We start from the raw sequence: 71,475 nt of genomic DNA, 5'->3' as shown, positions 1-71,475 counted from the left end.
GTTGTATATAATTTTGACCCGGTTAAAATGGAGTATAGCACCCATTAAATAACAATAATGATATTTTTGGACGAAAGTATTAACGGCAAGGGCATCTTTGTTCATTTCACATAATTTAAGGATATTTTTGACCCTTTCTTTTTGTTTAGGTGGATAAATTTATATTTCTGTATCATAATATTTTATAATTATGTCGGGATATGATTTCAGCTGCTAAAAAACTTAAATCTTATTAGGTATAAATTTGATTGTTAAAAAGTGAAAAGACCATCCAATTTAAAAGTCAAAACATGCAATTTTATGATTCATATGTGTTATAAGCAGAGAGGTGTTACTTTCTCCGTTTTAAAATAAGAAATAGGGAAAAGGGTCTGATATACCCCTTAACTTTATCATTTGGAGCTGATACACCCCTCGTTATAAAAGTGGCTCATATATACCCTTACTGTTATACAAACGGCTCACATATACCCCTGTCGTTACAAAATAACTCACATATACCCTTCATTTAACGGATTTTAAATAATTAGTTTTAAATTTATATTTATTACTTATAATTTTTTTAAAAAAATTATTTAGTGGTATATATGATTCTTCTATAAAAGTTCAAGGTATATTTTAATTTTTTTCATACATAAATTATTTTTTGACTTCTTTTATTATAATTATTTGAGTTTCTTATATTTTTTTTTATTTTTTTCTTTCATTCCTTAGTTTAAAGAAAAAAATTAAACTATTTTTTGTGTGTATTGTAATTTAATTTCGTATTTGAAAAAAAATGTGGTCATCTACAATAAGTTTTACAAGAATATTAGTGAAACATAAATAAATTTGATTATCAAAATAATAATTATAAATTAGTCATTGAAACAAAAAAAAAAGTCAAAAAAAATATGTATGACGAGGATTAAATTTACTCATATGAGATTATATTTTTTTGGAAAAAAAATAATAAAAATTTAGATTGAAAATTATTATTTTTTCATTTCCGTTAGAGGAAAGGGTATATGTGAGTCATTTGTTTACAAGTAGGGGTATATATGAGCCACTTTCATAACAAGGGGTATATCAGCTCTAAATGACAAAGTTGAGGGGTATATCAGACCCTTTTCTCTAAGAAATATTTTAAAATGTCACTCGTAAAACTTATTTCTCCTATTTGCATTAGAAATCATTTTTCTTATTAAATATGAGATTTGTAAATATATATATGATGATGATTCATTATATACTCCACCTGTATTGATATTCGTTTAATTAATTCTAACATTAATTGTCAATTTAAAATCTTTATAATCAATTGTGGAAAATATAATATTCTATACTACACTTGCTTTGAGATCTGATTCTAAATTTTTTTTTGTTGCTATTAGTAATATTCCAATTGGATGTTCCGGCCATATAATGTGAAAATATTTTCTAATACAATAAATGATTTTTTTACTAAATTATTTTTAATGCTCGTTAAGTAATTAAAAAATTTACCCTAAAAATAATTTTTGTATATATAATCAAGATAAATACTATTGATAATAGTATCTCGAACTCATCCTTATTGTGTATGGTGGTCGTAGACATCAAATACTAACACAATACATAAGATGTAAGTTATAGTATTAAACTGACAAAATAGAGACGAATTGAGATGTGTAGATATTTAATTGACAAGTGTTCAATAAATCTTCTTTCTATTAGGTGTCCTTTCAAGATTGTCTTTAGTCAATTAATACTTTCTTCTTGACATTTTTGGTGTTAATTAGAGACTAATTAGTAGAGTAATTATCAAGATTTTAAGAATTGCATACATGGAAAATAAAGAAGAAACATAGAAATTAGCAAGCAACTCATTGGTATGTTGTTTCTTGTACCTCGATTTAATATATTGTTTTTGTTTTGTTACTATCTGTATTGTTTTTGTTGTATAGTTTATGTTTTGTTACTATTTGTGCATTATTTTTGTTGTAGTTTCTGTTCTTTTACTATCTATTGTAGTTTTTGTTTTGTTACTATATGTTATTTTTGTAATTTGTCTACTTTTTCTTATATTTTCATTAAAAACCTTTTCGTGGGTCGGTATGTTTTGAATTGTTTTGTTTGAGCCGAGAATGTACCTGCAACAGTCACTCTTCTATTTTTGAGGTAGGGGTAAGGTTGACATACACTTTACCCTCTTCAGATCTCACTTTATAGGGTATGGAATTAAGAATTGGAATATTATTGGTACTAGAAAGAAGAAATAATTAGACCTTGAGAATTGGACAATATAAAAAAACAATTCACAAGACTACCTACTTTAGACTAAAGTCATATTTTTACATTTTCTTTTTTAGCCTCATGGTCAAAAGTTACACACTATCATCTTATATTGTTTAATCAAGGGGAAAAGACACAAAATACCCCTATTATGGCATGAAAAGTCATTTACACACTAATACTCTATTACGTAAAGTGTTTAATATAGGCTTTTGACATGACATTAACTTACAAAATGATCATCTAAACACCTTTAAAAATTATGTGTCATGCAATAAGCATCAAATGTCTGCGATACATAAGGAAGATGAGTTGAGACAGCTTATACAATTATTTTTAAAATAATATTTTCTTTTCCTACTATAAATGAACATCCAATTGGAATCAGATAGGAAAGTTCACAAACCAAAAAAAAAAAAAGTTATAGGTAATCTCAAAACAAGTGGAGTGTAAAATATTATATTTTTCACAAGTGATTACAAAGACTTGAAGATTTGACAATTAATTAACAAAGACTAGAGTAATTTTTTAAATCTTCTTTGGCCTTTCAAGTTTGTCTTTGGGCTTTGTCCAAGTAATTATTTCAACTGATTTTGTCAACTTTCAGGTATGATTATTGAAGAATATTTGGGTGTTAATACTTTCTTCTTTACAAATTAATATTTTATAGACATTTTTGGTGTTAATTATTCAGATTTTGAGCATTTTTAACCAAACTAAGCCATTATTTAAAGTAATTTATCAAAATAGTATATTTTTTAAAAAATTTACAAGACTAGTATAAACGTATTCCACCTAACATATATTTTATTTTTTAAAAAAAATTCAGATGTATACTGACGGCGTTAAGTTGAGAAATGTTACTTTGAGTATGAGACAATCAAATATATCTTACCACAGTTTCAACTTATGGCGGAGCGAGTTGGACACTTCTGTTTTGTACTTTTGATAAAATTATCTTCTGTTTTGATGAAGTGTCTTATGGAATTGACTTGAGACACTTCATCAAAACAGAAGATAAAACAGATGAAGTGTCTCAAGTCAATTCCATGCTAGTCGATCTACTTTTGAAGATAATTCCGATTTCACTGGATGTTATGCACATATGTTGTACAAATTGTTTGAACCTGACACATCAGGGTTCTCATCAATCACCCTTATAGTCATTTTACCTTGCTATTTTTTGTGATTTATTTCACTGTCGTTTTATTTACAAGATCAATCTCAAAACAAGAGGAGTATAAATATTACTAATAGCAACCCCACAAAAAATAATACTAGGTCAGATCTCAAATCAAGTGTAGTATAAAATATTATATTTTTCACAATTGATTATGACAGTTAATTTTTACAATTGATCAAACGAATCTCAACAAGTGGAGTATATAATTAAATATTATAATACCAGAGACGTGTATATGACATTCACAATTGATTATTAAGATGATATAATGTTTAAAAATAAAAACTGATAGCTAATATACAAGGGAATATAGTATTAAAAAGGAGAAGTCAATGAATTATTAGAGTAATTTTTAAATCTTCTTTCTATTAGGTGACCTTTCAAGTTTGTGTTTAGCCAATTAATTACTTAAAACATTTTGTCAACTTTAAGATATGATTATTGAAGAATATTTGGGTGTTAATACTTTCTTTCTTCACAAATTTGTGGTGTTAGTAGAGTAATTTTGAGAATTGCATACATGGAAACAGAGAAATTAGCAAGCAACTCATTGGTATATGTTATTTTCTGTTTTAATTTGTTGTAGTTTCTCTTTGATTACTATCTTCTAATTTTGTTATCGTCTGTTGTTTCTTGTATTTCTGTTGCTTCCTTTTTGGGATTGCATGCTTTTTATTTGTTTTTCTTGAGCCGAGTATCAGAAATAGTCTATCTAGCTCTGAGGTAGGAACAGTGGCGGAGGAAGAATTTTTAATAAGGAGGTTCAAAATCTGAAAAAATAGACACACGAAGGGGGGTTTGACATTTACTTTATATACCTAAAAAATTATTTTAAGCCTGTATAAATAATATAATTTTCCGACGAAGGGATTTCGAATGAACTCGCTAACTATAAGGTGGCTCCGCCACTGGGTAGGAGTAACGTTTGTGTACGATCTACCCTCTACGGATCCTACTTTGTTATGTTGTTGTGATTATTTGTTTTGCTTATGTTGCTATTCTGCTATCGTTATTTTTATTTCCGCCCTTGTTTGATTAATACATCCAGAGTAACATGATAGTATTTTATTAATGAAGTGCTCATAATACATCTGTTGTGGCACTTTCTGAATGAGTATGAAATTTGTGTGTTGATGAATAGCCTAAGTTCATTGTAGACTTTTTGTTGTTGTTGATAAGAATTATATTATATTATATTGCTGAATAAATAGATCATCATTTGGTCTTTTAGCAGGTATCATCTGCTCTACTTCGCAAGGACATTGTCGATCTTAAGGATTTCGTAGAGAGGTTAAAGAATGAACAAGATCAAGTTGAAGAGCTGAAATTTTTGTTGGCATGTTTACAGCTATGTTATTACATTTCCGATGCTGAAATGTCTTGTATATCATACGAGGTTCATGATCTGGTTCAATCACTTTTTCATCAGAGTAGTGGAGATGACATGATGGTTAAATTAACAGATCATGTCGTTCCTCGCCTCCTTGAAGATATCACAACTTCTAAAATCTCACATCATCATCATTCTGCTGCCATGAATGAGGATCAGTTGGTTGAACTTTTGGACGTGCTCCTCGTGAATCTCCATAACCTACCCAAGGTTCGTGTTGAGTTGATTTCCCCGTCAATGACTCAATATGAGCTTCTTCAGAATCTATTTGGCAATTTAAGAGATTTCCATGCGCTGAAGTAAATGGTTGTGTTGAGTATGAGACAATCGAATATGTCTTACGGCAGTTTCAACTTATGGCGGAGAGAGTAGGACACTTCTGTTTTGTCCTTTTGTCTTCTCAACTTGATAAAACAGATGAAGAAGATGACAATGAACATGTAGTCTCTCAAGTCAATTCCATGCTAGTCGATCTACTATTGAAGATGATTCCGGTTTCACTGGAGGTTATGCACCTATGTTGTACAAATTTGAAAGGTTCAAAGTCGGAAGAAGTTGGATTTTTCATCAAGCAGCTCCTAGAAGCCTCTCCGGACATTCTTAGAGAATCTCTGATTCATCTACAAGAGCACATGGTTATTAATGCTGTTACTCCTAGCGCTTCAACATTTAACATTCATGTCATGATAGAGTTCCTATTGATTATTCTTACTGATGGGCTCAAGGCCGTTATTCGTCATGACAAATTGTTTGTTCTCTTGGCACGTGTTATACAACTTACCAAGGAGGTCTTTGTTTTTTTTTGTAACTTAGAAGAGAACATGACTGAAGCAAGTGGTTCAAATCTAAACTTGCTGGAAAACATTGAACTCCTGAAGGTTGATCTCAAGAATGATTTCTTAAAAGCCCGTGCAGACTCGTCTCAGCTCCGCTTCCCCATGAGTGATGGACCGCTCTTCATGACTCTTCTGCTCGCAAACTTAAAAGACTTGGCCTATTCCAATGCCTATTCAGTTTCTTTGATAAAAGAAGAAATTAAGCAGGTGAAACAAGACCTGGAAATCATAAGATCGTCGTTCGGTTATGCTGAGAAAGAGTTGCATAAAGATCTTTGGACTCGTGTTCTAGATTTGGCACATGAGGCGCAACATGCCATTAACTCAATTCTTGCCCGAGATCAGGGTCTATTGCAGCTTATCTTCATACTTCCTGATACCGTAGAAAAGATCAAGCTTGTCCAAAAAGAGGTACAAGAAAAGATCTCCAAGAGCAGCGGTATTATTGTTGCAAACGCTCCCAACAAGCTGGTTGAAAGAAACTCATCGAGTACAGTTGGTAAAATAATTGTAGGTTTTGAGGAGGAGACAGAGTGGATAATTAGGAAGCTCACCAGCGGACCAGCTGACATAGATGTCATTTCCATAGTCGGCATGCCTGGGCTTGGAAAAACTACTTTGGCTTACAGAGTGTATAATCATAAGTCCATTGTTGATCATTTCGACGCTTGTGCTTGGTGCACAGTCGACCAGGAACGTAATGAGAAGAAGTTGTTGCAGAAAATTTTCAATCAAGTTATTGGTTTGAAAGAAAGATTCAGTGAGAAGGACATAGATGATGGCGTTGCTGATAAGCTGCGGAAACAGCTCTGTGGAAAGCGGTACCTTATTGTCTTGGATGACATGTGGGATACTGAGACATTGGATGAGCTAATGAGACCTTTTCCTGAATTTCATAAAGGAAGCAGAGTGATTTTAACAAGTCGGAAAAAAGAAGTTGCTTTGCATGGAAAATGCCACAGTGATCCTCTTTATCTTCGATTGCTAAGATCAGAAGAAAGTTGGGAGTTATTAAAGAAAAGGGTATTCGGAGAAGAAGGTTGCGCTGATGAATTAAAGGATGTCGGAGAAAAGATAGCTCTAAAGTGTGGTGGTCTTCCTTTAGTAGTTGATCTAATCGGTGGAGTCATTTCAAAAAAGGAAAAGAAAGAGGCTTTGTGGGCTGAAGTTCTGAATGATTTGAGTTCCTCTATTTTTAAGGATGAAAAGGAAGTTGTGAACGTCATACAATTAAGTTATGAGCATTTGTCAGATGACGTAAAGCCGTGTTTGGTTTGCCTTGCAACTTATCCAAAGGACGAAGATATAAAGATGTCTGAGTTGGAAGATTTGTTGATTTTTCAAGGACTTGAGATGAAAAGTGCAGAAGAAGTAGTGGATGAGTTAATTTCGTGTAGTTTGGTAATACCTTTCGATGATTCTATTTTCAAAATTCATGATCTTGTGCATGACTTTTGTGATATAAAATGTAGAAAGGAAAAGTTGTTTCACTTCATAGGACGTTCAAAAGCTCCGTCTTCTTTGGATCTTATGCCACGTGGAATTATCTTTTATTATAAAGATGTATATTCTTTGGATGAGTATCGCCCGGTGTTTGATCCAGAACAGAAGATTCCCTCTGTTAAACACCTCCTCTCTCTGAAGGACTTTGGCGTGATCAGTCTTTGTTTTTCCTACGAGAATCACCTAAAACACTTGAGGCTTCTCAAAAGTTTGGATTTGGGCAGCGTAACATTGCCAGATTCTTTGCTGAATGAAATCGGTATGCTCGTTCATTTGAAGTACTTAAAAATTGAGATGAAGACAAAATTTCTCCCTCCGTCATTTTCAAACCTCTGCAATCTAGAAACTCTGGTGGTGTATAACGTCATTTGCATAATACTATCGCCTTGTTTTTGGAGTCTCGCAAAGCTACGAGTTGTGCAGATGATTTGGGGTGCTGCGTTTGATCCGGTCATCACTGAGTTAGATGAGGATTTAAGGTTAGAAAATTTGACAACATTACATAATCTCTACCTTCTTGGTTCAGAAGACACGGAGGATACTTTCAAAAGGTTTCCTAATCTTAAAAACCTTCAAGTCCGTATCAAAAAACAAATACCAGAGAAGATATGTTTTCCAAGATTGGATGTCCTCAATTTATCTGCTTTTCCTCAGAATTCATTACCTGAATATACACATGACTTCCCTTTGAGCTTGAAGAAGCTGAAGTTGGAATGGTTCACTGTGACATCCGATATACTTTCAAGTATTGCTAGACTACCCAACCTTGAAGAACTAACTCTAAAATACACAATCATCGAGGAGGACAAAGAATGGAACATGGAAGATCATGTCGTTTTCCAGAATCTCAAATCTCTAAAATTGTCTCGTCTGATATTTTCTAAATGGAACATGGATGATCATGTCATTTTCCAAGATCTCAAATATTTAGAATTGGAAGCATTGAATTTTTCAGAATGGAAGGTTGATGCAGAGAAATCCTTTCCCGTGCTCGAGAAACTACTTATAGATTCATGTGATAAGCTTATGGAGATCCCAGACAGTTTTGGAGATATTGCGTCATTAAAGTTTATCAATGTACAGTACAGCCCCCAGCTTAAAGAGTCGTTGTTCAAAATTAAGGAATATGTTGAAGAAATGACCGGAGAAGACAAGCTTCACGTAGAATTCAAGGATCCGGGGCCTTAATAATGTGAGTATGAATACAAACTTTAGAAATGTTATGTTTTTTCCAATATTACACAATATATATTTTTTTGCAGTGATCAGATGATATATGTATGTATGTATGTATGTTTTCTTCCAAACATATGCGTGCTTATTTTTCGTTATAACGGATGAGATATTGTGTGTGTTCTTTATTATAATGGATGAGATATTGTATGTATTATTAGATTGCTAGTTACCATAAAACACGAAACAAACCTGACTTTGAAATTGCTTGATCGTCTCCATTGTGTCAATTGAACACTCCAACTTACAAATTTTGATCATCTAGACACCTTTCACACGTACTATATGTGTCATGTTCGTGTCAGGTGTTCACGAGACATAGTGATCATGACGAGATGTGCTTAGTTGTTTGTAAAACTAAATAGAATAGGGTGTTTTAACTTGTAAATGAATGAAAAGGGAACATAAACTATACATGAATTTCAATTAGTATCACAAAGTTACAATGACAAACTTATAATTATTTAATGATTCAGGACTAATATTCGTCACCCCTATACATGACTAATAATATTTTTTCAAAGAAGTGTAAGTTCTAGATAGGGTAACTGAAGAACCAAAAATCAAAATCATAACAATAAACATAATTTCCAAATAGGAAGGTTTCTTGACCTTGAGGTAGCATAGGCATGGTATTAATATCGACACGGTTACGCCCAAAAGAGCACCCGTAAATGCCATGACATATCCAAAGAATGGAACGGTTAACGCAACAGTGACCGTGCTGATGACTAAAAGTGTTCTGATGAAGTAGCTTACGATAAATTTACTCTTTCGTAAAGGTAATTTATCTTCAATAGCCGTTGCAATTGGAGAGACGACAAGAGCATACTTTGTTATTGGATTAACGAGTGTCGTATATATCGCGATTTTTGAACTAATTTTCCCCGTTGGGAGATTTAATGTTATTTGTGACATTAAATTCTGTCCATACATTAAGTACCCTATAGTTGCCATTGATCCATAGGTTATGGTGCTTACTATAAAGCACACAAATAAAACCTGTTTTGACCCAAAAAAAAAAGATTTAAGTTATATATACGCACGATGATCAAATAAAATGTGTATAATATTACATGTAGGCTGTAGAAAAGGTATTTATAATTTATTATGAGTAAATATGAAATGTCATTTTTTTTTATAATTAGACATATTATTTATGTCATTTGTCAACTTTATATTCAAACAAATACTGAACAAAAATATTTTATTGTATTGTTCTGTCTATTTTTATGGTTTGGAGTACTTCTCTTCAACTTTCAAGTGTTGAAATATTTTCTATGTGGTGTGGGAGTTATACTTCCTCCGTCTCAATTTATGACTTATTTTTATATAATTTTTTTCTCAAAAGAGATTTCATCGATCTTTCTATAACAGAACAGCAATATTTTACACCTTTAATGAAACGATATACAACCACAACTTTCAAAAAATTCCTTTTTTAAGATTTATATCAAATCAACTAGTACCACGTAAACTGAAACCGAAGTAATACATATATTTACCTTGGGAAATTGACTTCTATCCTTCATGGAATTGCATATTGTTGGGAACACAGCATGACCACAATAACAAAATGTATACATACTTATTGCACTTATCAATCCATCCCATCTCCAAATCACACCTTTTTCTTCAAATCCAATACCATCAATTGCACCAACCCAAAATATTGAAAAAACCAAAACAATTGAAGCCAAAACTCCACCAATAGAAACATAAGCCAATAAACCTAAACTTTTCAACCATGTTGTTGGCAATATGATAATAGCAACTAATAAAACAAATACTTCCCTTCCAACAATTTTAACACAACCAAAATGAATTTTTGCATTTGGGAATAATTTTTGCAAATTGTCACCTTCTAATATGAGGAATTCAATTGCAACAAAGTATAGTTCAAGATATAAGAAAATGGATATCAATATTCTTCCTTTGTTACCAAAAGCAAATTCACCAATATCAGGATATGTCTTAATTGATGGTGAAACACTCATGCATTTTTGCAAAAGTATTCCTGTGTAACAACATATAATTGCTACTAAAAGAAGTAGCATCAAACATAACCATCCTCCTTGGGAAAGTGCATAGGGTATTGATATTATTCCAATACCTATATGAAAGAAGAAACAAAAAAGAGTTTTAGTGAATATTTATACAGGCAGGTCACTTATAAGGTCAATACAGATAATTTAATTCATCTTTGTGATATACTTATAGGTAAGACGATAGAAAAAATAATAAAATAACATAAAAAAAAATTGACTCTATCGGTGCATATAACTTCAATTAAATTATACAATAACATATTCAGTGAAATCCTACAAGTAGGGTCTGGAGAGGGTGTTTGGTTTATATGCAACATTATCCTGCATTATGAGGGTTGAGAGAGAGGTTGTTTCTGATACACCCTTAACTGAAGTAAAGCATAACAAAATAAGAATGGAAAACATACCAGTAGCAAAATAGTAAGATAATTGAAATAAAGAAAACATAATAAGAAGTATAAGAAAGTAGGCGGAAAAATACTAATACCACTGATAAGGAAAACTAGACAACAAGACTAACCTTTTTACACTAATTCACGAATTTCATATCCTCCTATCTTGGTTCTTGGATCATATCTTCGATAAGCTAAGTGATTATGACTTATTTCTAATTTTGATGTGTCTCGAAAATAACAAAAAAAATATTTAAAAAAATAATGAGATGTTTACCTGATAATGCATTAATACCATTAACATCCAAATGCTAGTTTATATATTGGGTTTTGGCAAATATGTCTAGACTAAAAATATTCTATCTATATATTTTTAATTATTAATTCAATATTCAATTCAATAAAAAGCTATATTCTTAAACTCATGGAGATGTAGGTGATGGCGTTCTCGAGGGGGCGTTCAACTACTTGACGGTAAAGAGAGGGACATTTAAATATTTTTTATTTCACTTTGTATTTCTCACTCTTTTTAATAGCTTTAAAAAATTATGTATATTTTATATTTGAAAAAAAAAATAATTTTTAATTTCTCATTTGATTATTAATGACACTGTAATGCCCATGATGCGCTAAGAAGCAAACTGACAAGTTTCTAGATCGACAAGCTTTTTTGAACTAATTAACACCTGTATTTATAAGGTTAATAAATAGAAACAGAAATAAGATGAAGCAAAAAGTACATAAAATACAAGAACTAATCCGAGTCCACAGAAACTACTGTGTGTCCTTAAGAAATTTAATCCCCTCACCGTACCCAAGGTTATGGATTAATTTCTCCCAAGATAAAATGGATTAAACCTGTTAAAGAAATAGCGGTACCTCAAATTTCTTTAACTTCAGCGAACTTCAGAAAAGCAACAAGTCACAAAGACTCAGTCGATCGACACTTTGATTTTATTTGAGAGAAAAATAAATGCAGAGAAGGAAAATTTTCAGTGTTTGAAAAATCGAAAATTGACTTTCTTTTATAGCCATTTTAAGCAAAGAACGTGTCTGTTCAGTAAAATCTGTTCAGACACGTATTAACCAGAAAGTTGTGTCTTTTGAAAAAAAAATAAAAAAATAACAACTTTTTGGAAAATTGTGTCTGTTAGGAAAATAACGACTTTTTGGAAAGTAACGACTTTTCGGAAAGAGTAACAACTTTTCGGAATGTTATCGTTACCCGCAAATTTATAAGAGATAATATTAACAGGATTTATTTGATTTAACAAAAACTAATTAAATAAATTTTGTCCAAAAAATTTATCAATCCGAAGTCGAGCGAGCGACGACGACGGCGCGAGGGGGCATCTTCTTCTTAGCTCTTTAAGAAGTAATGGAAGTGTTTCCTTATATAAGGACAACAATTTCCCTTTCTTTTGCCGATATGGGAGAAATGACTTTTCATTTTCCCTCCAAAGTAGTTCCCTCACTTTTTCATATTCTCTCTTTTCTTTTTCCCATTCACACTTGCTAAACCCCAACAGTTTGTTCATCTTAAAAGGTCGTTTCGACCCGCTAAAATTTTATTTGTGTATGCCTATTCATTTGGTATTATTTTATAAGAAAATTGTCCTATTTGGTCCCTGCTGCCCTAGGATATCGTCATTAAATAGATAGTTTTTAGAAACAATTAACATTTTTTGTAAATATATCTAAGGCCTATGGCGATAATAGATTTAATGGCTATTCACTCATGTTGATAAAAGACATTATCACTCTTTATTAATGTGTATATTTATTACCGCTAAAAGATATTTTTATTCCGATGGTTAAAGGAAGACCAGGGTCTTCTAATTCTAGGATACCTATACAAAACATACCTATTAGTCTCATTTTTTATACTTTTCATTATGTAATTTTATAATTGTTTTTATTATTCAACTTTTGTATTGGAACATTTAAATCTAATATGCAAATAATAGCTATGTATGTTCATCTCCATTAAAAAATAATAAATCAATTTGCACATGCATACACTTACTATTATAATTTTAGAGAATAGTTTGCATCCATTAAAAATGTTCTTTAGAATCAAACCTCATTTATACTAAATTAAAGTTTCAATTTGTATGGGATTTTTTTTTTTTGTTAAGTTTGGAATATATCACTTCACACGTTTTTGTACGAATCTTTATATTATAATACTCCAATTCTCAATTCCTCCAAGAATTACTTATACACGATTTTTTGAAATATATATATATATATATTTTTTTTTTCTTTAGAAAAATGAGTTTTTAATTTATAAAAATAAGGAAATGACTTTTCTAGTGAAACCAGGAAAAACAAGTTTCACAGGTGAAACACCCTTAAACAATGTGAAATGAACAAAAATGCCCTACGTTTATAATTTGATTACCCTTGTTGAGGAATCAAACTATAAACGTAGGACAATTTCATATTGTTTAAGAACATTTCTAACCCTTTTCCAAAAAATGTATTCTTAAAAAGGCAAAGGACCAAATAGGAACCCCACCTAGTGAGACATTATATAGTGGGCTTATCTTTATAACACTCAACTGAAACTACTTTGGCTTGATTATTAGAGAGAATGGAAAGAGGAAAAGAAAATGGAGGAGAAACAAAAGGGGAAGATAACAAATCATTGGTATGTTGATTATTAATATTTAACTATATTAGTCGTTCACTTTAATTTTCTATCACCATCTATGTATTAACATAATTTGAAACAACATTTGGTCTTTTTGGCAGGTGGCTGTACTTTGCGAGGACATTGACAATCTTGTAGATTACATAGAGAGGTTAAATAGTGGGCGTGTTCGAACTTCTCTTGACATGGATGGAAATGAAGGGTTGACATTGATACTGACGTTTGTGTCCACACATTTTATTCCTCTTTCTTTTTGGTAAGCTGTAATAACGAAATGTCAGATGAGATTCATGATTTGGTTCAGTTACTGTGGAGTAGACATGCTGGTTTGTGAAAAGTTTTATGACCTCTTGGAGAAAGAATATTACAAGTTATATTAGCTCACATGGCTATGCTGAACCAACCATGACCGAGGATCGTTTCATTGTACTTTTAGATGCCATGGTTCATGCTGAGTTGATTTTCCCATCAATATTAAGGACTCCATTTGAGCTTCTTCAGAATGTATTTGCCAATTTAAGAGATTTCCATAGGTTGAAAGTAAATGGTTAATTGTCTTACCGCACTTTCAACTTGTGGCTCTGAGAGTAGGAAACTTCTGTTTTACTCTTTTGGAAGAATCAGATGACTCTCTAGTTAACTCCAAGCTAGTCAATCTACTTGTGGAGGTTATTCTCGTTGAACTGGAGGAAAGAAGTTGGACGTTTCATCAAGCAGCTCCTAGAAGCCTCTCCGGACATTCTTAGAGAATCTCTGATTCATCTACAAGAGCACATCCTTACTAATGCTCTTACTCCTAGAGCTTCAAATAAGGTATGACCAATTGTCAGATCACGTAAAGCCGTGTTTTGTTTAACTTGCAAAGGACAAAGATATATGGATCTCTGAGTTGAAAGATTTGTGGATTGGTGAAGGACTTGTGGAGCAGATTGAGATGACAAGTGCGGAAGAAGTAGTGGATGAGTTAATTTCGAGTAGTTTGGTAATACCTTTCGATGATTCTATTTGCAAAATTCATGATCGTTGTATAAAATCTAGAAAGGAAAAGCTTTTTGACTACATAGGAGAATCAAGCGCTCCGTCTTCCTCTTCTTCTCTGGATCTTATGCCACGTGGAGTTATCATTCATGATGCATCATGTCTCTTTGATTTTTCGGTGTTTGATCCAGAAAAGAAGAATCGTTATGTTAAACACCTCCTCTCTCTGAAGGTGTACGATGATCATCTTCCTAAAGACATTGTTCATCTAAAACACTTGAGGCTTCTTAAAAGTTTGGACAGATTCTTTGCTAAATGAAATCGGTATGCTTGTTCATATGAAGTACTTAAGCATGCAGACTTGTTCTTACACTCTCCCTCCGTCATTTTCAAACCTCTGCAATCTAGAAACTCTGGTGGTGGATAACTCGGAGGGATCAATCATCGCCTTGTTTTTGGAGTATTGCAAAGCTACGAGATGTACGGATGAAGTGTTGTGATTTCTTTGATCCGGACAACGAACTAACTGTGTTAGATGAGGAGTCAAGGTTAGAAAATCTGAGAACATTATATAAGCTCTACCTGCCCGGTTTATAGGACACAAGGGATATTTTCCAAAGGTTTCCTAATCTTAAAAACCTTCACGTCTGTATCATACAACAACTAGATTGTTCAGTAGAGAAGATTTGTTTTCCAAGATTGGATGTCCTTAACAAACTTGAACAACTCCATTTATCTGCTTCTTCTTGGTATTCATTCAGTGAATATACACATGGCTTCCCTTTGAGCTTGAAGATACTGAAGTTGAAAGGTCTCACTCTGACATCCGATACACTTTCAAGACTACCCAACATTGAAGAACTAACTCTAAAAAACACAATCATCATCGAGGAGGGTAATGAAAAGCACACATGCATACAATATCTCATCCGTTATAATAAAGAACACATACAAGTACTGTTTAGACTTGATAAACAGTTATCAATAAACGAAAAATGGATTATAGAAAAACCGCGTTGGAAGAACGCATACATATCATCATTTGAAGCCTTTACAGGTCAATATCATCTCTCTGCAAAGAACATATATTGTATAAGTTAAAAGTCATATTGGAACAAAACATAACATTATTTCTAAAAGGGAATTTTTATGTACAAGAGAAGTTAATGAATTCGTATCGTACTCACATTCATTAGACGATGGAAGCATACTTCAAGCTTCTTTCCTCCGGTCATTACTTCAACATATTCCTTAATTTTGAGAGTCGAATCTATAAGCTGAGGGCATGAATATACATTGATAAATTTTAATGACGCAATATCTCCAAAACATTCTGGGATCTCCATAAGCTTATAAGATATACTTATATATAGTTCCTCGAGCACGGGAAAGGATTTCGTATCATAATATTTTATAAATATATCGAGATATGATTTATGTTGCTAAAAAACCTTATATTTTAACCTTTACCAGCCCATTTAAAAGTCAAAACATGCAATTTTATGATTCCTATTTGGTCTGAGCAGTGAGGTGTTACTTTCTTTGTTTTAAAATAAGCGGTGTTTTAAAATGTCACTTGCAGAACTATTGTTTCTCCTGCTTTCATTAGAAAAGTCATAAATCAAAAACTCAGTTTTCTAAAGAAAAAAAAAATTGACCAATCAAATATTGTAAAAAAAATTGATATATTTCCAAAAAAAAAGAAAAATCTGTATGAGAAGTGCTTAAAGGAATTAAGAATTGGAGTATTATTTTTATTGGTACTAGAAAGAAGAAATAATTAGACCTTGAGAATTGGACAATATAAAAAAACAATTCACAAGACTACGTACTTTAGACTAAAGTCATATTTTTATATTTTCTTTTTAGTCTCATGGTCAAAAGTTACACACTATCATCTTATATTGTTTAATCAAGGTGAAAAGACACAAAATACCCCTATTATGGCATGTAAAGTCATTTACACACGAATACTCTATTACGTAAAGTGTTTAATATAGATTTTTGACATGACATTAATTTACAAAATGATCATCTAAACACCTTTAAAAATTATGTGTCATGCAATAAGCATCAAATGTCTGCGATACATAAAGAGGATGAGTTGAGACAGCTTATACAATTATTTTTAGAATAATATTTTCTTTTCCTACCAAACACACCCTAAATGAACATCCAATTGGAATCAGATAGGAAAGTTCACAAACAAAAAAAAAATAAAAATTATAGGGAATCTCAAAACAAGTGAAGTGTAAAATATTATATTTTTCACAAGTGATTACAAATAGTTGAAGATTTGACAATTAATTAACAAAGACTAGAGTAATTTTTTAAATCTTCTTTGGCCTTTCAAGTTTGTCTTTGTCCAAGTAATTATTTCAACTGCTTTTGTCAACTTCAAGGTATGATTGTTGAAGAATATTGGGTGTTAATACTTTCCTCTTTAAAATTTTCTAGACATATTTGGTGTTGAAGAGTAATTTTTCAGATTTTGAGAATTGCATACATGGATATAGGAAAAGAAAATGAAGGAGAAACAGAGAAATTTGGAAGCAACTCATTGGTATGTTAGTTTCTAGTACCTCGATTAGTATATTGTTTTGTTGTAGTTTTTGTTCTATTACTATCTGCTATTTTTGTTATTGTTGTTTCTTGTATCTTCATTACTACTTCCTTTTTGGGATTGTTTTTCTTAAGCCGACGATCGATCAGAAACAGTTTATGTACCTTTGAGGTAGGGGTAAGGTTTGTATACGCTCTAGATCCGACTTTGTGGGACTATATGTTATTTATTTTGTTTATCTTGCTATTCTGCTATCGTTATTTTTTATTCCCGCCTTGCTTTGATTACATCCAGAGTAAAAAGACTTTCGAAACTTGTAATCTTAGATCCATCGTGTGTTTCATATCTGTATGTGGCTGTTGCTTACTAGTATGTTTTATTTGAAACAACATCCCTGCGTACACACTAATTTCTGGGATTATGCTAGGTATGTTGTTGTCGTTATGTTTAAGTTAAGTACAGGACAAACACTTAGCTTATGCGCCCTCTACGTTTTACGTTAGTTGCCTTTTAAATTAGAGTGAATTTTATCATGGCGAATTTGTGGCACTGAAGATTTTGATAGGTATTATATTGCTGAGTGAATAGATCATATTTGATATACATTTGGTCTATTAGCAGGTATCATCTGCTCTACTTTGCGAGGACATTGTCGATCTTAAGGATTTCATACAAGGGTTAAAGAATGAACAAGATCAAGTTGAAGAGCTGAAATTTTTGTTGGCATGTTTACAGCTATGTTATTACATTTCCGATGCTGAAATGTCCTGCATATCATATGAGGTTCATGATTTGCTTCACTCACTTTTAAATCAGAGTAGTGGAGATGACATGATGGTTAAATTAACAGATCATGTCGTTCCTCGCCTCCTTGAAAACATCACAAGTTCTAAAATCTCAGATCATCATCATTCTGCTGCCATGAATGAGGATCAGTTGGATGAACTTTTGGACGTGCTCCTCGTGGATCTCCATAACCTACCCAAGGTTCGTGTTGAGTTGATTTCCCCGTCAATGGCTCAATATGAGCTTCTTCAGAATGTGTTTGGAAATTTAAGAGATTTCCATAGGTTGAAAGTAAATGGTTGTGTTCATGAGTATGAGACAATCGAATATGTCTTACCGCAGTTTCAACTTATGGCGGAGAGAGTTGGACACTTCTGTTTTGTGCTTTTGTCTTCTCAACTCGATAAATCAGATGAAGATGATGACAATGAACATGTAGTCTCTCAAGTCAATTCCATGCTAGTCGATCTACTATTGAAGATAATTCCGGTTTCACTGGAGGTTATGCACCTATGTTGTACAAATTTGAAAGGTTCAAAGTTGGAAGAAGTTGGACGTTTCATCAAGCAGCTCCTAGAAGCCTGTCCAGACATTCTTAGAGAATCTCTGATTCATCTACAAGAGAACATGGTTATTAATGCTGTTACTCCTAGCTCTTCAACGTATAACATTCATGTCATGATAGAGTTCCTATTGATTATTCTTACTGATGGGCTCACGGCCGTTATTCGTCATGACAAGTTGTTTGTTCTCTTGGCACGTGTTATACAACTTACCAAGGAGGTATTTGTTTTTTTTCGTAACTTAGAAGAGAACATGAATGAAGCTAGTGGTTCAAATCTAAGCTTGCTGGAAAACATTGAACTCCTGAAGGTTGTTATTTGTCTATTGTTTCTTGTATTTCCGTTACTTCTTTGTCATGGGACGGCATGCTTTGATTGTTCTTCTTGTATCAGAAAAAGTTAGCCTACACTCTACCTTCTCCAGTTCCTATTTTGTGTTTATGTTGTTGTATTGACTTAATCTTTATATCCCTCATGTCATGATAGCCTAAGTATGACTTGAGAAGTAGAAAACTAATCAAGAGCTTTCTGTTGACACCCAAACATTTTTTAAAAAATTCGTAATTTTGTGCCACAACGCTAAGCTCATCATTTGAGCCCATTTTGAATTTTTATTTAAGTGGGTAACTAGGTCGAAAGAAGGGGGGATTTAATTTTTCTGAAAAAAGAGGCAGCCGCCATTCGCTCCCCTCATCCTCTTCCCTCTTCCTTCCTTAGCAGCCCCCCACCCTCTCTGCCCAACGCTGCTCCATCCCCCTCTGTTCTCCATTTTCCGAGCAGCAGCTCGTCGAGGAACCAATAGCCAGCAGCAAGGCGAGGCAATGGCGAGCAGCAGCTTCTGCCGGACGAGCAACGACGAACTCCGGCAAACAACTAGAAGCTCTGGCACCACCACTCCTCCTCTTAGTCCATCTCTCCTCTCTTCCTTTATCCTTCACTTTCTTTTTTCCATCGCTGGCAGCACTCAGGCAAGCTGCGAGGCAGCAGCAAGAGCAGCGCTACAAAGCCTCCATCGCAAGCAGGAACTCCAGTGAGATGAGCCAGGAAGCGCCGCCCCTTCCCCTTTTCTCCTTCCCTCTCTGCTCTATGCTCCCTGTTTTTTTTTTCTTTCTTCTTCTATGTTGCAGGAACTCCGGTCAACAGCAGCTCCAGCAACCTCGACGTTGCTCCGACAAAGCCGTTCACACAACCCAAAGACTCAAAATTGTAGCGAGCTCCACTGTTTTCACCTAGTTTGGTAAGAAGTTTCGAATAATTGTACAATTTCTTGTTGATTTGGTTCACTGCTACTGTTTGGACTTTCGAAGACCTTTGTTAATATTTTTAGTTGTTTGGAAAAATTCCTCCGTCAACTTTATTTATTTTATTGTTTTGTTGTCTATCTTTAATCTGTGTTGATATGTTTTGGTTAAATTGACATAGTTTTGTCGTGTTAGTGGTATTTTTCCCTTGTGACATTGTTTCTTTTAGCTATAGTTATATATTTTGGTGCATTAATTATTATTTATGTTCATATATTTTTATTATTATTTTAATTTTTACTTTGTATAGTCATGCTACTGGAAAATTTATATTGGTATATGTTTTCTTGTTTACTTATTATTGATTCATTTTTTGTTGTACTACTGCTTTATATTTTCATCTTAGATTCCTTCCATTAATTTGGTTATATTAAATTCGTTTATTACATAAATTGTCATGCTTATTTCTAGTAAAATAAATTGATGTTGCTTACTTACTCACTGTTTTATATATCTATGTTATTTTTACTAAAATATTGTTTATTGATATATTTGTTTTTGGAGAAGTTTAATTTTACAATTTTTAGGCTTACTTATTTTTATTGTTTAAGATTTTGCTGTTGATTATGTGATTCATGAATATTGATGGTCTGTCTTTCCATTTACCTGTACTAAGTTCATTTATAAGTTTACTTGTGAAAAGGGCCGATGAAAAAACTCTCCGTCGGTTTTGGAGGCTTTCCATTTTAAAAGACGAAAATTTAATTAAAGTTAATATTTTTGTTGTTGAAATTGGCCGATGAAGAAATTACCGTCGATTTCCAAGGCCTCCCATGTTAACAAGACGGATTTTTAATTATTTGAGTTATTCATTTTTATTTATATTTATTCGACACTAACTCTTTTACTAAGTGTCTTTACAGGTACACGGAGGTGCTTCTCTTTGAATTTATTCGAAAAAGCTCGAATTATACTTTTATTTCATATTTTGTGAATATTGACGTTAGGCAAATTTTAGGCCGATAATTATTATTTTATTGTGTTTATTGCATGTTTATTATATCTGTATATTATTTTATATTCTTCCTCAATTTGAAAAAAATGAATTCAGTCGGGAACCACATTTGTGGATTCCGAAGGGTGCCTAACCCCTTCCCTTCGGAATAACTTGAACCCCTTACCTAGAATCGAATTGGTTTCGTAGATCATAATTGGTTTCCTAGTTTTCCTAAAAATTAGGTGGCGACTCTTTTTAAAACTCGTTTATTTTTAAAACTTTGTTAAAATTGAATAATTAATTTATTTTCGAGTTGCCGCGACGTTTCGCCCTATTTCGACAGAGTAGGGATGTAAACACTTTCGTTTAGAGAGTTAATCTGCATACAATAGACCCTTATGGTCCGATCCTTCCTCAAATAGTGCGCACATAACGAGAGCTTAGTGATCCCACTCTTTCCTTTTTTTTAAAAAAAAATAAAACTTTAATTTAAGTTGTAACAGGCCAAACACTTAGCCCTTGTGACAGTTGTCTATCGTTATTTAAGAGTAAAATTTGGAGTTAAATAATCAAAACATACATGAACTATCATGTTTTCACAGGTTTCACACCTGATACCTAAACTATTAGTTGTTCCGTTTTTTTCTCTATCTATGTATATTAAACAATTTGAAACAGCATTTGGTCTTTTGGCAGGTGAGTCTTCGCAAGAACATTGTCAATCTTGTAGATTTTGTAAAGATTTTAAATGATGTGTAGTTTGTTTTACTACTTCATTATTCTTTTGTGATTTCCTTATTAGTTTCATTTTCCTTTGTAACTTTGAATTTAGCGATTATAATATTTGAATGTTCTATTGGTGAAATTGAAGTTGTTACACAATTATAGGGGTATCTTGTGTCTTTTTCCCTTGATTAAACAATATAAAGTGATAATGTGTAACTTTTGACCACTAGACTTAAAAAGTAAATATAAAAAAAAGATGACTTTAGTCTAAAGTAGTCTTGTGAATTGTCTTTTTCTATTGTCCATTTCTCAATGTCTAATTATCTCTTCTTTCTAATACCAATAATTCTCCAAATTCTCAATTCCTTTAAGCACTGCATTCTCATACACAACTTTTTGAAATATATCATTTTTTTACAAAATTTGATTGGTCATTTTTTTTTCTTTAGAAAAATGATTTTTTGATTTATAAAAATAAAGAAAATGACTTTTTTTTAATAAAAGCAGGAGAAACGAGTTCTGCAAGTAACATTCTAAAATATTATTTGTTTTGAAATAGAGGGAATAGGAATCATAAAATTGCATGTTTTGACTTTAAAATGGGCTGGTCTTTAACTTTTGTCTTTTAAAAATAAAATCTATACCTAACAATATATAAGTTTTTTAGCAATTAAAATCATATCTCAACATAATTTATAAAATATTATGATATGAAAATATAAATTTTTATCCTTCTCCAAAAACAATTGTTCAAAAGTGCAAATGACCAAATAGGAACCCCACCTAGTGAGACATTATTAGTGGGCTTTATCTTAATACCTTTACAGCTCTCAACTGAAAAAGAAAAGATTCTTATTTACAGCTTTAATTTTCCTTTTTAGTTTTATAGCAAATTAATTCTCTTTAGAAGTTGAAAGGAATTTTATTTTTTTTGATCTTCTTTGGCTTTGATTAGTGAGAATGGAAAGAGGAAAAGAAAATGAAGGACAAACAAAAGGGGAAGATAACAAATCATTGGTATGTTTGATTATAATATTTAATTTTTTTATTCATTCACATAATTCTTGTATGTATGTTTGTTGCTTTATGTAACTTAGATCGTGAATATAATCTTTATAACTTATAGAGATGGATGATTTAATTTTTGTTTATATACACTAAATCATCTGCTATAGTTGAATTTATCAAATTCATATTGATCTTGTTAATGAAATAAATCAAAAAAAAAAAAGCAAGGTAAAATGAATATAAGGGTGGTTCATGAGAATTAACCTGAGGTATCAGGTTCAAAACTCAATAGAGACAGTAAAATACTAGGTAATTTTTCCCATCTTTCCTAGCCTTGGTGGTCAGAGTTGTCAGGTACATGTTGCTGCTGAGAGGTGGCAGATATCACGTAGAATTGGTCGAGGTGCACGTAAGTTGACCTAGACTCCATAGTCATAATAAATAAATGAATATAAGGACAAGAATATAATCAAACCCTGTATTAGATCTTGAGAATCGGGCCTTGGTGGCCTAAGTAAAACGTGTTCTGAATGGCGAACTGGGAAACAAAGGGCTTTTGTTTAAAGAGAGAGCTTAGTGCATCAAACTGTTTTTTTTTTTTTGCTTTTAAGACTCAAGGCGTAACAGACCAAATTAACATTTAGCTTATCTATTAGTGCATTTGTGATAGTTGCCTTTTGTAATGTAAGAATAAAATTTAGAGTTAATAATCAATAATATACCTGAACTATCATGTTTTCCGAGTTTCACACCTCAACTATATATCTGTTGTTCCCTTTCTCTATCTGAACACTGAACTATATATTATCCTGTATGTATTAACGTAATTTGAAACAACATTGGTGTTTTGGCAGGTGTCATCTGTTGTACTCCGCGAGGATATTGTCAATCTTGTAGAATTCACAGAGAGGTTAATATATTGGCATGTTCAAACTTCTCTTGAAATGGATGAGGATATGATGTTGACATCTATGTCGTTATTTTGTCATCTTTATTACTCTTTCTTTTCAGAAAGTTGTAATGACGAAACGTGTTGCATATCAAATGAGATTCATGATTTTGTTCAGTCACTCATGTTTCATTCAATTAGACAAGACATGCTGGTTAGTAGAAAGTGTCGTGACCTCTTGGAGAAAATCAAAAGTTATATTAGCTCACATAGCTATGCTGAACCAAACATGACCGAGGATCGTTTCATTGAAATTTTAGATGCCATCTTCATGTTTCTACAACATCTACACAAGTGTTCTGAGTTGATTTTCCCATCAATAACGACTCCATCTGAGCTTCTTCAGAATGTATTTGGCAATTTAAGAGATTTCTGTAGGTTGAAAGTAAATGGTTGCCTTCATGAGTATGAGACGATCGAATTTGGCTTACCTCATCTTCAACTTATTGTGGAGAGAGTAAGACACTTCTGTTTTACTCTTTTGTATTGTCAACTGGACATATACGATAAATTTGATGCCTCTCTAGTTAACTCCAATCTAGCTAATCTACTTATGGAGGTTATTCCTGTTTCACTGGAGGTTATGCACCTATGTTGTACAAATTTGGAAGGTTCAAAGTCGGAAGAAGTTGGACGTTTCTTCAAGCAGCTCCCAGAAGCCTCTCAGGACATTCTTAAGGAATCTCTGATTCATCTACAAGAGCACATGCTTAATACTCTTACTCGTAGCGCTTCTACGTGTAACATTCATGTCATGATAGAGTTCCTACTGATTATTCTTACTGATGCACTCAAGGATGTTATTCGTCATGACAAATTGCTTGTTCTCTTGGCACGTGTTATACAACTTGCCAAGGAGATATTTGTTTTTCTTCGTAACTTAGAAGAGAACATGAATGAAGCAAGTGGTTCAAATCTAAACTTGCTGGAAAACATTGAACTCCTGAAGGTTGATCTCAAGAATGATTTCTTAAAAGCTCGTGCAGACTCGTCTCCGCTCCCCTTCCCCATGAGTGATGGACCGCTCTTCATGACTCTTCTGCTCACAGACTTAAAAGACTTGGCCTATTCCAATGCTTATTCAGTTTCTTTGATAAAAGAAGAAATTAAGCAGGTGAAACAAGACCTGGAAATCATAAGATCGTTGTTCGGTTATGCTGAGCAAGAGTTGCATAAAGATCTTTGGACTCGTGTTCTAGATTTGGCACATGAGGCGCAACATGCCATTAACTCAATTCTTGCCCGAGATCATGGTTTATTGCAGCTTATCTTCATACTTCCTGATACCGTAGAAAAGATCAAGCTTGTCAAAAAAGAGGTACAAGAAAAGATCTCCGAGAGCAGCGGTATTATTGTTGCAAACGCTCCCAACAAGCCGGTTGAAAGAAACTCATCGTGTACAGTTGGTAAAATAATTGTAGGTTTTGAGGAGGAGACAGAGTGGATAATTAGGAAGCTCACCAGCGGACCAGCTGACATAGATGTCATTTCCATAGTCGGCATGCCTGGGCTTGGAAAAACTACTTTGGCTTACAGAGTGTATAATGATAAGTCCATTGTTGATCATTTCGACGTTTGTGCTTGGTGCACAGTCGACCAGGAACGTAATGAGAAAAAGTTGTTGCAGAAAATTTTCAATCAAGTTATTGGATTGAAAGAAAGATTCAATGAGGATCATGACGTTGCTGATAAGCTGCGGAAACGACTATGTGGACAGCGGTACCTTGTTGTCTTGGATGACATGTGGGATACTGATACATTGGATGAGCTAATGAGACCTTTTCCTGAATTTCATAAAGGAAGCAGAGTGATTTTAACAAGTCGGAAAAAGGAAATTGCTTTGCATGGAAAATGCCACAGTGATCCTCTTTATCTTCGATTGCTAAAATCAGAAGAAAGTTGGGAGTTATTAGAGAAAAGGGTATTCGGAGGAGAAGGTTGCCCTGATGAACTAAAGGATGTTGGAAAAAAGATAGCTCGAAGGTGTGGTGGGCTTCCTTTAGTAGTTGATCTAATCGGTGGAGTCATTTCGAAAAAGGAAAAGAAAGAGGCTTTGTGGGCTGAAGTTCTGAATGATTTGAGTTCCTCTATTTTTAAGGATGAAGAGGAAGTTGTGAAGGTTATACAATTAAGTTATGACCATTTGTCAGATCACGTAAAGCCGTGTTTGGTTTACCTTGCAACTTATCCAAAGGACCAAGATATAAGGATCTCTGAGTTGAATGATTTGTGGATTTCTCAAGGACTTGAGATGAAAAGTGCAGAAGAAGTAGTGGATGAGTTAATTTCGAGTAGTTTGGTAATACCTTTCGATGATTCTATTTTCAAAATTCATGATCTTGTGCATGACTTTTGTGATATAAAATGTAGAAAGGAAAAGTTGCTTCACTTCATAGGAGGTTCAAAAGCTCCGTCTTCTTCGGATCTTATGCCACGTGGAATTATCTTTGATTATAATAAATATGTATATTTTGCGGTGTTTGATCCAAGACAGAAGATTCCCTCTGTTAAACACCTCCTCTCTCTGAAGGACTTTGGCATGACCAGTGATTGTCTTTCCTACAAGAGTCACCTAAAACACTTGAGGCTTCTCAAAAGTTTGGATTTGTGCGGCATAACATTGCCAGAATCTTTGCTGAATGAAATCGGTACGCTCGTTCATTTGAAGTACTTAAGAATTCAGATGAAGGCAAAAGTTCTCCCTCCGTCATTTTCAAACCTCTGTAATCTAGAAACTCTGATGGTGAATAACGGGAATCAGTCATGCATGATACTCTCACCTTGTTTTTGGAGTCTCGCAGAGCTACGAGTTGTGAAGATGATTTGGGGTGCTGTGTTTGATCCGGTCATCACTGTGTTAGATGAGGATTTAAGGTTAGAAAATTTGACAACATTAAGTAATCTCTACATTCTCGGTTCAGAAGACACGGAGGATATTTTCAAAAGGTTTCCTAATCTTAAAAACCTTCAAGTCGATATCAAAAACCAAATACCAGAGAATATATGTTTTACAAGATTGGCTGTCCTTAATAAACTTGAACTCATTTTCTCTGGTTCTCCTCGGAATTCATTCCCTGAATATACACATGGCTTCCCTTTGAGCTTGAAGATACTGAAGTTGAAAGGGTTCGCTGTGACATCCGATACACTTTCAAGACTACCCAACCTTGAAGAACTAAGTCTAGAAGACGCAATCATTGAGGAGGGCAAAGAATGGAACATGGAAGATCATGTCATTTTCCAGGATCTCAAATATTTAAAATTGGTAGCATTGAATTTTTCAGAATGGAAGGTTGATGCAGAGAAATCCTTTCCCGTGCTCGAGAAACTAGTTATAGGTTCATGTGATATGCTTATGGAGATCCCAGACAGTTTTGGAGATATTGCGTCATTAAAGTTTATCAGGGTATGGTCCAGCCCTCAGCTTAAAGAGTCGTTGTTCAAAATTAAGGAATATGTTGAAGAAATGACCGGAGAAAACAAGCTTCACGTAGAATTCTACAGTTGGGGGTCTTATTAATGTGAGTATGACTACGAATTTTAGAAATGTTATGTTATGTTTTTTCCAATATTACACAATATATATGATCAGATGATATATGTATGTATGTATGCCTTCTTCCAAACATATTCCTTAATTAAGTTATTCTATGTGTGCTTATTTTTCGTTATAACGGATGAGATATTGTATGTGTGTGACATCTGATGTATTATTAGATTGTTATTTTCAGTTACCATAAAACATGAAACAAGCCTGATTTTGAAATTGCCTGATCGTCTCCATTGTGTCAATTGAACACTCCAACTTACAAATTTTGATCATCTAGACACCTTCCATACGTACTATATGTGTTATGTTCGTGTCACGTATTCACGAGACATAGTGATCATGACGAGATGTGCTTAGTTGTTTGTAAAAGTAAGTAGAATAAAGTATTTTAACTTGTAAATGAATGAAAAGGGAACATATAACTAGACATGAATTTCAGTTATAATTAATTAATGATTCAGGACTATTATTCGTCACCCCTACACTTGACTAATAATATTTTTCAAAGAAGTGTAAGTTCCAGATAGGGTAACTGAAGAACCAAAAATCAAAATCATAACAATAAACATAATTTCCAAATAGGAAGGTTTCTTGATCTTGAGGTAGCATAGGCATGGTAACAATATCGACACGGTAACGCCCAAAAGCGCACCCGTAAATGCCATGACATATCCAAAGAATGGAACGGTTAACGCAACAGTGACCGTGCTGATGACTAAAAATGTTCTGATGAAGTAGCTTACGATAAATTTACTCTTTCGTAAAGGTAATTTATCTTCAATAGCCGTTGCAATTGGAGAGACGACAAGAGCATACTTTGTTATTGGATTAACAAGTGTCGTATATATCGTGATTTTTGAACTAATTTTCCCCGTTGGGAGATTTAATGTTATTTGTGACATTAAATTCTGTCCATACATTAAGTACCCCATAGTTGCCATTGATCCATAGGTTATGATGCTTAATATAAAGCACACAAATAAAACCTGTTTTGACAAAAAAAAAAGATTTAAGTTATATATACACACAATGATCAAATAAAAAATGTTTATAACTATTGGTATAATATGACATATGAATATTTATTTAAACGCTAAATTTGGTATATAATTAGATCGAGTGCTGAAATTTATCATTAAAGGATTGTTCATGTATTCTGTCTTTCAAAAATGATGTCATATCTTATGTATTAGAAAAAAATATTAGGGGTTTTGTTTAGTAGGTAAAAAAAAAAATTTTTGAAAATTGTTTTTTATATGAAAGAAGTGATTAACGTATTTATTTTTTTAATATTTAATACTCCCTTCATTTGGAAAATTGTTTGTCATGTTGCGCTTATCGAAAGTTAATTTGAATAATTTTCAAATGTAAATTAGATCACATTAATTCGATATTTTAAACAAAAAAATTAGATATTCTAAAACTACATGAAAATTACTATAAAATACAATTTTTTGCATATTATATGATGAAAAAATACATCTTAAAATGTCAGTTAAAATTTTTATAGTTTGATTCTAAAAATAGAAATCATGACAAACAATTCCAGACGGAGGGAGTAAGTAAATAAAAATATTATTATTCCAAAAAAAATGATACTCTATGTTATATCATTTTTTTTTCTTATTTATTAATCCTCATTTAGATAGTACAATAATTTGTGGAGCAAATTAAGTCAAACCCCACATGCAAGAAAGTCACTAAGAGGTCGTTTGATAGAGTGTATTAGGAAAAATAATACATGCATTAGGTGTGTTTATTAGAAATACCTTGTTTGTTACAAATTTTTTTGGTCATGTATAACTAATGCAAGCTTAGTTATACATAATATTGTGTATTACTAATACCAAGAAATTCTAGGTATTAGTAATACATAGCATTTTAACACTTGCATTAGATTATGTAATTACAAAAGTACCCTCAAAGCCCTTTAAAAAACATTTTCCATAGTAGTTTGTTTTATTCCTTTTGCTCAATCAAACATTGTTTGCTCATCTTCATAAGGTTAGTACTTTATCTTTCGTTAAAATCTGTATTTTTCAACATCTCTTTCACAATTTAAGATGAAATTTAGGTTTAGCTCATTTTTTAAATATGCTTTGAGCTCGTCAAATTCTAGTGTAGCCATTTACTTTTGAGATTCTGAAATGTAATTATATAGCTGCTATGACAGTTTTCTAATATGTCTTGTATTTTTGTGTCTGGTCTCTGTTTTTCATTGTTAATTTCTCTATGAGTTGATGAATATGTGTGATAGAAGAGGTGAAGAAGTTCGCTTCTATTTGTTTGAATAGTGTGGCAGATTATTTCTCTGATCGTTATGCTAGTATTGTTCCTGTTGGTGGCATTTCAATATCTCTTACGTTGTTCCTGTTCCTGCAGACTGCGCTTCGACATCTGTACTCTGCACGTCTTGATTCCTCACAACAATTTTGTGGACACTTTGATAGAACTAGAGTTCAGGGGTACACAAAAGAAGACTCGAAGTAGACACATTCCCTATATCAAAAAGTTTTACCTTACCTCTTTTGTTACTTCACACATTGACGACTTCCATTATATGATTGCCAGAATCATCCTTGGGAAAGAAATTTGCCAAGATGGAGACTAATGCTTAAACTTGAACTATTTTTGTGTTTTCTATTGCCAGTCAAGTATATTTAGCTTCATTTCTCTTAACACTTTGATTTCCTCGAGCAGTGGATGGAATTCGGCGAGACAAATTGATGGTCAGAGTTGAAGAGAAGAAGCTTAGATGAAATGAAAAACAGACATAGATGTGAAGATTTCCTGCATCTTAGTAAGATGAGAATAGACAGACTCAAGGAATGGGTTGACAGAAACCTCCAACAAGAGGTATGGACATCCTAGCTAGTATGAAATGTTAAACTTCCCATTTGTGTGAGGAGCTGGTGATTTATATCTATGTTCATTCTACTTTTGAAGAATCGCTTAGTAAGTGTGTCTTAATATTATGTGTTGTGCGAAAATGTAGCTCCTCGGATGAAAACTAAGGATCCCTATCTTTGCATATGAATAAGTTGATCTTTTGGACTTATGGTGGCAAAATTGTGAATGTTACCTATCACTTGTGTCAAAAAATTGTCAAGGAACCGAGGCAAGGTATTACACAAAGCTTCAGAAGTTGATGACTCCCCTGAAATTGGTGATCTTGAAGAGGAAGCGAAGCTGCTATGAGATATTGCTATAAGTTAAACCTTCAACTTTCCATTGGTTGTGAACATCTTTGTATATTTCAATTAGGCTACTTTTGGTGTACATAAGTAATAGCAGGCCTTCCAACTGACTTAGGATCATTTTCTGCTGACCTTTTTTGAATGTTTTAATCAACTGGATCTGTGACTTTCCATATATATTGAAGATGTTTGACATCTTCTTCTTCTTTTTCTTTTTTAATCTTATTTCAATGTAATAACAACTTTTTAATTTTATATTTGAAAAAGAAGAAGAATAGGAAGAAATAATATTTTAGCAAAGAAATCTTTTTTGATGTTTTAGCAAAGAACGTTGTTGCAAAGGAAGTATATAAAGAAATAAAGTGTAAAGGGTATTTTTGTAAACACACTTTTTAAATAGAAATTATGCAAGATTTATTTTTTCTAATACATCAAACCAAACAGTGTATAAAAAATAATGCAGACATTACTAATGCAAGCACTAGTAATGCAAGTATTACTAATACATCCTATTTTGCATTGTTCTTATACCCTCTACCAAAAGACCCCTAAGATTTTTATTCTATCATACTTTATATTATGGCTAATCCCAACAACTTGTAACTCAACGGATCTCAATATTATTGCATTATCATTTCAACAATATACCTTAGATGATATTAATAATGTTCGAATCAATTTGTGTGTATATCAAATATCTCATTAAGGAATTGTTAGGCTAACGATTCATGTTATATGGTGGAGGTAGAAGTATCTTAATATATTAAAGTGCATGGTATATATATTAGTGGAGAAAATCATCAAAATGATCCTTAATGTTAATGTGTATGTGTTGCTTTATATTAAGTCTTAATGTATCAAAAAAAAATGTTATATTTAACGGCAAGTTTCACGTGTGACTAACAAAATATAGTATTGTTATTTCCTTTATAAGCTCAAAATAAATAAATAAAACCATGACTACCATCATTTTTTCTAACAAATATTATTAGCTAAACATATACATTAGTTACTATCTGTTATTTTGGTTGTAGTTTATGTTTTGTTACTATTTGTATTGTTTTGTCGTAGTTTCTGTTCTATTTCTATCGGTATTGTTTTTGTTTTTGTTTTGTTACTGCCGGTTGTAGCTTTTGTTCTGTTATTTGTCTATTGTTTCTTGTATTTTCATTACTTCCTTGTCGTGGGATGGCATGCTTTGATTGTTCTTCTTGTATCAGAAAAAGTTGGCCTACACTCTACCCTCTCCAGGTCCCATTTTGTAGTTATGTTGTTGTATTTGACTTAATCTTTATATCCCTCATGTCATGATGGCCTAAGTATAGCATGTCCGGAATGACTTAAGAACTAGAAAACTAATCAAGAGCTTTCGTTAGAGAGTCAATGTGCATACAATAGATCCTTATGGTCCGATCCTTCCTCAAACAGTGCGCACATAACGAGAGCTTAGTGATCTCAGGCTTCCTTTTTTTGTAAAAAATAAATAAATAAAACTTTAATTTAAGCTGTAACAGGCCAAACACTTAGCCCTTGTGATAGTTGTCTATCTTAATTTAAGAGTAAAATTTGGAGTTAATAATCTAAACATACATGAACTATCATGTTTTCACAGGTTTCACACCTGATACTTAAACTATTAGTTGTTTCATTTTTTTTTCTCTATCTATGTATATTAAACAATTTGAAACAGCATTTGGTCTTTTGACAGGTGGTTCTTCGCAAGGACATTGTCAATCTTGTAGATTTTGTAAAGATTTTAAATGATGGGAGTATTGTACTTTGTTTTACTACTTCATTATTCTTTTGCGATTTCCTTATTAGTTTCATTTTCCTTTGTAACTTTGAATTTAGCGATTATAATATTTGAATGTTCTATTGTGAAATTGGAGTTGTTACACAATTATAGGGGTATCTTATGTCTTTTTCCCTTGATTAAACAATATAAAATGATAATGTGTAACTTTTGACCACTAGACTTAAAAAGGAAATATAAAAAAAAGATGACTTTAGTCTAAAGTAGTCTTGTGAATTGTCTTTTTCTATTGTCCATTTCTCAATGTCTAATTATCTCTTCTTTCTAATACCAATAATACTCGAAATTCTCAATTCCTTTAAGCACTTCTCATACACAACTTTTTGAAATATATCAATTTTTTACAATATATTGGTCATTTTTTTTCCTTTAGAAAAATGAGTTTTTGATTTATAAAAATAAAGAAAATAACTTTTTTTTTAATGAAAGCAGAAGAAACGAGTTCTGCAAGTAACATTCTAAAAGACCATTTATTTTGAAATAGAGGGAATAGGAATCATAAAATTGCATGTTTTGACTTTAAAATGGGCTGGTCTTTAACTTTTGTCTTTTAAAAATAAAATTTGTACCTAACAATATATAAGTTTCTTAGCAATTAAAATCATATCTCGACATAATTTATAAAATATTATGATATGAAAATAGGGAAAAGGGTCTGATATACCCCTAAACTTTGTCATTTGGAGTTGATATATCCCTCGTTATAAAAGTGGCTCATATATACCCTTACCGTTATACAAACGGCTCACATATACCCTGTTTTTACAAAATAGCACACATATACCCTTCATTTAACGGAAGTTAAAAAAATAGTTTTAAATTTATATTTATTACTTCTAATTTTTTTTAAAATTTTATTTAAGGGTATATATGATTCTTCTATCAAAGTTCAAGGTATATTTTAATTTTTTTCATACATAAATTATTTTTTGACTTTATTTATTATAATTATTTGAATTTCTTATTCTTATTTTTGTTTTTTTCTTTCATTCCTTAGTTTAAAGAATGAAAAATTAAACTACTTTTTTGTGTGTATTGTAATTTAATTTCGTATTCGAAGAAAAAAATTTGATCATCTACAATAAGTTTTACAAGAATATTAGTGAAACATAAATAAATTTGATTATCAAAATAATAATTATAAATTAGTCATTGAAACAAAAAAAAAGTCAAAAAAAAATATGTTTGACGAGGATTAAATTTACTCATATGGGATTATATTTTTTAGAAAAAATAATAAAAATTTAGATTAAAATTATTATTTTTTTCATTTTCGTTAGAGGAAAATGGTATATGTGAGCCATTTGTTTACAACTAGGGATATATATGAGCCACTTTAATAACAAGGAGTATATCAGCTCTAAATAACAAAATTGAGGGGTATATCAGACCCTTTTCCTATGAAAATATAAACTTTTATCTTTCTCAAAAAAAAACAATTATTCAAAAGTGCAAATGACCAAATAGGAACCCCACCTAGTGAGACATTATTAGTGGCCTTATCTTTTACAATTTTACAACTCTATTGAAAAAGAAAAGATTGTAATTACACCTTTAATTTTCTTTCATTCTTTGTTTGATGTAAATTGTTTCTCTTGAGAAGTTGAAAGGAATTTATTTTTTTTGAACTTCTTTGGTTTTGATTAGTGAGAATGGAAAGAGGAAAAGAAAATGAAGGACAAACAAAAGGGGAAGATAACAAATCATTGGTATGTTGATTATAATATTTAATTTTTTTATTCATTCACATAATTAATTTATTCTTGTAAGTATGTTTGTTCCTTTATGTAACTTCGATCGTGAATATAATCTTTACTTATAGGGATCGATGATTTAATCTTTATTTATATACGCCACTGGGTAGGAGTAACATTTGTGTACGATCTACCCTCTACGGATCCTACTTTGTTATGTTGTTGTGATTATTTGTGTTGTTTATGTTGCTATTCTGCTAGCGTTATTTTTATTTCCGCCCTTGTTTGATTAATACATCCAGAGTAACATGATAGTATTTTATTAATGAAGTGCTCATAATAGATCTGTCGTGGTACTTTCTGAATGAGTATGAAATTTGTGTGTTGATGAATAGCCTAAGCTCATTGTAGACTTTTTGTTGTTGTTGATAAGAATTATATTATGTTGCTGAATAAATAGATCATCATTTGGTCTTTCAGCAGGTCTCATCTGCTCTACTTCGCGAGGACATTGTCTATCTTCAGGATTTCGTAGAGAGGTTAAAGAATGAACAAGATCAAGTTGAAGAGCTGAAATTTTTGTTGGCATGTTTACAGCTATGTTATTACATTTCCGATGCTGAAATGTCCTGCATATCATATCTGGTTCAATCACTTCTTCATCAGAGTAGTGGAGATGACATGATGGTCAAATTAACAGATCATGTCGTTCCTCGCCTCCTTGAAAACATCACAAGTTCTAAAATCTCAGATCATCTTCATTCTGCTGCCATGAATAAGGATCAGTTGGATGAACTTTTGGACGTGCTCCTCGTGAATCTCCATAACATACCCAAGGTTCGTGTTGAGTTGATTTCCCCGTCAATGACTCAATATGAGCTTCTTCAGAATGTGTTTGGCAATTTAAGAGATTTCCATGCGCTGAAAGTAAATGGTTGTGTTGAGTATGAGACAATCGAATATGTCTTACCGCAGTTTCAACTTACTGCAGAGAGAGTTGGACACTTCTGTTTTGTTCTTTTGTCTTATCATCTTGATAAAACAGATGAAGTCAATTCCATGCTGGTCCATCTACTTTTGAAGATAATTCCGGTTTCACTGGATGTTATGCACATATGTTGTACAAATTTGAAAGGTTCAAACTCAGAAGAAGTTGGATTTTTCATCAAGCAGCTCCTAGAAGCCTCTCCGGACATTCTTAGAGAATCTCTGATTCATCTACAAGAGCACATGCTTATTAATGCTGTTACTCCTAGTGCTTCAACATATAACATTCATGTCATGATAGAGTTCCTATTGATTATTCTTACTGATGGGCTCAAGGCCGTTATTCGTCATGACAAATTGTTTGTTCTCTTGGCACGTGTTATACAACTTACCAAGGAGGTATTTGTTTTTTTCCGTAACTTAGAAGAGAACATGAATGAAGCAAGTGGTTCAAATCTAAACTTGCTGGAAAACATTGAACTCCTGAAGGTTGATCTCAAGAATGATTTCTTAAAAGCTCGTGCAAACTCGTCTCCGCTCCCCTTCCCCATGAGTGATGGGCCGCTCTTCATGACTCTTCTGCTCACAAACTTAAAAGACTTGGCCTATTCCAATGCTTATTCAGTTTCTTTGATAAAAGAAGAAATTAAGCAGGTGAAACAAGACCTGGAAATCATAAGATCGTTGTTCGGTTATGCTGAGCAAGAGTTGCATAAAGATCTTTGGACTCGTGTTCTAGATTTGGCACATGAGGCGCAACATGCCATTAACTCAATTCTTGCCCGAGATCATGGTTTATTGCAGCTTATCTTCATACTTCCTGATACCGTAGAAAAGATCAAGCTTGTCAAAAAAGAGGTACAAGAAAAGATCTCCGAGAGCAGCGGTATTATTGTTGCAAACGCTCCCAACAAGCCGGTTGAAAGAAACTCATCGTGTACAGTTGGTAAAATAATTGTAGGTTTTGAGGAGGAGACAGAGTGGATAATTAGGAAGCTCACCAGCGGACCAGCTGACATAGATGTCATTTCCATAGTCGGCATGCCTGGGCTTGGAAAAACTACTTTGGCTTACAGAGTGTATAATCATAAGTCCATTGTTGATCATTTCGACGTTTGTGCTTGGTGCACAGTCGACCAGGAACGTAATGAGAAAAAGTTGTTGCAGAAAATTTTCAATCAAGTTATTGGTTTGAAAGAAAGATTCAATGAGGATCATGACATAGATGATGACGTTGCTGATAAGCTGCGGAAACGACTATGTGGAAAGCGGTACCTTATTGTCTTGGATGACATGTGGGATACTGATACATTGGATGAGCTAATGAGACCTTTTCCTGAATTTCATAAAGGAAGCAGAGTGATTTTAACAAGTCGGAAAAAGGAAGTTGCTTTGCATGGAAAATGCCACAGTGATCCTCTTTATCTTCGATTGCTAAGATCAGAAGAAAGTTGGGAGTTATTAGAGAAAAGGGTATTCGGAGAAGAAGGTTGCCCTGATGAACTAAAGGATGTCGGAGAAAAGATAGCTCGAAGGTGTGGTGGTCTTCCTTTAGTAGTTGATCTAATCGGTGGAGTCATTTCAAAGAAGGAAAAGAAAGAGGCTTTGTGGGCTGAAGTTCTGAATGATTTGAGTTCCTCTATTTTTAAGGATGAAGAGGAAGTTGTGAAGGTTATACAATTAAGTTATGACCATTTGTCAGAGCACGTAAAGCCGTGTTTTGTTTATCTTGCAAGTTTTCTAAAGGACGAAGATATAAGTATGTCTAAGTTGAATGATTTGTGGATTTCTCAAGGACTTGAGATGAAAAGTGCAGAAGAAGTAGTGGATGAGTTAATTTCGAGTAGTTTGGTAATACCTTTCAATAATTTCATTTTCAAAATTCATGATCTTGTGCATGACTTTTGTGATATAAAATGTAGAAAGGAAAAGTTGCTTCACTTCATAAGAGGTTCAAAAGCTCCGTCTTCTTCGGATCTTATGACACGTGGAATTATCGTTCATTATAATCATTATGTATATCCTTTGGATGAGTATTTCACGGTGTTTGATCCAGAACAGAATATTCCCTATGTTAAACACCTCCTCAATCTGAAGGACTTTGGCATGTATGTTCGTCTTTCCTACAAGAGTCACCTAAAACACTTTAGGCTTCTCAAAAGTTTGGATTTGTGCGGCATAACATTGCCAGAATCTTTGCTGAATGAAATCGGTATGCTCGTTCATTTGAAGTACTTAAAAATTTGGATGAAGGCAAAAGTTCTCCCTCCGTCATTTTCAAATCTCTGCAATCTAGAAACTCTGATGGTGATTAACGGGAATCAGTCATGCATGATACTCTCACCTTGTTTTTGGAGTCTCGCAAAGCTACGAGTTGTGAAGATGAATTTGGATGCTGTGTTTGATCCGGTCATCACTGTGTTAGAAAATTTGACAACATTACATGATCTCTACCTTCCCGGTTTCGAAGACACGGAGGATATTTTCAAAAGGTTTCCTAATCTTAATGAAGAAACCTTACCCCAGAACACGAACCAGGTTCGTGTAAGTTGCTTTTAAGTAAAGACAGAGTAAAGACACAAACACTTACTGAATTAAAAACCTTCCTCACTCAAGGAAGGAAAAACCTCGTTTTATTAATTCAACTATAAGATTTTGTGATTACAACTCAATAATCAAAAAGTCTTATCTCTACTACTCCCTCGATTGACTCCAATCGATCTCTCCAAAAGGCCAAACCCACCTTTTGTTACAACCCTCACTGAAACTCAACCCTACAAAGAGCCAAACCCACCCTTTGTACAAATCTCTCAAGACTCAACTCCCAAAAAGTCAAACCCACTTCTTGTTACAAATCTAGGAATTATTACAACTCAATAATAAACCTAGAACAAATCAACAAAGACTAATAACCTTAGACTTTAATTGATCAAACTTCAATATCCAATAGTTCTGAGTAGAACAGGTTTCGTGAACCTGGTGCTTATGTTGCTGTGATGAAGGTGAACCTGGTCCTTGCGTTTCTGTGACGAAGACCTGCGTTTTTTCTCCAGAAAATACTACTCTCAAGATGATATATTTCGTGAATATGCAATACCTATCGTTCTGGCTTTGCTGGAAAAATTCTCTCGATTTTTGTGATTGCAAAGACATTTTTTTCTTTCAACTTCTTGATCCTTTTATAGATTTGATTTGCCTTCAACTTCTACAAGGAAAGGAATTACAAATCCTTTTCCTTCTTGAACTTGTCTATATTTACGTCTTTCCTTATTTGACTTGAATTGTAATTTCTTTATTTCTTTCCTTCTTTGACTTGAATTGCTACTTTTTTATTTCTTTCCTTCTTTGACTTGAATTGCTACTTTTTTTTTTTTTTTTTCCTTCTTTATTTATTTCCATATTTGTTTCCTTCTTTTCCTTCTTTACAATTCTGCACTTTTTCTTCTTTTCTTCAATACTTTTTCTTCTTTGTCGCAACTCTCATAATTGTATACATACGACACCATGCCTTCACTTTATCAATCATCAAAACTACTTTATTTGTTCTCCTACTTCCCAACATTTTCCCCCTTTTTGATGATGATAACCAATGATTTGTTACACATCAAGACTCTTTGTTAGTGATCAAAACTTCAATTCTTTGTCATCCATCAAAACTACAAACTTCATGTTTTCTCATTCCCCAACAATTTCCCCCTTTTTGATGATGACAAACTATACATATGTCTATCTACATTATATACTTTCCCCCTTTTGGCATCATTGAAAACCAATAACCAAAGAACTCGAATAACATTCAATGAGTGCAATATCATTTTTAACTCATAGCCACTTGGGCAACACTTTCAAGTACACTTCTGCTAACAAAATGGTTAGTTAATCTGAGGATATTAGTCATCTTAAACTCATACACAATTAAGATCTTCAATGAGAAACGAAATAAACAAATATGTACCAGTTTATGCCCTTAATCAAAAACATATAATATCATGAGTATGAGACAGACATAAGCACATCAAAGAGTCAAAAGAGTATAAAATTTGAGGATAAGGATTGGGACAAAGATTACTAAAGTAAGGAAGAAAGGGATGTTTACTGCCATTGATAATTTTTTCAGTATGCCCATTGTGCACCAGCTTCTTTATTCTGATCAGTTTTCTTAGAATGTGAAATTTCATCACGAGAAACATGAGATACATCATCACCTTTTTTTTTTTTTTTTTAACTCTACTCCGTAGCATTTTCATTCTCCATGATTTTCTTCTTTTTTTTTTTTTTTTTTTAGCCTTTTTCTTGATGACAACTTTGAAGGAGTACCAACTACCAGTAAGAGATTCATCACATTTTGGTGCACAAAGAGATGTGTTTATCAATAATGAAAGCAAGCAACAATTTATTTCTGTGAGAATTGTTCCCCCTGAGAGATAGACAAGTTATACACTTGGAATGGATGAAATATCAATTTGGAGTTTGTGAACCTGGTTCAGATGTGGGTGATAAAGCAGGGTTCCCCCTAAATTAAAGCATGAGTGACTTCAATACTGAGATTTTCATCATTAGAGCAGTTTGAGATTGAACGATGCTTATTGTCAAAGAGGGTTCTTGGTGATCTTTAAGAAAGTTGAATTTTTGATGATCGACCAGGTTCATTAGTGCTTATGTTTGACCCACACTCAGGAAATTAATGCATTGAAAAAGGATGGTACATACCTGAGTATTACAGAGAAACCAGGTTCCCCTTTTTTGTGTTTCTTCATGACTTACTTAATGGTGTTAGCAAAAAGAAGAGATAACATCCGCAAACTTTCTAAGCATTGTTTGAGATGTGACTTGAGTGTGTACCTGTTACAGTACGAGGTTGAGTTAGCAGATATTCATTGTATAATTACTCAAGCGTAAGATTATTCTTTTACTAGCCAATTATTAAAGGAAATCATGATAATGCATCAACTTGTTTCGATAACACCATGCTTTGACTGATTTTTCTCAAGTTCTTCATATTCAAGGCCTTCATGAGAATGTCGCATCATCATATTCTCCCAGATCAAATGAATCTCAAGCTGATTCACAGAGAACCAACCCTTGTCAATTTTCAATACCTTCCAATGAATAACAAGGACCATGTTCACACAACGAAGTTCCCCCTAAAGGTGTGCCATACTCTTACTGTCCCGATTGCTCTAATATTCCCCCAATCTCCAGAACCATAGATTAGTAGTAATTCATGTTGCAGGTGCATCAATGATTGTTAGCTGTGAACCAGGTTCATATGCAGTGTTCCCTAAATTTGCATCATCAAAGATGTTTGATATCATGTCACTTTCTTCAACTTTTTTTTTTTCATCCTTTTCAAGGAATAAACTGTCTCCTTGAAAATCAAAGAGCGAGAGGAAATTTTCTACCATTTTTAGCACATGTTTGGAGCATGCACTATTCATGTACCAAGTTGGCCTTTTCCCTCTCACCTTCACCTGAAACACTAGTCAAAGATTAGTCTTGGGAACCCAGATTAGCTTGGGCCCCTTTATGTGAGTAAAAGGATGAATAAGATTTCTTCTAGCCCATAAAGGCAAATAAGAAAACCTTTTATTTGGAGCATTTTTATTTCGAACCAGGTTCTTAGCCGTATCAGTCTTTTCCTTTTTGGTGAACTTAACATTTTTCTGAAAAGCCTCAAATAAAGCTTTACATTGATTCTTTAAATGACCTGAGTTTCCACAATGAGTGCATAAACTTTTAGACATGTGAATAGTGTGTGACACAAGATTATTCTGTTTTTTAAAACCTATCCCACTTCGACTAGTGGTTTGCTTTTCTTGAATCTGAGTTAAAATTTCAGAGGACCTGGTCCATCTAAGATTTCTTTCCAGATCCAGTTTGGTATGATCAAGATTTTCTTGTAACAACCTATTCCTTTCTGTTAAAGCTTGATATTTTATGGTTAACAATTTTATTTTTTCTTCTAGAGCTAATTGAAGTTCACTAGCAGAGTTTTTGCCCTTGTGACTTAACTCTGAGATTTTAATCTGTTCTTTTAATTTATTTTGAAGAAAGTGATTGTGTTTCTCAAGATTGTCATTGACTTCTCTTAAAGATGCATAGTTTTCCATCACTTGTTCTCTTTCAGAATTGACAGACTGATATGCATCTATAAGAGTACTCAATAAAGACTCTAGTTCCTTTTTAGAATATGATTCAATATTTACTTTGATGTGATGAAAACTTACCTTGCTTTGTTTGTCATCTTCTTCATCATCTTCAGAATCTGTTTCAGCAATGAGTGCAAGAAAATCATATTTATTTGATTGTTCTATTGCAAGTAGTGACTGATTTTCGAACCCTCCATCCTCAAATTCTTCTTCAGATAAGTCCCCCATAGCGGCAAAGGCTCTTCTCGTTGAAAGATCCGCTTCTTGATTGGTCATTCTTCTGTTTGTGGGAATGTACTTATCATTCTTGATGTCTTTGACCTTCTCAAAGTTTGCCTTTTTCTGCTCTAAAGCCCAAAGTGGACAGAATTTGATGAAGTGATCTGGGCTCCCACATTTATGACAAACCTGGTCTTTAGTGTTTTCAGATGGTTTTTGAGAAGTTTTCTTTTGAAAGGTCTGCCCTCTCTTTAGCATTCTGGTGAACCTTTTGGTTATGAGGGCAATATTTTCATCTTCAAAATCATCTGATGCATTTTTATTTAGAACCAGGTTCCTTTCCTTCCTTTTTCCTCCAATTTCCTTTTCTTGGTTTTTCTTGAGTTCGTATGTGATGAGATTACCAATCAACTCATCCATGGCCAGTGAGTCTAGGTCGCGGGCTTCAGTGATAGCCTCGACTTTACTTTCCCAAGTTTCAGGAAGGACACTCAAGAGTTTCCTTACTGCCTTTCCATTAGGAACTATCTCTCCCAAGGAGTACATCTCATTAATGATGGAGGTGAACCTGGTGTGCATATCTTGAATAGTCTCCCCTTCTGCCATCCTGAACAGCTCATATTGCCTGTTCAAGTTATCAATTTTGGACTTCTTGACTTGCGTTGTTCCTTCATGAGCTGTTTGTAGTGTTTCCCATATGGCTTTGGCATCTTGACAGGACGAGATTCGATTGTATTCGTCTGGTCCTATGCCACAGATCAAAATTTTCTTGGCTTTGGCATTGTTTTGGATTGCAAGCTTGTCTTCAACATTCCATTCTTTTCTTTCCTTTGGGATTTTGGTGATTCCATCAGTTGCGGTTTTCATAGGTATGGTTGGGCCATCTAGAATTACTCCCCATAGATCAGGGTTTTCGCCAATAAGATGGTCCATCATACGATTTTTCCACCATCCATAATATTTGCCATTGAACAGTGGTGGTCGTGTTTGTGAAGCTCCCTCTTGTGGGGTAGGTGGTGCTGCCATTGAGTCTTTTCAAGGTGTGAATCTTTTAACGAAAAGACCTGCTCTGATACCAATTGAAGAAACCTTACCCCAGAACACGAACCAGGTTCGTGTAAGTTGCTTTTAAGTAAAGACAGAGTAAAGACACAAACACTTACTGAATTAAAAACCTTCCTCACTCAAGGAAGGAAAAACCTCGTTTTATTAATTCAACTATAAGATTTTGTGATTACAACTCAATAATCAAAAAGTCTTATCTCTACTACTCCCTCGATTGACTCCAATCGATCTCTCCAAAAGGCCAAACCCACCTTTTGTTACAACCCTCACTGAAACTCAACCCTACAAAGAGCCAAACCCACCCTTTGTACAAATCTCTCAAGACTCAACTCCCAAAAAGTCAAACCCACTTCTTGTTACAAATCTAGGAATTATTACAACTCAATAATAAACCTAGAACAAATCAACAAAGACTAATAACCTTAGACTTTAATTGATCAAACTTCAATATCCAATAGTTCTGAGTAGAACAGGTTTCGTGAACCTGGTGCTTATGTTGCTGTGATGAAGGTGAACCTGGTCCTTGCGTTTCTGTGACGAAGACCTGCGTTTTTTCTCCAGAAAATACTACTCTCAAGATGATATATTTCGTGAATATGCAATACCTATCGTTCTGGCTTTGCTGGAAAAATTCTCTCGATTTTTGTGATTGCAAAGACATTTTTTTCTTTCAACTTCTTGATCCTTTTATAGATTTGATTTGCCTTCAACTTCTACAAGGAAAGGAATTACAAATCCTTTTCCTTCTTGAACTTGTCTATATTTACGTCTTTCCTTATTTGACTTGAATTGTAATTTCTTTATTTCTTTCCTTCTTTGACTTGAATTGCTACTTTTTTATTTCTTTCCTTCTTTGACTTGAATTGCTACTTTTTTTTTATTTCTTTCCTTCTTTATTTATTTCCATATTTGTTTCCTTCTTTTCCTTCTTTACAATTCTGCACTTTTTCTTCTTTTCTTCAATACTTTTTCTTCTTTGTCGCAACTCTCATAATTGTATACATACGACACCATGCCTTCACTTTATCAATCATCAAAACTACTTTATTTGTTCTCCTACTTCCCAACACTTAAAAACCTTCAAGTCTGTATCAGAGAACATATACCAGAGAAGATACGTTTTCCAAGATTTGATGTCCTTAATGAACTTGAACAACTCAGTTTCTCTGTTTCTTTTCGGAATTCTTTCGCTGAATATACACACGGCTTCCCTTTGAGCTTGAAGATACTGAAGTTGGAAGAGTTCGCTGTGACATCCGATACACTTTCAAGACTACCCAACCTTGAAGAACTAAGTCTAGAACAGGTAATCATCGGGGAGGGCAAAGAATGGAACATGGAAGATCATGTCGTTTTCCAGAATCTCAAATCTCTAAAATTGTCTTGGCTGAAATTTTCTAAATGGAACATGGAAGATCATATCATTTTCCAGGATCTCAAATATTTAGAATTGAAATATTTGAATTTTTCAGAATGGAAGGTTGATGCAGAGAAATCCTTTCCCGTGCTCGAGGAACTATTTATAAGTGGATGTGATAAGCTTATGGAGATCCCAGACAGTTTTGGAGATATTGCGTCATTAAAGTTTATCAATGTACGGTACAGCCCTCAGCTTAAAGAGTCGTTGTTCAAAATTAAGGAATATGTTGAAGAAATGACCGGAGAAGACAAGCTTGACGTAGAATTCTACCATTGGGGGTCTTAATAATGTGAGTATGAATACGAATTTTAGAAATGTTATGTTATATTATACAATATATATGATCAGATGATATATGTATGTATGTGTGTATGTATTCTTCCAAACATATTCCTTAATTAAGTTATTGTATACGTGCTTATTTTTCGTTATAACGGATGTGATATTGTGTGTGTTCTTTATTATAACGGATGAGATATTGTATGCGTGTGCCATCTGATGTATTATTAGATTGCTACTTTCAGTTACCATAAAAACATGAAACAAGCCTGACTTTGAAATTGCTTGATCGTCTCCATTGTGTCAATTGAACACTCCAACTTACAAATTTTGATCACCTAGACACTTTCCATACGTACTATACGTGTCATGTTCGTGTCAGGTGTTCACGAGACATAGTGATCATGACGAAGAAGGTATTTTAACTTGTAAATGAATGAAAAGGGATCATATAACTAGACATGAATTTCAGTTAGTATCACAAAGTTACAATGACAAACTTATAATTAATTCTTGATTCAGGACTATTATTCGTCACCCCTACACATGACTAATAATATTTTTCAAAGAAGTGTAAGTTCCAGATAGGGTAACTGAAGAACCAAAAATCAAAATCATAACAATAAACATAATTTCCAAATAGGAAGGTTTCTTGATCTTGAGGTAGCATAGGCATGGTAACAATATCGACACGGTAACGCCCAAAAGCGCACCCGTAAATGCCATGACATATCCAAAGAATGGAACGGTTAACGCAACAGTGACCGTGCTGATGACTAAAAGTGTTCTGATGAAGTAGCTTACGATAAATTTACTCTTTCGTAAAGGTAATTTATCTTCAATAGCCGTTGCAATTGGAGAGACGACAAGAGCATACTTTGTTATTGGATTAACAAGTGTCGTATATATCGCGATTTTTGAACTAATTTTCCCCGTTGGGAGATTTAATGTTATTTGTGACATTAAATTTTGTCCATACATTAAGTACCCCATAGTTGCCATTGATCCATAGGTTATGGTGCTTACTATAAAGCACACAAATAAAACCTGTTTTGACCCAAAAAAAAATTAAGTTATATATACACGATGATCAAATAAAATGTGTATAATATTACATGTAGGCCGTAGAAAAGATATTTATAATTTATTATGAGTTAATATGAAATGTCATTTTTTTTATAATTAGACATATTATTTATGTCATTTGTCAACTTTATATTCAAACAAGTATTGAACAAAAATATTTTATTGTATTGTTCTGTCTATTTTTATGGTTTGGAGTACTTCTCTTCAACTTTCAAGTGTTAGAATTATTTCCTATGTGGTGTGCGAGTTATACTTCCTTCGTCTCATTTTATGACTTATTTTTATATAATTTTTAATTTATCGTCTCAAAAGAGATTTCATCGGTCTTTCTATAATAGAAAAAACAACATTTTACACCCTTAATGAAACGATATATAACCACAACTTTCAAAAAAAATATGCTTCCTTGAGATTTATATCTAGTCAACTAGTACCACGTAAACTGAAACCGATGTAATACATATATTTATGAATAAGATATTATTACCTTGGGAAATTGGCTTCTATCCTTCATGGAATTGCATATTGTTGGGAACACAGCATGACCACAATAACAAAATGTATACATACTTATTGCACTTATCAATCCATCCCATCTCCAAATCACACCTTTTTCTTCAAATCCAATACCATCAATTGCACCAACCCAAAATATTGAAAAAACCAAAACAATTGAAGCCAAAACTCCACCAATAGAAACATAAGCCAATAAACCTAAACTTTTCAACCATGTTGTTGGCAATATGATAATAGCAACTAATAAAACAAATACTTCCCTTCCAACAATTTTAACACAACCAAAATGAATTTTTGCATTTGGGAATAATTTTTGCAAATTGTCACCTTCTAATATGAGGAATTCAATTGCAACAAAGTATAGTTCAAGATATAAGAAGATGGATATCAATATTCTTCCTTTGTTACCAAAAGCAAATTCACCAATATCAGGATATGTCTTAATTGATGGTGAAACACTCATGCATTTTTGCAAAAGTATTCCTGTGTAACAACATATAATTGCTACTAAAAGAAGTAGCATCAAACATAACCATCCTCCTTGGGAAAGTGCATAGGGTATTGATATTATTCCAATACCTATATGAAAGAAGAAACAAAAAAGAGTTCTAGTGAATATTTATACAGTCAGGTCACTTATAAGGTGAATACAAATAATTTAATTCATCTTTGTGATATACTTATAGGTAAGACGATAGAAATAATAATAAAGTAACATAAAAAAAATTTGACTCTATCGGTGCATATAACTTCAATTAAATTATACAATAACATATTCAGTGAAATCCTACAAGTAGGGTCTGGCTGCATTATGAGGGTTGAGAGAGAGGTTGTTTCTGATACACCATTGACTCAAGTAAAGCATAACAAAACAAGAAAGGGAAAAAAATGCCAGTAGCAAAATAGTACGATAATTGAAATAAAGAAAACATAATAAGAAGTATAAGAAAGTAGGCGGAAAAATACTAATACCACTGATAAGGAAAACTAAACAACACGACTAACCTTTTTACACTAATTCACGAATTTCATATCCTCCTATCTTGGTTCTTGGATCATATCTTCGATAAGCTAAGTGATTATGACTTATTTCTAATTTTGATGTGTCTTGAAAATAACAAAAAAAAAATATTTAAAAAAATAATGAGATGTTTACCTGATAATGCATTAATACCATTGAAACATGTTCTAAAGAAAGAGGTTCCTTTACTAGACTCCATAATTTGTGGAATCTGATTTTGAGTCTCTATTTTCTCCACATTATGGGATTCCATATTTTTTCAGTGCCAAATTAACATCTAAATGCTAGTTTATATATTGGGTTTTGGCAAATATGTCTTAGACTAAAAATATTCTATCTATATATTTTTAATTATTAATTCAAAACTCAATTCAATAAAAAGCTAGATTCTTAAACTCATGGAGATGTAGGTGATCGCGTTCTCGAAGGGGCGTTAAATTACTTGACTGTAAAGAGAGGGACGTTCAAATATTTTTTATTTCACTTTGTATTTCTCACTCTTTTTAATAGCTTTAAAAAATTATGTATATTTTTATATTTGGAAAAAAAAATTAATTTCTCATTTGATTATTAATGACACTGTAATACCAATGATGCGCTAAGAAGCAAACTGACAAGTTTCTAGATCGACAAGCTTTTGAACTAATTAACACCCACCAGAAGTTTGGTCCCTGCTGCCCTAGGATATCGTCGTTAAATAGGTATTTTTAGAAATAATTAACATTTTCTGTAAATATGTCTAAGGCCTATAGCGATATTAGATTTAATGGCTATTCACTCAAGTTGATAAAAGATATTATCACTTTTTATTAATGTGTATAATTATTACCGCTAAAAGATATTTTTATTCCGATAGTTAAGGAAGACCAGGGTCTTCTAATTCTAGGATACCTATACAAAACATACCTATTAGTCTCATTTTTTTTTTGCTCTTTACTTTTCATTATGTAATTTTATAATTGTTTTTACTATTCAACTTTTGTATTGGAACATTTAAATCTAATATGCAAATAATAGCTATGTATGTTCATCTCCATTAAAAAATAATAAATCAATTTGCACATGCATACACTTACTATTATAATTTTAGAAAATAGTTTGCGTCCATTAAAAATGTTCTATAGAATCAAACCTCATTTATACTAAATTAAAGTTTCAATTTTGTATGGTTTTTTTTTTTTTTGGTTAAGTTTGGAATATATCACTTCACACGTTTTTGTACGAATCTTTATATTATAATGAGTATCTTATAGTACTACGATACTAAACTTTTAATTACTGATAAACAAGAATGCATTCTACCTAGTACGTACAAAAAATAAAATATTATTTTACATAAAGTAATTTGTTGGACATGAAACTTGACTTCCTTTTACTTTTTTTTTAAATATCGAGAAATCCATCTGTGATTCGTAACTCTTTCTCTTTATTAAGCAACGTTAATTGGATATGAAATTTATTGCTTTAGGGGTTTTGGTAATAGTTTTGATTTTTTCTATTATCTGATTATTGGTTTTAACTGCTTGAAGTTTTTTACTAAAATGGATCATAGAAAATTACAATAAATTATATTTATATTATTCGCTATATAAAGTTCTACCTTAAAATTTAGTCTCGTACTTCATTTCTAATAGTCTTAAGCTCTCGATTACTCTACAATGTGTCAGTTTTATACTTTTGAGAAAGATATAAAATTTATCAACTCATGTGCATGGTTCATTTGGTTTATTATTTTGTTTATAAGTTATTTTCATTGATTTTTTATGTCAAATCTTAAAGGTTAAAATCGATAAGCAATCAATAAACAATCAATTGATACATAATAACTTAGTATTTTAATGGCTCCATAATGATTTAGCATATCTACAAACAAATAAGTCACAATAAACATATATTATACAAATTTTAATATATGTTTATATATATTTAAAATTGAAGATTATACTATCACAAGTTAAAGTATACATTTATATATTATGCATGACTTCTTAATATATGAATCCAAAAGTATTGATTTTGGAGAATGGAAAATCCACATAGAGATTCTTTGTGCACTTATTTTCAAGAATCAACAAATGGACAAAGAATAATCGAAAATCTCTATTTTTTTCTCCCAACGTGAAGGACAAAGATAATAATTTTGTTATTAATTTACTGTTTGATTCAAAACAAAATTCCTAGAATCTTTACCCTGATAAAAAATTAGCCAAATGTTAGTAATTGTTCCTTGACTAATACATTAGTGGTCCTAAAAAGATGAATATTTATAGAATATGACCTTTGGATTTAATTATCTTCTATGTTACAAATAATTAATTGTGATATATATTTTTGCATATATCTTTTTTTATTAAATGATTATATTCATTTTATTTCTAGCTATTTACTTCTTTATATTTCAGAATCGGTTAATTGAGACAAGCTCAAAGTACCCCACGTGAGAGTGACACTAAAGGTCGAGCTAGAAGACAATATAAGATATATGACCTTTGAATTTAATTTTAAACTACTCATTCTATTTTAATCGACACGTTCTAGCTAATGATATATAGTAATAACAACGTTGGAATAGTTATATTTAGATAAAATGTCAGTTACGATGAGGTCTTCTCTGAATATATGTTGGATAGGTGGCCCTGTAAAATCATCGATAGATGAATGACTTTGTATTTACAAGAATGTATGAGTATTTATCACTTACTCCGTTAAACATAAAGCAGAATACTTATTTGGTTTGATCCATCAGTTAGTAATACTTTAGGCCCAATGCTTAATTGATCAACCCAAGTTCATTTTAGGCTCAACAATAACATGAAAATATAAGACTATAAGTAGACAAAAATTCGAAAATAATGGTACTTTTTGTCTTAATTATCAATCACAACGATAATCTGACTAATTATCAAATGTAAATAATAGTTTAGTTTAAAAATTTTCGATACAGTTAATCGATTCACTTTATATTAGTCGTATATTTTCGCTTTGCAATAATACACTGATATAAAGTGAATCGATACAATTACTGGTAGGAAGATAAACACTAAGATTGATTGCTCAGTCATTGAAAGCACTTATACTATTTATGTATATCTCAATCTTAATTTTTTTATTGCTACACGTCTCTAATGCCTCTATTTTCTTACTATCATGTTGTTGTTACGCTGTTTATGCCTTCATAAATGTTGTGTTTTTGCTTTCCTTAAGCTAAGAATCTTTCGAAAATTGTCTCTCTACCTATCAAGGTACGGGATAAGATCTGCATATACTCTACCCTTTCCAGACTATATTGTTATAGTTGTTCATTGAAAGTGTATATCTTTTCCTTAACCGGAACAGAAATTCCAAGAGAATGTATAGAGCAATGAACTCAAAAATACATATATATAATGGTTATTAATGAATTTCCGAATTTGACAGATAACTATTTCTTTATCCTTAATCAAAGATCTCGAGTTCAAGTCTTGAGTTATGAAATCACCTTTGGTGCGGAATGTTTTACCTTTCAAAATGTGGGACTTCTTAAGTTTGAATTAATTGGTTCCTAAGGCAAATGCCAAATTATAAGGTAAAATACAGATGGATATGGTACAATGGATAAGAATACTTTTTTAACTAGATTTCTCAAAGTTCAAATCTTAGGTATAGAAAAATTCTTGATATAAAACGCTACTTTTGAACGGGGTCTTATTTAACACAAATTTAAATTGATCAGACTATAATATGAATATCGAACATCTTAAATAAAAAGAATAATAATTAAAAATAAAGACTAAGAAATTCAAATTTTTTACTTTAGATCATAAATTCAAATTCTAGGTAGAATTCACGTCAATCACATGGTTGCATGTGTATCCCACTCCAAATAATATATTGTTTAAATTTTATATTATTAGTAGTTAATAGTGGAGAACACTTCTAGATACTTTCAATTTTTCAACCAAGAGACAAAAAGTAAAATTAAGTTTATTAAAGAAAGGGGGGCGGCTAGGAGAATCTATTGTGTGCAATATTAAATTTGCTGTTGCACTTAGGAGAATGTGGAAACCATAATGTTATTTCAACCAAATCCTAAAATACTTAAATCTAAAAAAAATAGGGAAAGTGGCTCTAAAACAATTTATTATTAGTTGCGAATTCAAAATTTTCATTAAAAATATAAAAAGTTCTTATTTCCATATATTCAAAGAGATTTGGATGAACCTAAGGCATCTAGCTCCTTACCTACCGTTACATTATTCAAATTAATCACCTTATTTCCTCTTTCTACGAGCATGTGTTCAACTTTTTCGTATTATTATGTCCACTTGTTGTCAACTTTTATGTTATTTTTTCATCCACTTGTTATTAAGTACTTCCTAAAACAGTACCACTATCCTATTTTATGTGCATAAATAGAACTACTAGCTTAATTATTTTGCAAAACACACAAGATTTATAGTAGCTAGAGAGAAGAACGAATACGATAGCAAAAATGACTAGAGGGTATGTGATTCTCATGTTTTTGATGGCTGCATTTGTACTCTGCAGCCATCAGCAAGCGGTGGCGAAAAACATCGCCACCTATTCGCAGTCGCGCTTTAGCGCGACCACTAGTTGCAGCAATAGTGATAAGGGGAAAATAAAGAAGTGCATGACACAAACAGTTTCTATAGATAAATGTTGCCCCTTATTTAAGAGGACAATTGGTGCTAATTGTAAGTGTTACAATTATGCTGAGGATTTGGATAATCAAGCTTTAATTACTCTCCAGAGCTATTGTGATATCAATAATCCATGTAAAACTGTTCAAGTAAGTTATTCCTTCTTTGTCTTACAAATAGAAAAATTTATTGATAGGAAGCGTTTTCCCCTTTCGATGAACTTGAATCCTATATAAAGCGAAAATAGAACCTAACAAAGCATTTTGTGAAAAATGTACCAGAAAGTGGTAGCTGATAGGAGCAGGACTGGCACAGTGGAAGCAGTCGCCACCATTTCTGCCAGTCCAAGCCCCCGGGTGCTCCCTCAGGCGCAGCCGAAATGCAGTGCTGCTGATAAAGCAAAGGTTAAAACTTGCATGACGAAAACAAGTTCAATAGATGCATGCTGCCCAACATTCAGAAGCATACTAGGCAAGAGCTGCCCTTGCTATAATTATGCCATGAAATTAGACAATCAAGCTTTGATTACTCTTGAAGCTTATTGTGATGTTAACAATCCTTGTAACAAAGTGCAAGTAAGTTCTCTTCTTTCACCAAAAGTACTTTTTTTCAAAAGCATTTTCACTTAAGATTTTAGAAGTTTGACCAAACAGACAGACATATCATTTTTCCCTGTGCTTATTTTTGCGCTTCCTCACCTACCACAATGTACTTTATGCATTGAAGAACTAAGTTGAAGTAGTTTTTAAGTTCCCTTTCCCTAAAAAAAAGAAGTATATATTAAAATTTACTCCACTAGATAACTAAAAAAGCAATCCAGTGCACAAAACATCTCATGTTAATAGGATTTGGAGAACGGTCACGCCCTATAGATAGTCTAACTCTACTAGATAACTAATTGAAGATTTTTCCACAATTTGATTGGCAAATTTTTCTTATCTTTTAAGTAAGTTCCAACATTTCAGATATTCAGAGTACGTCTTTTTTTCGATTTTTAAGAGAAGACAAAAATGTGTACAGCTCAAATAAACAGATTGTAAGATCACATTTGATTCACTTGTAGTTACTGCTATCTTTTTCTAGCAAATTTATTCGAACCTAATTCTTCTAAAACTTTCTATTCCAACAACAGCCACTTACTAAGCGATACTAAAATGAGCTAGACCCTTTCTTTTATTTGCTCATCTCTTTACTGTTTGAATTCATTGTAAGACTCATAGTGATTAACTTTACGAAGATCTCAATTTAAAGTGCCTAATTGATTTGTCGGTAATTTGCTACTTTCAGGTGATTTAAATCGAGCGAGCCAGGATGGAGATGGAAGAAAATATTTATTATAATGAATGTTTAATTCCTAGTTCTGTATGAGTTGAACCACTCCTATTTCATCTAAGACTTCAAGCAATAACTTAGCTTCCTTTTGCATTACATATATTCTTGTAGCAAACTTTTGGACTAAATATGTATGTCATATAGTCTCCACCACGGAGGCCACTCCCACCTTGTTCCTAATTTTAAGTTTTTGACTGTCAAAAAAAGTTATGGTAACATTTCAATTGAAAGTATTATATCATACCAAGTGCAGCCTTAATAGTTAATATAGACCTCTCAGCTCAAATTTAGTTGATCTGCTCTATTTTTTAAGTTGAATCAGAATTTACTTATCGTGTTTCCAGAAATAGCAGTACAACAATTTCCTCATGCTATTAATGTACTAGCTTGACTTTGTAAGGTTATCATGAAAATTGAAAATCTAAATTTTTTGACGTAAACACTTACCTATTAACTTTGCAATGCAAATCAAAACTCCAAGACACTACTGGAACATTAAAAAACTGGCCCCGAAGAAAGAGAAAGATCTTAACGTTATATTTTAGAAACTTACTGCAATTAGCACCAGGGCCATTTTGCATCCCTCCAAGTGAAGCCATGATGTCTTGAAGTTGAGTGATCTGCAGGACTGAAACAGTGCTCTCCAGCCTGTTGATTGTTCTGTGTCTCAAATGCAAAAGCCGGACAACATTGAAGCTTCTCATCAGATAGAATGGCTTCTTCTCTGTATCTAGGATTATAGTACCTTGGATGTTGCAAGAAAGGAACGCCCTTCCACCAAAGCTTGAGAGCCTGAGAGATATATAGTGAAAAGGAGAAAGGGAATGAATGGCATTCCTATACTAATTGTAACAAATATAACTTAAAAGGCAGTAATGAAGTAAATAATCATATTGAAATAACAACAAGAGAGAGTGATTCTTAGTGATTGCAGCGAGAGCTAATTGATAGCCAACAGTAGTAACGAGAAATGTATGAACAATGATGTGCTACAGTATCTATAAAACAAAGTGTCAATTTGAATCACGTGTGAAAAGGTGATATATATTTAACGGTTAACCTAACTCTAACCGATTCCTTGATCTCCTCCCACACCTCTCGGGGATAAGACACTGGTTGTTGGATGTGATAAAATTAAATCCCTGATATTCAGAGTTTGGCTGGCGTCGGGAAGGTGAATTGTCTGGGCTCTTGGACCTCTCGGACAGGTTAAGAGATCTTAGGTCTTTGGCCAAGTTGGCACCAGCTGACTCAGGGTTGACTATATGTTCCTTCTGCGCTTGCCAAGTGTTCGGTCAAAGAGTCTTCATCCCGGTACATATATTATCAATACATCAATAAACATGATTCAGGAGAGAATACTTCTGATTTGCGCATCAAGCATGCAGTGAGAAAACTAAAAGCAACGAAATTCAAGTTTTGGAGGATCTTCTAATTAATTTGGAGGAGCAGGAAAACCTAATACGAGGCAGAAACTTGTCATTTAGGAGTAAAAAGAGCGAGCATATGACATAGATTCAACCAAGAAAATCATTGCCCACTGAACTAAGATGCATTAACAGATGCTTATTTAAACTATTGGAAGATATTCAGTTATCAACAACGAATTTATTTCCAGTCTTAAGGGCTTACCTGCCAATATATCCCTAATGCAACCTTGTGAGGCATTAGCCAGAAGAATAAATCTAGATCAGTATGTGTGGAGGATGATACTCTTTTGGCCATCAATGAAGCTGAGAAATATTCACCATGTTTCGGATGATTTACTGAAATTGTTACAAATAGATTATCCCCAGGTGTATTTGTTTTCATGGTCCAGTTTCCTAGCATATCCTGCAAACAACTCCACAAAGCTACTAATGAATATCAACGACCAAGTTAAATCCAAAAATAAGATGAAATTGGAATGCTAATGAAGAGTCTTTACGTATGAAAATCAAATCTATCAAACAAGAAAAAAGTATGTATGACTGAACAACTGAACACCAAAAAGAGTCCTGAAAAACCAGGACTAGAATAGTAGGAACTAGGAACCTTTCAGGATGGTAGCCAACCAAGTCATGTAGCAAGGGTTTAAAAGGATCAATAGTTTGTTCAGCCTCATCACATTAATATATTTGTACTTGTCAGAGAGTGAATGTAAATGCTCAAGTACCTAACCACACTGCATATACCGGCCCGAGGAATGGCAGGAAACTTTAGAAACAGTGAGAAGAAAAGAGTTCTGATTTCAGGTTCAGCAAAAGCAAAGACGTGCCACCAAAATTGTATAAATGCCTTAAGTATCTTGGACACAATAACAGGTAGCATTGCAAACTCTATGCATTTCTAAACCATCTCAACCTTTACATAACAGTTTTGAGATTTGGATAATGATAACCATATAATCACCAAGGAGAAAGCAACATAAGATATCAGCACAAAACATAAAATAGAAAGAACAAGCTTCATGAACAGTACAAGATAACAAATCAAGAGCATGACATTGATGTTATGCATCACTTTTGAAGGTCACTAAAATCAGATTAAGCTAGAGATAGATGTAAGTAAATACTCCCTCGATTTCAGTTTGTTTATCCTACTTTCTTTTTTAGTCCGTTTAAAAAAGAATGTCTCTTTCCTTCTTTTGGGGAAACTCTTTAATTCCAACTTTCACATGGCATGTTTAAGACTACGAGATTTAAAAGAATTTTGGTACATTTAGCATATCTTTAGTTTAAGACCAGAAAATTCAAAAAAAAAATCCTCTTTACTTTCTTAAATTTCATGTCAAGTCAAAACAGAGACTAACAAATTGAAACAGGGAGAGTAAAAGGCAAGGTGATCCCTAAAGATGGCTTACCATGAAAGGACTAACATGAAGAGATTTTGCAACTACATCTGAGTTTGGGTTGAACAGAAATGATACCCTTTCACCCCATGGGGTGTTAGTCACCTGAGAAAGAATTCAGTCAGCAAATAGCCAGAATCATGATAAATAATTTGACTGTTTGATCTAAGGAAAATGAAACTGGACATGCAGCGGGTGGAAATTAGCAGAAAGGCAAAACAGTTGAGTACAGTAGAACTTCCTTTTTAATTTGCTCGGGGTAAAAAATGTGAGAAGCCTTTTAGGTAACAAATCTTGTTTGCTGATAGTAGATTATCGATAGTACACGGGCCCTTGTCTGAAACTTTAAACAGTATTTTCAATTTTGACAGAGTTTTTCAATTTAGGCTTTGATTACTTATCAATTAAAATGATTCACCTCAGCAATGCATTTCTTCAAATACTGCAAGGAGCCTTCAGTATCATAGCAATAATACAAACTCAACGGATTTTGCACATATCCCACACTGGGCGGTATTGTCAACAAGAAACTGCTTTTAGAAAGATGAATAATCAGTCCATTAGTCCATAGCACTAAAAATACTAAAACATTTACAGCTTTTGAACTATCATGTGTCCGATTTCGTGTGCACAAGTGATACTTAAATGCCTCAAGATGTCATGATGTATTGCATAAAGACACCAAAAGATGGAATTCATAGTTTAATTTTAAACTAAATCATTAACCAAGAAGAACTCAACCATGGAAAACATATATCACAACGATATTTTCCCCTTCAATGAGAAATTGTTGAGAAATCGGAGAGGCAGGCATCTACGACTAACTGAGAATAATTCTACAGTATTTCAAAAGAAGTACTTTAGTATTAGAAATTCGCAGTTGCAATTCAGCCAAATAAACGAATCCCATTAGATAGTATCTCTCAAAACAAGTTCAATTCAAGAGAAAAAACTAAAAAGAAAAACACCCTCACTCTACTTGGACGGTCATTACATATTGTTTCATAATGTTGCATAGATTGTATCATTTCCTATCATTACATAATGTCACGCATCTATAATTTAAAGGATCAACCAATCAAAAAAGAGTAAGATACAGGATAGAGCTACTATAAATAATAAAATAGGATCATTAAGTAATAATTAGACAAAATGAGAAAGAAAAACAATGTAACAACACCACACTCAATCCTTACACAAATCGTAATGTTTCATAATGTATCGTATTATACTATAGAGGAAATAAACTTCTGTTTCAAAATTTAAGCTAACAATCAAAATAAACTTTAAAACTAAAAACACATATATGTTAATTATTTCTTTCTATGAATCTACCAAAAGGTAATAAGATGATCAATACTTACACTGGACCAGTAGTGCCAGAAATGCGTCGAGCTTCATTAGCTGAGAAGTGATCAGACGGCGGATTAGACGAACGATCAAGGTCAATAAGTGCGTAACGAACCGGGTACCGGAATGAATGATGAACCGGACGACGTCGTTCGTGCCATACAGTTCCTTCGTAAAGAGAAACACAGTCTTTTCCTTCTCCGGCTCCGGCGGCATCAAATCGGTAACCTAATCGGCGGAGCAGAAGGCGAATAAGGAGGAGAAGAGATAGGAAGAAGGAAGTGAAGGAAGTGGAGAGTATAGAGCAGAGAAGATACACTAATTCCATTTGTTATCTTCTTTGCTTTGAAATATTATTTGATATTTATTTACTACTCCATCGGAATACGCGTACGATTAACAATCACTAATCACTATTTTTAGCTTAGATGAAATTTAACATAGAAAATTATCAAAATGGTAGAGGAAAGGATCAAAATAGTCGAATTTTCTGGATTAAGGTTCAAAGTGATACTTGAATTTTCACGTGGAGCACTAATAGTTCCTTATGTTTGTAATATTGGTGCACTTTTGGTTTTTCTTCAAATTTTTATCTATTTTTTTGCATTGATTTATCCATAACTTATGTATGGGAAGTTCAATCGTTATTTTATATATTTAGTAGAAATAACAACTTCATATCAAAGAAAGTGAGAAGAAAAACACTTTGTTTTGTTTAGTAGAAATCGTATTGCGAGTAAAATCGAGAGGTTCGTCACGATAATTTCACGCGCAAATAGTATAATTTTTTTCTTTTCCTGCAAAGTCATATGTTAAGATGTTCTTAGTTTAGCTGCTGCAATAATAATTTTAATGAACAAAACAAGGTGTTTTTCTTATCACCTTCTCTCAGAGTTATTATTTCTATTAAATATATAAAAAGACGATTGGACACTCCTTATATAAAATTTTGGACAAGATTAATGTTAAAAAATAAGCGAAATTTTAGGATAGGATCAAAAGTGCAACAATATTGCAAACATGAGGGACTATTAGTGCTCTATGTGAAAACTCAAGGATCACTTTGAGCCTTAACCTAGAGATGAGGGATTTCTTCAAATGGTACGAGTTGTTTCATGTTGATCCCTCATATATTTCACATGATCTATATAGTCCTTAATTTATATGAAAGGATAATCATTTTAGTCCTTTTAACCCTAAAACTAACCCAAAAAAAAGAAAAACTTAAAAATATCTGTTAGATTTAACAGAATTGGTTTCTTTCACCATCACCCCCGTAAACCCTTCTTCTCAACTTCTTTCTTTTGTCATTTGAGGTCATGCTCTTTATCCTCATAAGAAAAATAATACACACTATACTTATTTCTCATCTTCGTCAAAACAAAATTTTTAAAAGCTTCCATTATCATACATGAAGAAGAATAAGAAAATCAAAATCATTAAAACAAAATTTTTAGAAGCTTCCATTATCATACATAAACCAAAACCATTTTGATCATTTTCTCAAATTTAACATTAGGCTAAAATTAAACCTTTTTACTATATTTTGATTAACTGGTTTAGAGTACGTGCTTTATATGAGTATATTACTTTTATCTTCCTCTCAATTAGGAAGAAATTAGGCATTCTTAGTAATCCTTTCCTTTGATTAATTATAATTCATAGACCATAGGTACATTATTATTTGTATGAATATATATCAATATTAAAAGTGATTCTGAATATTCGTTTATTGATATCTCAAACTTTTATAAATTATATATATGTAAAGTCTTAATTGAACCTATCGAATAATATAAAATTTATTAGGTGAAAAGCTTCTTGAAGAGAAATAAAAATTGATCCCTCACCCCATATTTGATCTCATTTGATTGAATATTTGTATATGATTTTAATTTTTTATAAAAAAAAGTTTGCCTTCAATATAATAATATACTAATCTCACTAAAACAAATACATGTTTAAGTTTTGTTTGTTCTTTGTCATTTCATTAAAGAATATTTGGGTATGATTTAAATTTTGAAAATAATTTTTTTTTTCATTTAAAACTAGCTTTACTAAAATATATTTGGTGTAGCACATATATTCAAGGAAGGTGAAATGACATAATTTGCTTAATACTTGTTAATTTGAGGAGATAAATTATCCAAATAACTCTTTAATTTAATGTTAATTGAATATTAATTATAACACTTATTTTAAAAAGTAGAAATAATAATAAATTAAAGGGGAAAAAATGAGTATATATAAGAATAAATTAAGTGAAATAAATGAAAAAAGATATTAAAACAACCAAAGGAAAAGCAATTTCTCTTCATTCTCAAATTTCAACGCTTTCTTTTACGTCTCTTTAATTATCCCACGAAGATTCAGATTCCGGTCAATTCTCGCCGGTAAATCCCTCCGTCACCGGCGAATTTCATCGCCCGTCGATCTCAATGAATCCTGAATAGTAAGTTCTATTTATCGCATCATTTTTTTTAAAGCATTTAAATAGATCTGCTTTATTATAACTCGCAGGTTAATTTGTCCAGATTCCGTTTTGATTATTTGTCATTAAGGAACTATGGATTTTTTTGCTTGAATTGAGATGTGGTCCTTAATCCTTATGTATCTGAGATTAGCGAATATATCTGTGAACCCTAAGTCATTATAATCGGAATTTAGCTGCTAATCTTTTGGGATTAATGATTATTGCTTGATTTTCTGTTCAATTTCACATCGGTTAAGGAAATTGTGAGATGTATGTTCGTTGGATCCAGTTAAATGTCTTTGAGAGCCGGGAGGAAGGTGAAAAAATGCAACACATTTCATCCTTGAGCTTATTACCATCAGCTTTGTGTATTTGTTTAGCGAATTTATACGGGAATACTTACGAAAGATGTTGAAACAATGATTGTTGAGTGCATGATGGAGAAATTAGGAATTTTTGCTTTATGTGCGTGTTGTAGAAGGATTTGATACAATTCCAAATGGCTTTCTGTTCAACTATATCTTTGATGTGGCTATGACGTATTGGTTCAAGACTTGAAGTCGTATTTGATTTCCCTCGGAACCTACTCCTGATGAACTCAATCAATCCAAAACATCAGTGTTTATCCACTATCATAATTTACAACAACAAGAACAAGAGCAAAGGATGCTGGTTGAACATTAGGATATAAAAAAATTAGTTCTTTGAGATATATAGTACACGTAGCTTCCTTGAAATGACATTCTCTCATTTTGTTCTTTGAGAGACTAAAGTGAAAAGCTAGTTCCACATCTCAAATGACATTCTCTCATTTTGTTCTCTATATGCGCTACTTGCACCTTCTGATGGATGTGATCATCTCTAATTTTATCTAATCTTGTTTGAGACACATCCATTTTAAAATTCGTATCTTTGCGACTATGTCTTTGGGATATGTAAGGCCCAACATTCATCCATACAGCATTGTTGCCTTACAGTTGTGCTATGGAACTAGCTTTTCACTTTGGTAGATATTCCGATCACATTGTACTGTGGCACTCATCCATATCAACCTTCCTATATTAGTCCTATGCATAACACTTTCATTTTTCATTCCATTTTTCTGGAATATAAAGACCATATATCTAAACAGTTTATATGTAGGTACCTCTATTCCTCACCTCAACTCACTCCTACCTCATTGGCTAAATTTGCAGTGTTTATATATGCCTTACTCCTAGTCTCCTACTTATCTTAAATAATCTACTATGTAATGCTTCTCCATATCTCGTGCTTTTAACTCTTGAGGCAACACTCCTATAGTTGATTCTTACCTCTAAATTGTCTGAAATTGTTTCAGTGATATTTCGCCAGATAAATGATCTTGTCAAGTCAGTTGTTTTGCTTTTTCTTTGGGAAATGGGGTAAAGTGGTTTAAGTTGAAACCAGCTTGATCTTAGTGCTTAATCCTACTTCAGCAAAGGCTTGGTCTAGAAAACTTGGATGATCTGTCACCTTTACATAGCCTTAAACTTTATCAGGTGCATTCCAGGGAAGTGTAGAAGTGTTCTAGATCCTGATTAGCCCTATCTCCATTTTTTTTACATATACCAGAGTTAGTAGGTGATTCTTTCTGGGTATTATTTGTGTGTTATCTATGCGTGAGTAAATATGATAGTATATGATAGGAATGGATATTGAGGATTCCTGAAACCAACTTTTAATGGAGGCATAGTTATTTTAGATAACTTTATCCTATCAGATGGGATGAAGTCCTGAATGTTCTCTTTCCTGAATACTAGTTATCTTAGTAGTCATATGTAACCATGTTTTATTTCTTGATAAGTTCATGTAACAATGCTATAACAGTGTAAATTGCTTTATATGATGGGTGTTAGGATTAAAATGAAAAGTTAATCACAGTCACAGCAAAATATATCATAAAGAGGCATACTTTAAACATCTTTCAAGCTAATAAACTTTATGATGTGATGACTTATCTGTTGTTCTCTGCTCGCAGTGACTACCTGTTTAAGCTTTTGCTCATTGGTGATTCTGGTGTTGGGAAATCATGTCTTCTTCTGAGGTTTGCTGTAAGTTTTCTGATCATAAAATAAGTTGTACTACTGTATTTCTTCTTTCAATAAATCAAAAGGAGGACCAAGTCATAGGGGAGCATATTGGCCATACTCACCGCCAAATGCCAATCCAGTTTCCTGTTCTTTTTTGTTAACTTCTCTGTTAGCTTTAATGAGCTGTCTATGAGTTACGTGCTGTCAAAGGCCAAAAGACATAAAATATATCGAAAAATGTTTGGTTTCTAGTATAAAATTCACTAGAAACGAAGTTATTCGCGAAGAAAGGCACAAAGGAAACAAATATTGTTGCAGTGCAAGAAAAAATAATTATGATAACGATCAACAATTATATGGAAAAACTACAATGAAGTCAAACTTATTTGAGTGAAGTACAATAACCATATAGATGAGTAAACTGCTTCTGGCATCATATTTGTCCCTCCTTCCTAAGGCACGAATTTGATACTTTCCTAGTTTCATGTTCACAGTTTAAAACCTCTGATTAATTAATGATGCATCTCGCTGGTTATGGAGCTTTATTGTTTGAGATTTTTGAAGAGTTCTTGGATATTCTCACCTTTGCAATGGAAAGTTATCAGAATATAGTTTAATGTGGTTAAAGTTATCTTCTGTAAATGGCGCTGAATGTTTGTCATGTATTTCTATCAGGACGACACATATCTGGAGAGTTACATAAGCACCATTGGAGTTGATTTTGTAAGTAAATACCACTGTAGTTGATAAGCTACTTCATTTGTGTATAGTTGGAATCTTCTGTGATCTTATTCTGCCATCCCATTCTTAAATGAATGTATATACTCATCTTACCAAATCTTTTCATGTAGAAAATCCGTACCGTAGAACAAGATGGGAAGACTATAAAACTTCAGATTGTAAGACTTCACTTCCAGTTGTGTTTAAAGTCATTTTATATTGCTAATTTTATTCAAGCCAAACTCTTAATTGGAACATAGGTCCTTGATTTTTATTTTTATTTTACTTCATATAGTGGGATACAGCTGGACAAGAACGCTTCAGGACCATCACTAGCAGCTACTATCGTGGAGCCCATGGCATAATAGTAAGTGCTTTTTTTTTTGTTTTGAAAATGGTACAATTGAACACAATAGTTAGTGCTTTCCCGTGAAGTCTATCATCAATGATGTTCTGCATCTTTTGATGTTTTCTGATGGCCTCTTGCGTAGGTTGTGTATGATGTGACAGATCAAGAGAGCTTCAATAATGTAAAACAGTGGTTGAGTGAAATTGATCGTTATGCTAGTGATAACGTCAACAAAATTCTTGTTGGAAATAAGGCTGATCTTACTGCAAACAGAGTTGTCTCATATGAAACGGCTAAGGTTAATACATTTTCTACATTTAATTCGTTGCCACTAAATCAAACTATACTGATAGACCACTCTGTTCTTAGGCATTTGCTGATGAAATCGGTATTCCATTCTTGGAGACCAGTGCTAAAGATGCTACAAATGTCGAACAGGCTTTCATGGCTATGACTGGTGCTATCAAAAATAGGTAAGCACACATCTCATTTTTAGGTGGCGGTAAAATTTTAGTAATGTTGTGTTGCCTTCCTAATTTGCTCAAGCCTGATCTGTGGTGCAATCTAGGTGTTTTGCTTTTTCGTTATCTAATGCCTATATGCTTTATATCATCTTTTATAAGAATAATTATTGTGGAAGTTGGTCCCAAGCCTGAGATATTTCTAGTTCAGAAAACTAGCCTTTTCAAACGCCAACTTCACTGTTGGAGATCTGGGATATCTTCTTCTTTCCTTTGGGTTCAATTGAATGTCCAAACTTCAAGCATGAATAATCGGGTGCAAGGTCTGATGAAAACTTGTATGGTTACGGCTGTTGTACACAACCTCATAAGAGAAGATGTTTTTCAGCAAGACCTAGAAATTCATTCCAACTGAGCTAGCTCATGGCTATGCCCTTTTAGTTCACTGGTCTGTTTGCTTGCCCAAACAATTGAAACTGCTCCTTCCTCCCGATGGCCAGATGGTAGTGGGCCTTTTCTATCTGGTTGGAGTGGTTAGTCTTGGGCCAACCAGGTCCAGTTGGTTATAAGTAGAGTTCGGCTTCATTTTGATGTTGTCTAGTTGTCCAAATGATCTTTTTGCATTTAAAACATATAAACTAATCTCACCGATGCCTCTTTTGCTCACTTCTATTGTTTCTTTCTCTAATTCTCTCCTAAATGCAGGATGGCAAGCCAACCAGCCTCGAACTCTGCCAAGCCTCCGACAGTGAATATCCGTGGACAGCCAGTGACACAGAGTGGTGGCTGTTGCTCATCCTGAGTACCAAAAATTGTTTGCTATTTGTAATATTTCCTTTGCTGTCTCGTCGTTGTCATGTCTATTTTGTGGTCTGATTGAACATTAGGGAAATTTGCTTCTGTCCCAGATATATTTTTTAGTCTGCATTTGTGTTTTATCGAATAGTTTGTAATTCTGAACATGTCAATATTAGCATTATTTATCAATGTTCGTTTGACATTGGACCAGCTTGTTGGTAGGAATGAGTGAGTCATTTGTGTCTCTAATGAAGTTCTTTCACAGTTCAGCAGAAAGCTATTAGTATCAAGAAAACTGCTATCAGTATTTTATTTTCCCCTATGCAAAATTAAATATACGCTCATAATAGTCGTCTATGTGCACTTGACTACCTTTCGCCCAAGGTTGCTTTATACATAGTGTTTGATGATCGTATTGGAATTCAAACTAATTCGTATTTGCGCCAGAATATTCTCACGAGTTGAGTGACCATCCAAAAAAATTTAAACTCATCACCAAACGTAAGTAAATTGTTGGAGAACACATGACCATAAAATATTTTAAAGTTTATTAAGATTTACTTTCTTTTTAGAAAAATAGTTTTTTATATATTCAATCTTTCCCTTAAAACTCCTTGCTCCGATCAATTATGGTTCGATCTTAATCATCAATTGAAAATGTGAATAAAACGTATACACTATAAGAAAAGGGTGATCTTACCTGGGGATTAGTATGGAAATTTGCAGGAAGAGAAAGTTTCATTTAAAGTCAAAACAAGTGACCATCGCTATGTTACCTCATACAACGTGGCACCTTCTAATTGGCAGTTTGGACAAACTTATGAAGGCAAAAATTATCGAGTTTAAAATAAAACTACCCCAAAAATGGAAAAGAAATAAATTACTATATACTATATACTTTTTAGTACACCTACCTTCATTTTTCTCTCCTTTTTAATGAGATAAATTATAGGTATACGTGGAATTAGTTTATTTTCATTTTATATTTTTTTTTAAAGATGTTGATGTGGTTGCAGAAGGATTTATATTAGAATGAAAAATGTAGGCAACAGTTTTATTTAATGTAATGGGAATAATTATATATTGTCTATGAATAATGAGTATAACATATAGTCTATTATAATTCTTTTAGATATAATTTCTACCTCGAGTTAAGTTTTACGTATCCATCAGCAAGATTCATGAATTAATCTGGAGATATTACGTGTCAACAACATTAAAAGTGTGCTTATGAACGTAGTTTTGCATATCCATTGCCAAGATTCATGAACTAATCTGTACAGATTGCGTGTCACCAACATTGATAATGTGTTAAAGAACGACAAAGCTCAAAAACTTTTTTTTTGTGTGTATACATCTCCAAGCTACGGTAAGATAGTGATGGTCCATAGATGGGCAAAGGTTGTAAGTCGAGCCCCATCGAGTCACTATGTTATTTTCATATTTGTCTCGCTAAATCATTGATTATGATTATTATGTCATTTTTATATTCGTCTTGCTAAATTATTGACTGTGATATCGGTTGTTGGACTAAAGCTAACCATGATACATAAAACATGATGAAATATCAAGATTCAAATAGAACACTAATTTCTCGAGCCAAGGGTCTATCAGAAACAACTTTTGTACCTCTCAACATAAGGATAAAGTCTACATACATGGGGATGTAGTTGTAGTAAATAGAACTCTAAAAGTAGGTAAACTTACATAACTAATAAACTGGGCACACATAAATCTATTGTTCAAACATTATCCAACAAACTAAAACACAATGAACAGAAAGAGGACAAGCTGTACATCCTTGTTGAAGACATGTTCTTAGTTATATGCCAGCAAGTTCTTGAACAGAAGTGGTACTAGTAACTGGCACACCAAAAACTTTCTTTCTTCTTTCTATGAGAGGAGTGAAAGTGAAGGTCTTGGGTAATTGGATTTCGCGGGAGTCTGCTTTTTCAGGACTTTTTGAACGCAAAACTTGATCGACTATGCTGATTTACCTGCCGGACTTTCGTATCATTTTTTGCTACATCCTTGGACTGCTGAAGCTGTTCTAGAGCTGTTACTACTTCGTCCATTGTTGGCCTTGACTTGGGGTCCATCGATATGCATTGAAGAGACAGGATAGCAACCTTTAAGGCATGACTGAGTGAATATTGTCCTTCAAGACGGGCATCTAGAACACGGGAAACTCTACGTTTACTGGTCAAATAAGGTTTTGCCCAATCAACAAGATTATGTTCCCCCATCGGTCGATTCTTGTCTATTGCTTTCTTACCGGATAGAATTTCTAACAGAACTACCCCGAAGCTGTATACATCACTCTTGGCAGTAAGATGGCCTTCCATAAAAGAGAAATGTAATCAGCTCAGAGCAAGAACATTCTTATAGACATGTAACTATTTAAGAGATTCATTCAATTTAAACTAAATTTTAATTTATAAAAAAGATCATGTTCATCTGTTCTAATACTCTCGTATAATCATACGAACTCGGTGTCCAGATACAATAAACAGGACGAGATGAGTATATGAGAATGTACAGATGAAGTTCATCATCTGTGGACTAAGCTGTGTCAAAATACCATCAGATTGTGAACTTGAAAATGGAATTGGGTACCATGGAGACAAACCTGTGGATAGGTACTCTGGATCAGCATATCCATAAGTTCCCACAACCCGAGTAGACACGTGGCTCTGATCACCTACGGGGCCATCTCTGGCCAACCCAAAATCAGAAAGTTTGGCATTGTAGTCCTGTCAATGTAGATCGTAAAATTGAGTACAAAAAACCAAGTATCTGAAAATATGAAAGACTTGACATAACCCATGTTTCAAGGCAACGGGACAGTGTAAACTGTAAAAGTGACCCTTTAAGATGATATTCACAAACCGAGTCCAGCAGAATATTAGAAGTCTTGAAGTCCCTGTAAATAACTTTTGTTTCAGCATTATGAAGAAAAGCAAGGCCCCTTGCAGCACCAAGTGCAACTTTCATACGAAGGCTCCAAGAAAGTGGTTGGAAGTATGAACCTCCTGACTCAAATAAACAAAACCACATATATCATCTAGGACTCCACACGCTTGTTCATATGTACCGTTAGTAATTACACAGGTGGAAGAATAGAAAAGAAATGTTGAACTCACTCCAAAATAGATGAATCTCCATGCTACCCTTAGGCATAAACTCATAGACCAAGAGCCTATGATCTTCCTCTAAGCAATAACCGATCAAATTTCCAAGATTTGGATGGTGTAGTTGCCCAAGATAGTTTATCTCATCCTGCAAATTCGTATGGTTGAGAACATAACGTACGTTGCTTATAATGAGTAGCATTCATTTGTATCAAAATGTTATATAAGCACTGATCTAGACAGAAATCAAGTCATCCTATTCATCACGATTTTATTGATCAGATTTATTTCTTTCCCCAAATCTACAAATGAGGTTACCCAGCAAAATCTAGTACTCCCTTCGTTTCCAATTTGTTTGTCTTACTTTTCTTTTTTATCCGTTTAAAAAGAATGTTTCTTTTCCTTTTTGAAACCTTTTAATTTCAACTTCACACTTAGACATGTTTAATAAGATCACGAAATTAAATGATATTATGGTACATTTAACATATCTTTAATCTAAGACCACAAGATTCAAAAGTTCTTTTTTAACTTTCTTAAACTTCTCAAATTAAAACCAGACAAACAAATTTAAAATAAGGGCGTAACAAATATGCAGATAAGCCTACAGAACAATAATTTCACAGTATCAACGTCGTCTTTTAAAAAAATCAACTCCAGCTGCGGGGTAATTTCAAATAGAACAAAGCTTATACTCACCAGCCATTCTCTGTGCCCCTGCCACCCTTCTTGGTTTAACTTTTTCACAGCTATCAAAATCCCTGTGCCAGGCATTGATGCTGCAAGAGTATGTTCGTCGACCCACCCTTTGAAAACTGAACCAAAACCACCTCCTCCAACTACACTGTCAGGACGGAAATTTCTGGTTGCAGATCGAAGTTCACTGAGTGTGAAGCTCCTCAAGTTGGATGATTGCAAGATCTCACCCTCACTCCGAGGAGTTGTCGGTGAGTGTTTGCTATTCGAATTACTAATATCTGTACCATTTCCACTGACATTTCTTGAATCCAACCCTAAAACAATCCATTTACAATGCAAACAAAAGCCAGTAAGCAAAAGAATCAAAAGTACATCCAACAGTAGAAAGAAATCACTACTAATCTCCAAAGACAAAGCAAATTTCCTACATAAAACAGAAACATTTCAAAAGGTAATATTACTAGTCTTTAGCACACAATTAACAAATACATGATAGACAATACATTAGTCACCCACAAAACTTTACAGTGACCAGAAACAATATTTGGTCTATTTCTTCTCTTTCTCCCCTGCAATGACCCCCACCTCCACCCTCCCTACCCCAAGGGGTGGGGGTTGGTGACAAGAATCCTCAGCAGCTTTAGGGTATTTTCCTTCTTTTTTTTTTATTCTTCAATTTTTTAAGCAAGCAAATACTTGAATTCACCAAAACACTCAATATATAAGTAGAGCTAACAAATCATATTACACCTTTCAAAAAATAAACTATACAAAAAGATAGTGAATTTAGTATACCTGAAACAGTATAAAATGTTGTCTCAGCCTTGATTTGGTTACTCAGACAAATCCCCATTAGAGCAAAAAAAACCCCAAAATTCAATCTTTTTAGCTCCACTAGCCACTAGCCACCAGACAAACTGCAAAACTCAAGTTTTCAGCATTATATGCACAGATTAACACCAGTTGTTACTTAAATACAAACCCCAAAAGTTCATTGAACCCCAGATCTAGTGTGAACCCAAGAATCTTCCTCTACATTAAGAAATGACAGTAACTTTGGAGAAAAAAAGAAAAAGATTGAAACTTTCTGATGAACATTCTTTGTAATCCTTTAACCCCACTTGCCTATGAATGAAAAAAAAAATTCATTTTTTTAAAAATGAAAAATTTTGTGCGCAAATTCTCGATCAAACTCAGATTGTTTCATTCTCAAAAAATGAAAAGTGTCGCATAAATTAGCACATATAAAGAGTAGTTCAAAACAATGTGGAAAACAAGTATCAACTTTGAAGGAGTTATAATAAAATATTATTAAAAGTGTGACAAATAATTATGTACTATGAACAAAATAATATGATAATAAAATATAAGAAACAATAATTAATCGAGATGAGTGATCCTATGACTACTAATAAGCAGTATGATGTTCTATTATACTTAATAATTTTCTATCTTAATTTGTGTTCTTCGTAACCTTATATATATCGAAGATGAGTTGTTATGGGAAATATTTGTTGTGCATAAAAACAAATTTTAGTATAAATACTCATTGAAGAATTTGTTTTGTTCCAAAAATATTAATGTATATTTTAAAATATTATTTAAATACGCATAGACTAAATTAATATAAAGATTTCACCATTTGACTCGTATAATAGTTATATATGAATAACTTATAATGCATATTTAAAAACTCATATGTTGATTAATAATAACCAATAAACTGTTATGTAAATGTAATTGCTATGCAATGAATAATAATACAAGATATATTGTTTAAGGATGTTCATTACTTAAAAGTACATATCTTATATTTAATCTTTTTATTGGTGTAATACAATGTATAATATAAAAATTTATAAATTTATTAACATTATTTTAAATTAACTCACTCGAAAATAAAGTGTTTCGACCAAATTATAATATATACTAATTAAAGCCATAATGTTTTAATGAAAAAAGCAATTGTCCCTAATCGATAATGGAAAGGAAAATAGGAGAGTTTAAATATATAAATACTCCTATTAATTGTTAAAAGGGTTAGAAAGAAGGACCCCTCTCGCGCCGTCGTCGTCGCTCGCTCGCTTTGGCTTTGACAAATGATCGAGAGATTATTTTTTGGATAAAATTTTATTTATTTATTTATTTAATTAATTAAATGGCCAAAAAATATTTTTAATTAATTAGTTGATAACAGAAGTTAACCGAAGTGTTTTCAACTTTTTAGTTAACCCGACCCGACTCGGATCCGCGCGCGTGGCCCGTTTTAATTTCCGTTATATTTAAAATTCCGCCATGACTGTTCTGAAAGGTTGCAACTTTGAGGAACAGTCAATACCATTTGAAAGTTTGCAACCTTTCATTAATGGTCGTGCCAATTCTGAAAGGGTTGCAACCTTTCAGAATATATTCTTCTTGCCTATAAATATCACTCGGTCTTCAAAATATTTTCGAACGAATTTTCTGATCTTCCTTTTTCTTCTAAACACATTTTTCTTCGTGTACTTTCCTGCTGTGTATTGATTTGCTGACAGTAGAGTTTTTCGTATCTACACTCTACTGATTAAGATCATTTTACCCTGGAAGGTTATATTCCAAATCAAACCTCGGATACTAGAGGGAAATAATTTCCTTAAGGGGACACTGTGAGTTCAGTGGAATTGATCTTTTTCCAAACTAAAAGATTGTTTCAGTTTCTGGTTCGTTTGTTTTAATTATTTCCTGAAATTAATTTATGTTCATCTTATTTACTGATTCGATAAATTTTAGTTATTTCGTGTTTCTGAATAATTTATTACAATCAATAATTTCTGATTTTAATAACACAAATTAATAAACATATAAAGATATATAGATTGGTTTTATTTGAAACTATATCTATAAATACGCAATAAATATTGAATTCATATGAATTGGATCTTAATATAACACTCTACATATCACATCTGCAGCTGGCAATTTCTTTTTAGAAAAAATTTAAACGTGATTTTTTTCACTTTCTTTTTTAAAACATTGAATCTAACCCAAAAGAAATATATAATTGCATTAAAAAAACGACTAGTTAGTGGCTTTTATGAAACGAGCAATTTTGGGAACTTATCAATGTTTTATTTATTTTATTTTAGATTTAGTTAGAAGTGTACGTAGGATGGTTTGGTCGGTTTGATTTTAAAAATAATTTTCAAAATGTCAATATTTTAATATTTGATCGAACCTTTTATCAATATTTTATGTTTATTAATAATGTCAATTTTTTCCTTTGTTATTATTCTCATTTATGTATTTTTTATTTGTTTGATTTGGAAAAATTAATAATTATTTAATAATAGAAAAGAGGAAATCAAAGGGAGAGAATATCTTTCAAAAAGGAGCATACCACTTAAAATTCGCATAAGTTATAATTTCAAAAGTAATTGTATTCATTACGATATGTATGATATGCGTATTTGTATTCATTACCGTTTTCATTGCTTGAGTTTGTATATGACATTTGCACTTCTTTATTAGTTTATATTCATTCTAATATGTATTCCAAATGAATTTGTAGTTATTTAAGAGCATATTTGTGTCCATACACTTAAGTAAACTCATATTCATTCAGAAAGGATACAACACCGATTTATATATATTTTTCAAAAAACGTATATTCTTTCTTAAAATTTCAACAAAATTTGTATTCCAGTCATCAAAACATACAAAGTTACAATCACAGTAACAATCAAAATTCATACATATTTACAATCATATATATGTGATATCTATTAGGTATTCCAAAATCATATTACATATGTCTAATTTCATGTTCGAATCACTTCCAAACAAATTAAAAAATCAACAGTTAATGAATACCTTATCGTTTTTCTATTGCACCGACAATCTTGAAGTTCAACGAAATCAGTCAAATTCACTTTGAAATATGTCAATCTATTAAAATTTTATTCGCTAATGGAAACAATCGCAAATCAGTCGAATTCACTTCAAAATATCAATTGATTAAAATTTTATTCGCTAATGGAAACAATCGCAAATCAGTCGAGTTCACTTCGACAAAGGTTGAAAATCTTTTGAATGATTTCTGAAATTTCGTAGAAAAATTGAAGAATTTGATTTGAAAAAGGCAAGGTTTAAGTTACTTGAAGATATCGAATAATGGAAGAAATCGTGAGTGAGAGAGAGAGAGAAAAGTCGGTAAGTTTTTTTTTTCTTTTCACTTGTAATGGAGTAAAAAAGTTGACTCAATTTGAGAAATAAAAGAAAGATAAATGAATTATACGAAGATACACTTTATTTGCTAAAATATTTACGTTTTAACATTTTTAATAATTCTTTAAAGTATATCT

At 32.8% G+C, this 71,475-nt stretch overlaps 6 protein-coding genes, 1 long non-coding RNA gene and 2 pseudogenes across 16 annotated transcripts; 6 read left to right on the top strand and 3 right to left on the bottom strand.

The window, feature by feature from the left end:
* Positions 1 to 4,672: 4,672 nt before the first annotated feature.
* On the top strand, positions 4,673 to 8,522 carry LOC107020256 (putative late blight resistance protein homolog R1A-3). The gene is given in 2 exon segments (XM_027917101.1): positions 4,673 to 5,124; positions 5,127 to 8,522. Coding segments are annotated over 2 exon segments (3,540 nt in total). The 5' UTR covers positions 4,673 to 4,811; the 3' UTR covers positions 8,354 to 8,522.
* A 370-nt stretch (positions 8,523 to 8,892) lies between these two features.
* Positions 8,893 to 10,548, bottom strand: LOC107019778 (annotated as a pseudogene).
* Positions 10,549 to 16,869: 6,321 nt separating this feature from the next.
* On the top strand, positions 16,870 to 27,004 carry LOC107020254 (putative late blight resistance protein homolog R1A-3). 2 transcript variants are annotated; one of them, XM_027917100.1, is made up of 3 exons: positions 16,870 to 17,035; positions 17,654 to 18,694; positions 24,255 to 27,004. In XM_027917100.1, exons 1-3 carry the CDS (start codon positions 16,979 to 16,981, stop codon positions 26,823 to 26,825), a joined length of 3,669 nt encoding a protein of 1,222 aa, XP_027772901.1. In that variant the 5' UTR covers positions 16,870 to 16,978; the 3' UTR covers positions 26,826 to 27,004. The 2 variants fall into 2 exon arrangements, with proteins under 2 accessions (XP_027772901.1, XP_015076029.1); XM_015220543.2 differs by lacking the exons at positions 16,870 to 17,035; positions 17,654 to 18,694 and adding an exon at positions 22,065 to 22,365 and having other exon boundaries at positions 23,211 to 27,004.
* Positions 27,005 to 28,820: 1,816 nt separating this feature from the next.
* Positions 28,821 to 30,227, top strand: LOC107020253. Its single transcript, XR_001456810.2, has 3 exons — positions 28,821 to 28,859; positions 29,238 to 29,711; positions 29,851 to 30,227. It is a non-coding gene; the product is annotated as an uncharacterized LOC107020253 (long non-coding RNA).
* Positions 30,228 to 33,384: 3,157 nt separating this feature from the next.
* LOC107020252 (putative late blight resistance protein homolog R1A-3) lies at positions 33,385 to 43,830 on the top strand. The gene is made up of 3 exons (XM_015220541.2): positions 33,385 to 33,574; positions 34,040 to 37,048; positions 43,049 to 43,830. The coding sequence occupies exons 1-3, from the start codon at positions 33,518 to 33,520 to the stop codon at positions 43,682 to 43,684; spliced, it is 3,702 nt and encodes a 1,233-aa protein (XP_015076027.1). The 5' UTR covers positions 33,385 to 33,517; the 3' UTR covers positions 43,685 to 43,830.
* A 372-nt stretch (positions 43,831 to 44,202) lies between these two features.
* LOC107020249 (amino acid transporter AVT1I) lies at positions 44,203 to 56,800 on the bottom strand. Of its 7 annotated transcripts, XM_015220533.2 has the most exons (7): positions 56,468 to 56,794; positions 55,522 to 55,633; positions 55,116 to 55,208; positions 53,906 to 54,106; positions 52,827 to 53,065; positions 45,252 to 45,859; positions 44,203 to 44,725 (listed from the first exon to the last, which is right to left on the bottom strand). In XM_015220533.2, exons 5-7 carry the CDS (start codon positions 52,975 to 52,977, stop codon positions 44,219 to 44,221), a joined length of 1,266 nt encoding a protein of 421 aa, XP_015076019.1. In that variant the 5' UTR covers positions 52,978 to 53,065; positions 53,906 to 54,106; positions 55,116 to 55,208; positions 55,522 to 55,633; positions 56,468 to 56,794; the 3' UTR covers positions 44,203 to 44,218. The 7 variants fall into 7 exon arrangements, with proteins under 7 accessions (XP_015076019.1, XP_027772894.1, XP_015076020.1 ...); XM_027917093.1 differs by lacking the exon at positions 44,203 to 44,725 and having other exon boundaries at positions 45,796 to 45,859; positions 55,522 to 55,636; positions 56,468 to 56,799; XM_015220534.2 differs by lacking the exon at positions 44,203 to 44,725 and having other exon boundaries at positions 45,796 to 45,859; positions 56,468 to 56,799.
* On the top strand, positions 50,053 to 52,520 carry LOC107020251. 2 transcript variants are annotated; one of them, XM_015220539.2, is made up of 3 exons: positions 50,718 to 51,090; positions 51,223 to 51,516; positions 52,229 to 52,520. In XM_015220539.2, exons 1-3 carry the CDS (start codon positions 50,773 to 50,775, stop codon positions 52,235 to 52,237), a joined length of 621 nt encoding a protein of 206 aa, XP_015076025.1. In that variant the 5' UTR covers positions 50,718 to 50,772; the 3' UTR covers positions 52,238 to 52,520. The 2 variants fall into 2 exon arrangements, with proteins under 2 accessions (XP_027772899.1, XP_015076025.1); XM_027917098.1 differs by lacking the exon at positions 52,229 to 52,520 and having other exon boundaries at positions 50,053 to 51,090; positions 51,223 to 51,664.
* A 1,924-nt stretch (positions 56,801 to 58,724) lies between the features above and the next one.
* On the top strand, positions 58,725 to 63,530 carry LOC107020928 (ras-related protein RABD2a-like). The gene is made up of 8 exons (XM_015221461.2): positions 58,725 to 58,905; positions 60,926 to 60,998; positions 61,653 to 61,700; positions 61,829 to 61,876; positions 61,993 to 62,064; positions 62,189 to 62,344; positions 62,416 to 62,519; positions 63,213 to 63,530. Exons 1-8 carry the CDS (start codon positions 58,892 to 58,894, stop codon positions 63,307 to 63,309), a joined length of 612 nt encoding a protein of 203 aa, XP_015076947.1. The 5' UTR covers positions 58,725 to 58,891; the 3' UTR covers positions 63,310 to 63,530.
* A 1,383-nt stretch (positions 63,531 to 64,913) lies between these two features.
* On the bottom strand, positions 64,914 to 68,319 carry LOC107020815 (annotated as a pseudogene). The gene is made up of 6 exons (XR_001456962.2): positions 67,931 to 68,319; positions 67,136 to 67,449; positions 66,449 to 66,584; positions 66,195 to 66,337; positions 65,935 to 66,058; positions 64,914 to 65,643 (listed from the first exon to the last, which is right to left on the bottom strand). The product of XR_001456962.2 is annotated as a probable serine/threonine-protein kinase PBL11 (transcript).
* Positions 68,320 to 71,475: the final 3,156 nt, after the last annotated feature.

Source organism: Solanum pennellii, chromosome 5, assembly GCF_001406875.1.
Source record: "Solanum pennellii chromosome 5, SPENNV200".
In the NCBI taxonomy this organism is placed as follows: Eukaryota; Viridiplantae; Streptophyta; class Magnoliopsida; order Solanales; family Solanaceae; genus Solanum; species Solanum pennellii.
The sequence above is the reverse complement of the archived record's forward strand: the minus strand, read 5'-3'. Positions and strand labels throughout refer to the sequence as shown.

Coding starts and splice junctions, on each gene's coding strand:
- LOC107020251 (XM_027917098.1), top strand. CDS start 50,773: ATGACTAGAGGGTATGTGATTCTCATGTTTTTGATGGCTGCATTTGTA. Junction 51,091..51,222: donor ATCCATGTAAAACTGTTCAA/GTAAGTTATTCC, acceptor AAAATGTACCAG/AAAGTGGTAGCTGATAGGAG.
- LOC107020249 (XM_015220533.2), bottom strand. CDS start 52,977: ATGAGAAGCTTCAATGTTGTCCGGCTTTTGCATTTGAGACACAGAACA. Junction 45,860..52,826: donor TGGCCCTGGTGCTAATTGCA/GTAAGTTTCTAA, acceptor TCTTTCATATAG/GTATTGGAATAATATCAATA. Junction 44,726..45,251: donor ATAGAAGCCAATTTCCCAAG/GTAATAATATCT, acceptor GGGTCAAAACAG/GTTTTATTTGTGTGCTTTAT.
- LOC107020254 (XM_015220543.2), top strand. CDS start 22,309: ATGGAAAGAGGAAAAGAAAATGAAGGACAAACAAAAGGGGAAGATAAC. Junction 22,366..23,210: donor GGGAAGATAACAAATCATTG/GTATGTTTGATT, acceptor GTGTTTTGGCAG/GTGTCATCTGTTGTACTCCG.
- LOC107020252 (XM_015220541.2), top strand. CDS start 33,518: ATGGAAAGAGGAAAAGAAAATGAAGGACAAACAAAAGGGGAAGATAAC. Junction 33,575..34,039: donor GGGAAGATAACAAATCATTG/GTATGTTGATTA, acceptor TTGGTCTTTCAG/CAGGTCTCATCTGCTCTACT. Junction 37,049..43,048: donor TTTTCAAAAGGTTTCCTAAT/CTTAATGAAGAA, acceptor TACTTCCCAACA/CTTAAAAACCTTCAAGTCTG.
- LOC107020928 (XM_015221461.2), top strand. Junction 60,999..61,652: donor GTCTTCTTCTGAGGTTTGCT/GTAAGTTTTCTG, acceptor TATTTCTATCAG/GACGACACATATCTGGAGAG. Junction 62,345..62,415: donor TCTCATATGAAACGGCTAAG/GTTAATACATTT, acceptor CTCTGTTCTTAG/GCATTTGCTGATGAAATCGG.